A 72,089-nucleotide genomic window follows, 5' to 3' on the forward strand; every position below is an offset into this window, starting at 1 on the left:
CATGCTCTTTTGCATTGTAAGGATAGTTTTTCCATGGAGTTTTTAAAATAAAAGGAAAATTTTTGACTTTATTTATTTTCAAAATATCCTTATAATACCAAATAAGGAAAGATCCTCATCACCCAAGTTTCAATTGGACCGAAACTTGGAATCATGGAAGTTGTATAGCATGAAGAATGAGAATTTTTCATCTTTGGAAAAATTAAGACTAGTTACTTGTTCAAATTAATATGAGAGTCAAGTGATGGAGTAAGGGATCGAGTACACATTCTTGTGCACGGGTCAAGTCCACCACAAAAGATCGATAAGACTATTCGTCATAATTTACTAAAGCTCAGTAAATATGGTTATACTTACAAGTTTAAGTGTAATTATGAAACATTGGAAAATTTTTAATGTATGATAGAACGAATAAGAAGAATCAAATTTGGCAGAAAGATAAAAGTTTCTCAAATCTGAAAAGATGGGAGAGTACTTTAGTATCATGTTTATGATCATCTTAATGATTAAGATACCATATCACAATTAATCCTCTAAGGTCATCTTAGTGCATTTTTATGACTAAGAAGAGGAGCCATGAATTGTTGAAATGGTTAAATAAAAAAGATGAGTCATACTTTGTTCCAAAACAATTCTTAGATTCGTACTCCAAGATTGTAACTTGAGTGAAATATCTTAAAGAAGGTTTATAAACACTTATCAAATGTAAGAGTAAAAGTTTTCTACTCTTGTACATTTGAAATTAGTAAGTTCTGATGTTTTGGATAAAACAAAAACCAACTAAGGCCAATTGTATTAAGTGTTTGCCTTGATTTGAATCCACACTATCTCTTGAATATTTGGCAAGAAAGTCTTATAGGTCAAGTATGCAGTGGGAGTCTAAAAGATCCTGAAAGGGTTTTAAGATGTAATCAAGAATAAAACCTGTGCTTCATCGCTAGTACACAACTAGAGGTTTATAACCTATCGTGTTGACATTTCTGTGCCCATTCCAGTTAAGTTGGCTATACAATTGAGTTCTAAATGTTCTCAATTCTTTGCATAGCTACTTGGAAGCAATGGTAGGCCCTTGAGCTGACAGGTGGCAAGAAGTTAAGATTGCACAAGTTCAATCCATATGAGTTAGTATTTGTCACTAACCTAGTCTTGTGATTATGGTTTTGACAAATTCACATGGATAAGAACACATACACCATAAAATCTAAGTGTCATAAGGTTTCTCTCCGATTCATGAAAATGATGGTGAGGAAATTCTTTCACCAAGTAGATTTTAAGTAGATACTAATTGTGATATTTGCAGTTCTCAAAGTCATTAGTGGAGCGTGCGTGGTTAACCAGCACACTAACATTGACTTATGAGAAATGGAAAAAAGTCTAAACAATTGAGACTATGATTACGACATCCCTTTTCATCGTTCTAAAATTGTTTAGACACACTTGTGAGCTATCTAAGAAAGGTGTATGATTTTGATAAAGCCTTATCAAGGAAATCTAGTATCAGAAATCTGAACTTTGGTAAGAAAGTCAATAAAGTATTGATTTCTAGAAGTCCAGCTGATTTCTGAGTACATGTCAAAGCTAGTGGGTGCATAAGTGTTATGCTAATAATCATCATGTTAGTGGGAGCACGATAATTATGATAAAGTTTGCAAGTTAGAAATGTTAATTATAGAAAACAAAAGGTCTCAATTGGGAAAAAGTTGTTTTGCTATAATTAAGGGAGAGTGAATTATACATCATCTCAAATCTAAAAGCTTATATTAAGGTCTTAATCGTATTTAGTCAAGAATATATATGAATTTCATGTTGGAATGGCTCAAAATAAGGAAATTCTATATATGGGTTCATTATTTGCGTTCTAAATTTCGATTATGATTACGCCATCCCTTTTCATAATCTGAATTATGAGAACTTGGCAAATAGAAATGGAAATATCATAGAAAAAGACTGGTTTAGTCTTTCGGATATAGGATCGATTAAATGTGCTATATTCATCCTTTCTAAAATTTTCCAAATGCCTGGGGCATTAAGAAGGGAAAAGGTCTAGAATTGGATATGACTAAAATGATTAAGCAATTGTTGAGGACAATCTAATGTTTACCAAATATTGGTTGTTCAAGGACAGTTGGAAGTATAGTGTTAATTTTGGAAGGACCATATTGACATAGTCTGAAAAGAGGCAACTCTTATTCAGAAGTGGTAGTCAAAAATGGGAATATAGAGTTGTCTTCATAGGTAGAAGCAATCTGTGTAAGGTTAAGGAAACTTCATGTAAGAAGCATGTTCAAAGCAATGCGCTTTGAATCTGAGACATCGTTTCCGTGGAATTGCTCTCCATTGGAATACTCTGTAATGATTGTTTCCAAGTCTTTGTGGCTTTCTGAATAGTCATTACAAGAGGAACATGGCATATACGTTTAAAATCTAAATAGATTTCGATAAATGATAGGTATTTGGAATTATTACATTTAAGACAAATATTCGGGAGTGTGAAAAGAGAATAATTGAAATTATGATCAATTGATCTAGTTCACAAAGAAAAGGAACGTAGACAAACATAGATTTCATACTTGGTGTATGGAAAAGCTATTGTTTAGAAAACATAGTGTACATGCTTGGAGCATGGAACACCTAGTGTTTTTTAATTCAAGTATAAGTTGATAAAACCGAAACAATGAATAATGAGTAATAAGTATGGTGATAAATAGAAAGTGTTTTATTTATATTCATAGGTTTTGATACCATATTAGATTCATTTATTCTTGTGTTTCAGTTTGCATGTTTTGACTTCCCTAATAACTAGGTTATTCTTTCAGAATAACTAAGTTATTCAGACCATCCACAGTCGGTAATATGTTGGAAGTAGATATGAATCAAGACTGTCATGGGTTGGCTTGTAGAGGTCCAAGTTGGTGTACAAAGTTGTGATACAACACTCATGAGTACTCATAAGTTCTGAGTATTGGATTCAACCCGCGCTCATTTAAATCACTTCATGGATTTTATCATGAGTAATCATGAGATGATAATATCTTATATTCTTCAAACCTAGAGATATGAGTTGTTACTATGAGTTGGTTGTACATTGATTGCACGAAACCGCATTCGGTAACTTGATGTTATAAAACGTGCCTTTGTGTATGATTCAATAAATAGTAGAACAAGCCATATGAGTCGAATTTTATCCATTCCTTTTACCTTCGGGATAAAAGCGATATCTGTGGGCCCCTAGATGATTTAATGATGACACATGTGAGTGCTTGGCCAAGCCAGGACTGATTTGATTTGTTCAATTAGTCATTCGTCATGACTCATAAATTGGGAAACAACAAATGGATAGAGAGAATGATTTTAATCCATGTCTCAGTCCATATGATATATAGAATGGAGGAATATATGATCCCTTATCTAATGGACAAGTCATTTACAAGGTCAGAGTTCGACAGCGGCTTTAAGAGCTACGATTGCCAGTTAGGTTTTGAAGTCATACTCAATAATAGTTTTAGACTTATCTAAGTGGGGGAGTGTTGGATTAATGTCTAAGTCCATAACTATATTTGGTATGTACTTGACCCGACCCGGCATGGTCCATTTGGGTTGCACTTCACCGATACAATTTATATGGATAGTCTTTTGAGAATAGTATATTTATGATTTATATTAATATATTATAAGTTCTAATATATTAATATGGAATCATATTATTTAATTAGTATTGATCAAGAATTAATTTATAATTAATTAAGTGATCAAAATGAACTAATTAAATATGGACTCCTAGATATATGTGTGTGATGGGCCAATTTCATTTAGGTTGGGGTAAGTCTTCATGGATAGTCCATGGATCTTTAACCCATGGATCCTAAGAAATTAAAGGTCATGGGTATTAGGGTTTAACCATAATCCTCCACACTATATAAAGATGTCCTTGGTTGGTGAAATTGGCACTAGTGTGGATACACTAAAGAGGGCTAGCCGATTTCACTAGAGAGAACTAAAGTATTCTTATTCTCAAAGTCTTCCAAGGTGTTTTGGTGATTTGTTATTCCACTTGAGGCTCCACACTATTGGGGCTAAGCTCTAAAAGCTTGAAGACATCAAGCTACATCAAAAGGTATGTCATCTAACTAGTCTTTTAAGTATAGTTGCTTCATAGTATGCTAGTTAGGATTAAAACCTTGGAAAGTTCATATTTACATGTATAATAGAGAAAACATAGATCCAAGGTTTATAGGGGTGCATGTACACAATAGGAGTGTTAGAATGCTCAAAAACCCAACATTCACTACTCCAGCATTCTCCAAATTTCAATAATCATGAATATTTTCCTTTCTTCCAGTCATGTGATGAGAGAAACCACTATCAATATACCATTTTTCATCATATTGCTCGTCACACAAAACCTGCAATCAGTGATAGAATTTAGGTCCCCAAGGCTGTTTGGGTCCTTCGTTATTAGATTGAAAAACATTGTGAAAAGAAGCTCCTAGAATTCAATTACGAACTTTAGATTTGAGACTATCAATTATGTCAACTTCATTAGTTAAAGGCACAAAAATGTAATCATTCTTAGGTGTGGAAGTTTCACTGGCTTTCACCTTTTGCTTCTCAGTTCATTTATCATTAACCTTTGCTTTTGGAATAACTCTCCCTTGTTTGACCGAAGAATTCGATTCCTTGGATGAAGAACATCCATTCGAAGATTCATTTAGATACTTCTCATAAGCATCCTTGATTTGTTGTTGAGAAAACTTCCTAGGTTGAAATGATTTTCTTTTTCCTTCGCGCCAATGTTTAATGTTTTTCACATCTAACTTGCCTATGACATACAAATCTTTGGAAACTTGTTTCGTAGGAGGATTGGGAAAATTTGGTTGTTTGGGTATAAAGGTGACATTTCTTGTTGATTTAACAAACTGTTGAGTTGAAAACACCGGTTTCATTTGAAAAGAAAAACGATTTTGAGCATTCTTTTGTTTATTCAAAAATCGATTTTGGCTTGAAAAATGATTTTGTGAGAACCTTGTTTGTTTATTTGTATTTAAATTTCTTGTTGATTGATGATTTGTATTTAAATTTCTTGTTGATTGATGATTTGTAATCTTCTTTGCATTTGATGTTTGAACTTTTTTTGAAAAGCTAATTTTGACTATTGAGTTTTAGATTTTGAAACATCATTTAGTGGTTTATTTGGAGACAAATCTATTTGAGTTAGCAATGGATTTTTCTTATTTTCAAATTTCTTTTAAGAAGTAGTCTGAACTGATTTAGACTTTTCTTTTCTGATGATTCATTTAGCAAAACATTCAGTTTCTTTCGAGACTCTATGGTTTGTCAAAAAAATTTCTTTCTTTCTTGTCTCTTTGAAACACCACTTTCTTTCAAAAAAAATTCAATTTGTTCCTTAAACTCTTCAGATTAAATTGTGATATGATGTGAAACTATATCAAGTTGTTTTGAAACATCTTTTGAATTTATAGATTTTTCAACCTAAACTCACTTTGGTTTTTGTCGTTGAAAAGTGTATGAATTCTTTATTAGATTGTTTTCAATAGTACATTGGTTTCAGAAATATCCTTCTTTTGATGCCTTCTTGTTATCCTCTTCAATCATTTTATTAAGCTCGGTTTAATATTATCACTATTTCCTGTTGTGACAATAACCTGATTCGGAATGATAACTTCGTCTGAGCATTTGAAATTTGGATACACAATTGTATTTGTCTCAAGGTAATGAGAACCTTTTTCCTTCATAATTGTGTCGAATTTCTCAGTTTCTTCAAAAACCCAATCAACTACAACCCTTTGAATTTTTGTTTCTTTCGGAACATCATCATCATCATCATCATCATCATCATCACTATCTGTTTGACTATCTTCAACAGTCATATGGTCAAGATCATGAACTTTCGAAGGTGAGGCTAGAGTAGTGTCAACTTTAACCGTATAATCATTACATTTTCTTTGCCTTTATCATTTGATGTGATATTAATGACAGACAACTACGAACAATCAATGACTTCTTTCTCTTCAATTTCAATAATATCATCATAATCATCTTCGATATCAGCAAAATTGGTTTGAGAGTCAGATTTCGAATTCTCAGTTCTTTTCGAAACCTTTATTTACTCATTTTTGGTCAAGGTCTCATTTACAATATCAATTAATTCATTAACATCCATACATTCATCAATTTGAACTATTCCATATGCATATCTATTATCTGGAACACTATCAAATTCAACAATTGTCTTTTCACAATCATAGGGAATATGGTCTATTTTCTCCCTTTAAAATGCTAAAAAGGGCAAAAAGTCCTTATGTTGTTCTTTGCTAATATCTGATGAACGATGCAATGTTCTCAATCTACCATATAAATGTTTGGCCAAGTTACATTAGATATTTCTTTGTTTTAACAACAATTTAACATCAACACTTAAACTATCCCTATCACACATCAAATTCATTATTTGTAAATCTAAGTATTCTATTTTCACTTTCTTCGGTTCCAACATCCTCTGAGGTTCTAAGAGTTGTGTGTTCGACTTCTTAGCATCATTACTAGCAGAAATAAGTAGATCATTAATATAAGTTATAGTTGCATCAAACTCAGATAGAATCGAATCATATGCACTAGGGGAATATCAAAAGATTGTAAAAGAGAACGTACCTGAGAAGTCATTCGTGATTTGTGTGAAGTTGTCGAAATAAAACCTCTCCTAATAATTTTCTCTTCTTCTTCTTCCTCATGCATTGCGAACATAGCCCCATGTGTAGGGTTTCACATCTCATCATCATCAGAGCCAGATGACCAAATCTGGTATCTACCCTCTTCTTCATCTATACGTTTGGCCATTAGAGACACTCCCTTTGTCTTTGCACGAACCACTTCCAATCTCTCAACATAGTAAGCTTCATCTTGGACGTTGTTCTTCTTTTCATCTCGCTTTCACAGCATACAATCATTGGCCATATGATTCGCTCCATTGTAGTAATGGCAGTCGAATCTAGAATCACCATTCAGCTTTGTCTCTTTCTTCTCTTCCTCAACACGAACTTCCTTTTTCTCAACTTTCATCTCTTCATTCCCAGACTTCCCAGCAAAACTTCCTTTCACTTCACTTGTTTTTTACTTTGCATTGAATGGCTTCTTGAAAAATTTATTTACTTGATTGTTAGAGTAAAATGAAATAGCTTCGTCATCAGAATTGACAATTAAGCCTTCATCTTCTGAATTCTCCTTCTTAGGAACCTCTTTCTGAGCTTCTCTGCCAGTAACTTTCGAAACAAGTTCAAGTGGACCACCTAAGTTGATCTTTGATTCCTCATCAATTTCATTCACTTCAGATTCATGTGCTTTCATCACATTGTAAAGATCATTCAGAGAGAAGTAATCAAAACTTTGTTGTTTCTTTATCATGAGACTCACATGTCTCCATTCATTCCGAAGACCCATGATGAATGTGAGATTAAACTCCATTTTTGATCGGATGACTCTATATCGGTTACATTTGAGGATTAGCTCATTCAGACGATCATAATAAGATTCAATGGTCTCTCCTTCCTTCTGCTTGAATTTTCCTAATTCAAACATACATTGTTTTACTGGACTAATCTTCGTTTTTTCGCTTCCTTGATACTTTTCTTTCAATGTGTCCCAAACCTCTTTTGTAGTCTTATAGATATACACGTAATTGTGAAAAATAGGAGGAAGAGTGCCTCTGAGTTCTCTCATACACTTCTTTTCAATCTTGAACAATCTTTCAGATTGTTCATTAACATTTTGATTGTTTAAAGAAGTTCCAATACTTTGAACAACAACAGGAGGACGAACATCACCAAGAATACACTTCCAGAGTTGTTCATCAATTTCGTTCATGTAATCATCCATTTGATCAGCCCACTGATCATAGAACTCAGGAATCAGCATCGAAATCTCCGTTGATGAACTAAGTAGATGAGAGTAAGAAGTCATCATGTTCATGTCGAAGTTCTCCATTTTTGTACGGAAAACTTTTGATAAAAGCTCAAATCACATTGAGATCAAATAGTTAAAACACTCAGAATTTGACAATCGAACACTCGATTAGCAACTAGATCGTAGAATCGACTTACGATAGAAGATCTTAGATGATTTTCTAAAGCAAAAGAACGGAAAATCGAAATCTAAAACGAGACTCATAACTTTTGCAAAACTCAGAAAATCAGAACAATTCTGCGTGAATCCTACTCTGATACCAAATGTAGTTTCAATGAAATCGAATATGAAATATAAGATCAGAGTAAAGTAAGAATGATGTACACGAGATCTAAATAATGTCTGTTTGGTTCAATTATGCTTTCAAAAGTATAGAGAATGTTTAGAAAAAATCACGTAAGTTCCTATCTATCCCTAGTACACATCCCATATTTATAGGGAAACAGAAAGCACACAAAAAATATAAGGGACTTTACATAAAAGCTTCGAAACAAAAATTCCCTTATAATAACATTACAAACTATCGAAATTATTCAAAACATTCGACTTCTCACAACACAATTCGACACCTACATTCTCCCTCTTTGTGAGAAGTGTCGTCTCTAAGACATAAGCATTATAGCAGCTTGGTGAATAACTCTTCGAACTTCAACAAACCAATTGATCACCTTTCGAATTTCACCTTTTTCCTTTTCATTATTCTTGGCACAACTGTTCATTCGAATCATGAGATTTGTGTAATGAGAGGTAGAGTACCTCTCAACATCACATACTTGAAACAAGAATTTTGTGTTGCTACCCTTCTTGCTTTTCCCACAAAACACAATTCCTAGTGGTTTCAAGCAAATCTCTATGTTTTCAAAATATTTCAAGCTAGCCTTACTCTTTAACAAGGACTGAGGAAGTGTGATCTGTTTATCCAATGCTAAATAACTAAACATCTATTAATTCCAAAGAACAATAGTATCCATCAATGAATACTTTCAAGACAGAAAAAACCCATAGTAAAATCTTCTTTGTTGATCACTTGTAGCTTCGAAACATCAACACCCTTCATTACCCTCTCAACAATCATTAGATCATACAGATTCATTAAAGGGAAGTATGTAACCGAGAAGTCGAATACAACATTATTAGCTCGGACTGCATGATATCAATAACTCTGTAACATACCCTCAAATAAAAAATCTATTGATACATTAAGAACCCAAACTATGTTGACTAAATACCATATCTCCTCCTCCCTTTTTCCAAGAACTGAATGGAATCGAAACTTCATACATTTGTACTCAACATTGTCTTTGTATTGATTTGCAATCTCAAACTGCTAATCCAAGAACACTATTTTATTGATTGGGAAGTCCAACTGATTAAAGTTAGTGTTCTCTAAATCGTAGCTTTTCTTCGATACTTTTTCAAAATCATGCATCTCCCGAAACAACTAAATCTTTGCAGGATCACCTTTGTTGAGACATGGAGGGTCATTTGCTCTTTGATGAAGAAAACTCTGGATTTGCTTTTGTTTCTCCATCTCTTTTTCTAAAGCAGCTTTCTTCTCGTCTTTCGAAAGCTTTAGTAGAAATACCCATCCCTTTGTTCTGCATTTCTTGAGTATTAGGAGGTGGTATCGAAGAACTTGAATCTCCGCCTGCAGGTTCAATCAAAATGCCCTTGCGATTCACAATTCACAATTCATATCATATATAAACATGCATGGGTATTTTGGGATAACTTACTTGAGCTCGGCTGATTGCATGCACCACACCATTTTCCTTTTAGAAATCCTTTTATAAAAAAAATTTCTTTTTAAAATTTCCACCAAATCATTAGTTTGAGTTTAGACACACCCGAGGATGTGCACGAATCCTTGAAGCCAAGGCTCTAATACCAACTTGAAACATCTAAAAATATGGTCCCAAAAATTTTCTATTCAATGTTAGGTAAAATTGTAATTTTCCCTATCATCCAAACATTTGAAATAAACCAGTGTGTCAATTGTCATAAATCAGAGTAAAACATACGAACAAAATCCCAATGGTATGTGTGATGCAGTCATCCCGAGCTCTACCCCTTGGAACCTGAGGTCCCTATAACTTAAACTGAAAACCGTAAGCACAAAGCTTAGTGAGTTCCCCCAAAATAACACATGCCAGATATAAAGTAAACATACAGTGGGCCCTACCCAGTCATCAGGCACCGCCAGATCATCGGACCATGTCTAGTCATCGGGCCCCATACGGTCATTGGGCCTCGCTCGGTCATCGAGCTGAGCTCGAAAAGCATATAAACACATACATAAATAATATACATATCATACAGATAGTCATTGGGCTCCGCCTGGCATCAGACCTTATTCCACTAGCATTAAAACACAGGTACATGCAAGAGTCACGATGACAACTAGCATTCTATTAGCATAACATAAACATGGGCCCGCCTTGTTGCCTTCGAATCACTAAACCCAGTAAGGAAACTCACCTCGAATGCTGAAAGATAACTGGGTAAATCTCCGGTCCCGGAAACCACTCTACTCAATCCCTAAACATAAACAATCCCTTAGATACCGATCAATATTTCAAAACCCCTTAAAGGTCAAACTTGGCCAAATTCAAAGTCAACGCTCCGAGTTGACTCAACTCGTCCAATTATCCCACAACTATAAGAGTTTCCATTAAGCAAAACATCACGATATTTTGATCCAACTCGCTGAGTTTCCCTTTAACTCGTTGAGTTTCTCCTGATTCAACAGAATTGGGACAAACCCAACCTAACTCGCAGAGTTCCCTTAAGAACCCGCCGGGTTCTTCGATCAGCCATCCCACTTAATGCATTAAGCCACTATTCTTCAAACCAAAGCCCTATCTTCCAGATCTAGACTGATAATATGTCTAGAAGGGTAAAGTTTCCAACTTTACTGTCACACCCCCAAACCAGAACGGTGGAAACGTTCGGGGGCGGAGGACTTCATGTAAGTATCACAACACATGCAATATAGTAATCCAAGTACAAACAACCATTGCATTAATAAGTATAAGTTTTACATAAGTGTTTAACCATTACATATTCAAACACCAAAGTAGTTACATTAGAAGACAAGAGTCGCGGTACGGTACTAGGTAGTCTTTTCAAGAGCTTTGGGAGTGTACCTGTCTACTGGATTCCTGAGAATACAAGTTATTTTAAAAATGTAGATTAGCATTTAAGCTGGAGAGTTCATAAGTATTTTAGTTCTGTAAACTATACTCTAGGTTCTTTGGAAAAGTTCACTGGTTCCTCCGGAAAATCCTATATTCCCTGAGGTGATAAACTGATAACCTCAATAGCTTCCCTCTGTAATTACTTAGTTTATATTAATTATGTATAATCTAATATCGAACTGACAGTGAATTGGGTGTATCTGCCCTAAGCCCACAACCAAACAAGGAACAGGAAGTACGGCGGAAGTCACACATTTCACTGTCAATCGGATATTACTTATATATAAGTCTGATGTAATAACTCAGGACTTATAGAATTAACCACTATAGGTATTTTATGTTATACTAGTTTATAGAGATTAAATGACTAAGTTTCATTTGATAAGTGGTTAAATCCCATAAACCGTTTCCTTTGTATAAGTGGTTAAATCCAATAACCGTTTCTTTTGAAAGAGTGGTTTAATTCCATAAACCGTTTCATTTGTTAAAGTATTCTCACTTATATATGTTCTATGGTAAAAACCTAAGTATTAATCCTGGAAAATATTATATTATCCATAATACTGCCTTGTGGTTTTAAATGTTCAAAAACAGAAGTACAAGTGTATTTACCATACTTGATTTCATGATATGTAGCTTTTACTGTAAGTAAAAACTATAGAAGGTATATTTGGTCGGGATGTAATTATCTTTTCTTACTGTTTTAAGAGAAGTATATTACTTAGTAATTCACTCATTGTTTTATCCATGTGAGTTTTATTAACCATACTAATATGACTGATATGCCTGTGGCGACGTTCTTCAGGCGTCGGAATGGAATGATATTTGACACCCTAGGCCTGCCAGCCAAACTGTAGCGAACAGTAGAGGTGCGGGATTGTCAGTCCCATATAGATCTATACACAAATTCACGCTCTCTCTACAAGAGATTCTGGTTAATAGGCCAGGACTTAAAGTCATACTTAAACACGTACACCATGAAGGGTCTCACAAATTTATTGTTTCAACGAGATTTACAATGTATTATTACCCCATGATTGTTAACCCTGGTACTTTGTATCGTACCTTTGTTAATGCAAACCCGGTATGATGTATTATTACCCCGTGATTGCTAACTATGGTACTCTGTGTTGTACCTTTGTTAATGCAAACCCGATATGATGTATTTATTACCCCGTGATTGCTAACCCTGGTACTCTGTATCGTACCTTTGTTAATGCAAACCCCGTATGATGTATCTTTACTTCTTTAATATGTTATTCCTATATTAAAGGCATTATACCTATCCTAGTATAGTTAAATAAGTTTTGGTACTTTCCTTGGAATGTGAATCATACTCGTATATTTAGTTTTGAATCATAAATTATACCTATTATAATTTATATGCTCTATCTGGTTAACATGATTTCTCATGGATGAACGCCTTTGCTCAGCCTGATACATATGTAATGATACCAAAACGAGTGACCTTTTTATACTCATATATGTATAATATATATAATTAAGAAGGAAACGACCTTCGGACAAATAACACCACCTTAACTCCACATCCAAACAAGGAAAAGGAAATAAGATAATTCATTAGTCCTAAGTCCTTCAAATCTTATTTATATATTTATACATATATAAACTTGATTTTTGGCATTTATAATTTGAAATAGTTTATAAAACAGTTTTCAAAGAATTTAAGGGAGTTTACATGACTTTAAATATTTAACATGACTTTAAGTCATTTTGGATGTATTTGGTAATTCTTGAAAGCATACGGAAACTATTTGCGTGATTATTATCACATACAGTTATTAACACAATTTAATATTGTGTTAAACTTGTATTCCCCCCCCCCCCCCAAAAAAAAAGCATGTAGACACCATTAAAAATCTAAATTATAGGGGTATGAACCCACCTTGATATGTGGTAATATGGGCAGCGTTTCGTTTCCCGGAAAATAGTTTGTTTGGACCTCGGTCTCGGTCCAATCAGATGGTAGCACGGCAAACTTCGGTCCAACCAGAGGATGACACGTGGAGGCCTCCCATGTGATGGTGACGTGGCGTTACTGTTCATGCAAAAATTCCCGATTTTTGCTATTTTTCTTTATTTTTTTGCCAAAGCTTGTAAAATTCATAACTTTTGTGTAGGTAAAATTATACTCTACGACTTTCGTTTAGACTTCGTCGGCTAATTTTGAATTTATTTTTAATATTATTATTTTAAACAGACCGGGACGGGAATCCGTTAAAAATTCATAACTTTTTCATCTGACGTTCGTTTTCGTCTGTCTTTTTACCGTTGTGCTACTTTTGACGAGACCTTCGGTTCTTGTTTAAGTTGCGTCAGCTAAATATCGATCGATTTATATTTCAAATTTTTAGCTGTCTATTGCTAAACCGAAACTTCGAAAAATCATAAGTTCCTCATACGAAGTCAGATTTTCACGTTCTTTTTATGAACGTTCTCAGTTTAACATATTCTACAACTTTTATTTAGATTGTTAAGTCTAAAAAGCCTTTTATCAAAAATTCGTTTTTTACACTGAACAGTGTTTTGCCGGTTTTATCACAGATTTTCGATTGGTCATAACTTCTTCGTTATAACTCGGATTTCAGTGTTCTTTATATTTTTGGAAACCTTGTTACAAACTCTACCACTTGGGTCATCCCAATTATGATTATAGATCAATAAATTTTTGACCAAAATTTGACTGCTGTCACATTATCCCCTCGTTAGAGGGAATTTCGTCCCGAAATTAAGTCTCAAGCGATACTCATGGACTAGGTCTAATCTTCCTTTTCCCAAGTGAATTCAGGTCCCTGGTTTGTAATCCAGCGAACCTTCACTAACGGGATAAGACTTTACGTGGTTCTTTAGATTTCTCTATCCATGTTTTTTATTGGTTCTTCTATAGAGTCTAGACTTTTATATAACTTGATTTCATCAAGTGAAATAACAAGTGTTTTATCGGATAGACACCTCTTAAGATTAGATATGTGAAAGATGGGATGAATGTTATTAAGTTTTTGTGGTAATCTAAGTTTAAAGGTACAAGACCGATTCTGGTAATAACCTCAAATGGTTTTATGTACTTTGAGTTTTGTATTTCACGCTTTATAAAGCGAATCTTGTCTTTCTTGCGTGAGACCTTCATATGACAAGGTCATCAATCTTGGAATTCCAAGGGTTTTCATTTATCGAAGCCATAGTTTCTCTGGTTAACTCTGGAAGCTTTATGGAGCTTCCCGATTCGTATTTTGTTTTTGGTAGTTTCTCGGATGAATTCCAGATCAGCGAGGGTGATGTGTTGAAATTGGATCTCTAGCTAGTTGTGTATTACCTAATTTAGTATAGTGTAGATGGGATATGTACTTGTGACCGCATAAGGTTTTGAATGGAGCAACTTGAATGCTAGTGTGATAATGGTCTAGACTAATTGGTAAATGGGTATCCCGTTCTTTACCATAGTTGATCCCATTGAATCATGACTACTCTAGTTCCTAGAGATTTTTGAGTGACCGCCTGAACTAGAAGATGATTCTATTATCTCAGTGGAGATAACAGATATTCGCACACCGTGCTCTCACACGTCCTAGTTATCTTCTCTACTAGCCATATTTTCATTTCTCACGGCTTCCTGTTGAGCCTCCTTACTTTGTGTGGAGATATTTGAATGGGTTATCATAGTCAATGATTGGAACTATGACCTAGGTACTCTTTTCGACTTAGGGTGTTAGTTACTATATTGGCTTTGTCGAGATGATAACGAATTTCAAATTCGTAGTCGTTTAGTAGCTCGACACACTGTCATGGTCTCATGTTGAATTCTACCTGGTAGAATACATGATGCTGGCTTTTTCTCCGAAGTTCATGATCAGACTCATACTTGGCTCACCCATCATCACCTCGTGTATGCAAGTCGTATATAATTTAGATTTCACAAAACGTTCAGATGGGTGACTCTACCCCAAGTCCACAACCAAACAAGGAACAGGAGATAGGGCGGACGCACACATCCTTAATCTTGTTAAGTCTAACTTATATACCACCCTCGTGTATACACTTAGCAACAGTAAATTAAGTTCAGGAGTTCTTCGTCTCTATTCTTGAACTTGACCTACGGTACAATGATTTTCCTATGAGATCTATTGAGGTATTTTAGTAGTTACTGACTTCTAAGACTACTTTTGTGCTTTTCGTTTGAAGTTTCATGTCTACTAAGTAGGCTAGAATGGCGTGGTAATCTTCTCATGGGTACTTCTGAAGTTTTGAAAAGAGATGAAACCTAAGGGTTTTGAGTTATGGATTGAAAGAATATCATCTTACGGTTGATTAAGGAAAAGTTCTCTTATACAGCATAAGATTTTTCACATGGTAAGGGCCAGGCCAAACCACGTCGAATGAGGATGTTAGAATTTTCTCGACGAAATAGATATTAAGTCGTTCTGGAATGAATGATTACTAGAATGATATCCTAAGTACCTAAGTTTTCCGCGCTTCTGGTTTTATTATGTTATTATCACTACGAACCCCTTTTTGATTCAAAGTTGGCGGGTACTACCAATACGAGGGTCCTGATAATTTGAAATTACGAACTTTCATGAAACGATCCTTACTAGGTCTCTCTATAATTGCTTGGTGCATACAAGTCATGTATAATTAAGATTGGTAAGACCTTAGACTGAGCAACCCTGCCCTAAATCCACAACTAAACAAGGAATAGGAAATGAGGTGGGATTACTCACTCTAACTCTACAAATCTTAATTATAAATGACCCTTATGTATACACTAAGTTATCATAGCTTACCTGTTAGGGTTTCAAATTTTTTGTGACAACCCAAGTTGTTCCGTTACATTTCCCCGTTACCGTTAATGGAATATTCCACTGTATAAAAGTTTCGTTAATAGGAAATCGTCAATTTGATAAACATCCCAATTGTTTACATTTAAAAATGTCGTTAAGACGTGACAAAAGGAAATAAAACGCATAACACATATTTCCATTTAATTGGAAGTATTAAGTTTTATTATTACGACCACTAAATCGGGTGCGACCAAAAGCCCCGTATAACGGCAGTATTGGGTAGAATTCCACTGAGCTCCAACTCCCACCCATATATAAGGGGGAGTAAACTCCATTTGGAGCTTTTCCACCCTCTCTCTCTATACTCTCTCTCTAGACTCGTTTTCGCCCCGAATCCGCAACCAAACGCTTCCAAATTGTAAGTCCGCTTACCCTAGTTTATTCTAAGCATATTGATTTGTGTTTATAGCCCAAAATTCGGACTTAGAAGCTATGGAAAAGGAGTTTATGGCCTAAGCTTCCCCTTAGGCCGTAAACACCTAAAATGAGGCCAAAATGACCCAAACTTGTCTCTAACGGCTAGGAAATAAATTGAGGTATTAGCCTAGGAGTGTTTAAACATTAAACTCATCAATTTAGGGGGTAAAAGAGAGTTTACGGCCCAAGCACAAGCTGAGGCCGTAAACACCTCAAAACCTTGTTAAAATGCCTCCAAAACACTCCCAAACCACCCATAGGCTTCACCCATAAATTAGGGACTTGGTATTTTGGGTTTAGACCATTTAAACACAACGAAATGAAGGGGAAAAGGGAGTTTATGGCCCAGGTACATACCAACGCCGTAAACACCCGTAAATGTGCCAAAAATGTGGTTTTTGCCCCCCCAAATAGCCTTAGACTATTTCTTTGAAATGCTAGGAAGGATTTAAGGACTTAAACACAAGAAATGGAGGGATAAAAAGGAGTTTACGGCCCAAGCAAGTGTCTAGGCCGTAAACTCCCCAAAACTCATCCAAATGATAGTTTTAACCCCCCAAAATAGCATCACACTTCATTATAAATTGCTAGCAAGGTATTAGGGGCTTTAAACTTCACAAAACTCTAAGGATGCGAGTTTACGGCCGTAAACTCCCTTAGGAGTGGTCCCTTGGCCGTAAACTCATAGAAAATGCCCTTAGAAGCCTCAAACCCACTCATACCTTTTATGAAAAGTACTTAGAATAATTCCATGAGCTAGCTAGAAGCATTAAACACCCTAGAACCCATCACCATGATTTTACGGACGTAAACTCATGGTGAGTAGTCCCTGGGCCGTAAACTAGGTATTAAGGGTTTACTCTTGGAGTGTAAACGCCATTCCTTAGCCATACACACCCTTAAACGTTACCCGGGACACCCAACCACTTCGCCAAAGTGTTTTCCGCTCCTTTGAGTGCGTATACATGTTTAATTAGTATTAAATATGCTAATTGTATGTGAACATATGTTATCATATGTAATTAGGTCATTGTGTGTGTTCGAGTCCTTGCACGACACCGAACGCCCAAACGGCACCTCCGTCGGACCTACTTACACCAGGTGAGTTCATACCCCTAAATGAACATTTTAAATGCTTTTAAATGTTTTTTTTATAGGGGGTGATTACAAGTTAAACATGCCAGTTATCATATCAATCACATGTGATTAATAACCCGCATGCACAAGATTTTACCACACCTTACACTGTTTTACCGAGTAGGACACTATAATGATGTTTACTTGTTTCAAAACTTTTACTTACACTGATTTATCCAAATTCATTCTAAACTGGTTTATGAAAGATTTTCAAGGGTTTTAAACATATTTTACAAAAGAATACAAACTGTGATTTTTCCCGAGTATGAAGGTTTTTCATCAAAATATCCTTTTACGACTTATACTTTTACTTGTTAGATACCGCAACTTCACTATCATACAATTTAAACTCCTACTCGATCATGCTTACACTTCGCGATGTGCTTATACTTGTTATCGACTCTATATCACCTATACCTGTTATCGTCTCTATATCACTTATACCTGTTTTCGTCTTTATATAGCTTATACCTGTCATTGTTCCTATATCACTTATACCGGGTACGCTTATACTTTGCGACTCGATCTATCCACACTTTATGAATTCACACCATAATGATATGTTTCCACTTAATACACACCCAGCCATAGTTAGATGTATGTCTGTGCGTATATAGATACATATAAGTAATGATTGAGAGACTTAGGAAGGCTCGTCCGCCCTATTTCCTTTTCTTCATTGAGATGTGGTCTGGTGGGATCAGATGGTCGTCCGAAGGTCGTTTGATTCATTAGTTATATATTATGTATATGAGTATGGACCTATAGGAATTCTCTAGTCAGTTCAGTTAAGAGTCTCTACCTCTAGTCTACACTTACATTAGAAACCCACTATTGGGAAGTCTCTACCTCTAGTTCAACACTTACACACTACCCACTATTTGGAAGTCTCTACCCACTATTTGGGATGCATCTTCAGGACATGGCCTTCTCCGTCGTCTAGATGGTAACCAGAGTCTCCTATAGGGAGAGCGGACATTGTGTGTATAAATCTATACGGGATTGACAACCCGACACCCAGACTGCTAGCTACTGTCCCGACATACCAAGCCAACGGGTGACAAATGTCACATCTTATAGACGCTTGTAGGGCGTCTGGAACTCTAGTCAGTATGGTTACGAGTATCCCGGGTTACCTTATAATTCTTTGGCCTTAAGGTAACGGTATTTCACCGGTAATTTACACTGTATGCTGGTAACTCATTTTCAGAGTCACACTGTTTTGACCTTACAAGACGTATCTTTCATTTGATACTGATAGGGGTCGGTTATCTTTGTTTTGACCTTGCAAGACGTATCTTTCATTTGATACTGTCTGGGGTCTGTCTTTCACTGTTTTAGACCTTACCAGCTGTACCTTTCATTTGGCGCCTTCTGGGGTCTGAGTCTCCACTTGTTAGACTGAACCAGGCGTGTCGTTAGTTCGATATTCTCCTATAGTGTATGATTTCTTGCCTTAGTCAACAGTCCTCACTGCTGAGGCATATGTTATTCCTTGATGTTGTTTGCTTTCCTCAATAATCAAATTCAGTATTTTGATAATGATTGCAATCTAGGGAAAACTACTTTTTTTACCACATAACACTGACCAGCCTTGGTAGAAGGCTGCTTTTATTAAAGAAAATATAGGATTTTCTGGAAAGAACTCTAATACACAGGAAACACTTAAAATACTACTTATTAAAGTTATTTAATTGATACGTCACCTAATACTTATGAACTCACCAGCATTTGTAAAAATGTTGATACTCGCTTTTCAAATAACTTGTAGTCTCAGGTCAGCAATTAGACAGGTACATCCCCGGAGTCGTTGATGAAGATAACTTAGTACCATGCTGTTCTTATTATATTTGTTTGTACACTTTGTTATCTTGTAATGTAAACCTTGTAAAACTATTACTATTAATGCAATGTTTTGTTGTACTTTGATTACTATAATGCATGTGTTGTGATACTTGACATGACGTCATTCACCCCAGAACGTTTCCTCCGTTCCGGTTTTGGGGTGTGACAGATTGGTATCAGAGCATTGTTTATAGTGAGCTAAGTATATCAATTCATAAAAGATATACAACCTATAAAGTCAATGGGATAAAACACTCTGACCAAGAATTATACTTTAAAGTATAACCACATGTTACCAAAGTATAATAACATCCAGAATCTAAACACTTAAACAAAAGTATCACAAGAAGAACAATAATAAAAGTCTTCGGATGTTGAGCCCTACAGTCAAACCTGGGCAGTTATGTAATCGTAAGCTGGAATAACCTGATCAACTACATTTATTCGAGATGCAATGAACGTGTGCTCGGGAGTGATAGTGGTGTGCAATAGGTCTGAAACATACCAACTAGGATTGCTAGAGCCAAACATAGAGTTAAAATACTATAGGAGTATTTTAGAATACTAAAAGATTCACACTAATCCCGGAATCATATTTAGAAGATAAGAAAACAAACAAGAATTAAAATACCATAGGGGTATTTTCGGAATCATAAACAACCTTGCGTGAATAACTAAAAAGATCCCTATTGATATACCTACAACTACAGAGGGTATAATCCCAAGGTTATATATAATAAGGATCCCATAGGCTAAGAATGTGTGGTTTCGCTCTATTACCTTTTCCTCGTTGGGATGTGGTTCTAGAGTAGTATCACATATTCGAAGGCTTATCGGATTTAAGCTATATATGATTTGTATACCCTGTGAAATTATAGCAGGACTCGATATGGATCATACAGTGAAATGTTAATAATCTCTTAGGATTCTTTAGACATTTCCATTCTCACGCGAACCTTGTAGACAACCCTACCCACTTCAGTGCTTGACAAAAGAGTTGAAGTCGACCCTGAAGAAGTTCATTGAGAAGATTTCCTGTTCGGAAATAAATGAACTCGGTCGAGACTATTGAATACACCAAGTGCCCATATTCTTTTAGGGACGTCGGTGAGGAATTCGCCTAAACTTCGGAGATTCCCAGTCATCCATCATGAAGTGATGACACCCAGAGTTGGAATCAGAAGCAAGGAGGAGTATAAATTCAAGATGTCCATACGAGAATGGAACCCTAGGAAACCACCCGAAGGAAACCAACGCCGATTCCAGTCAAAGACACGAGGCAGACCGAGGGAGCCAGTACATGGAACCCGGGAATTTTCTTTTCCTCGTGTGCGTCACGCTAATACACCCATAAAATAATACAATTTAGTGAGTTAGTGGCTCCACTACTCACGCTATATGTTAGGTAAATCATCGTTTCCTGTTGCCAGATACACGATTAGGGCGGATCCCCGCACCTTATTGAGAGTGCTTAGCCATGAGCTTTCATGAGCCTCTCTTTCCGCAGTTTCGTTCCGAACCGTTCTCAAATCTCTCCAGGCCGGAGAGTGAAACCTTTCCTAGTATAAAGGTAACTTAGTAGGAACGACTCGCATCTTATGGCCTTTTCCAATACTCATACGCCTACCTCGATTACCAGAACTACATCATAGGGATGTAGGTCGATACTCAGACGACAAGTATCCAAGGCACGTGAAAAAAAAATATTATGCCTAATACATTTAGGACAGAAATGTCCAGGGTTAGCTATCACCTCTTATCATCTAGTATTCCTTTTCTGTGTAGGAAAAACCATGCCACCGAAGAAGCGCAATCAGTCCACAAGCAAGAAACCTACTCTCTTATTCGATGAAGCTACGTTCCAAGCTGTAGTCTCAGCAGCCGTAGCAGCTGTCATGGCTCACCTGAATGCTAACACCGTAGATGTTAGCAAGGGCCCTGTCGGGAATTCCGATCCTGGCAATGGACGGAAACAACTAATACTTCCATGCCCAGTCACCCAAGAACCTCAAAAGAACCTACTAAAGAGAAAACTCAAGATGGAGGAGGGAACTCCTGCCAACCCTTCCCTCCCGACTTCAAGCAGACCATACCTAGGAGACCTCCCCCACTGCGGCAACTGCAGCTACCATCATCATGGTGTCTGTCAGGAACTCCACTATATTAGATGCAACAAGAAGGGACACACCTCCCGTACCTGCAGAGCCCCGGTGGAGTTTATTACACCAACCACTAGCGCATCAACCAATATAGTTTGTCACCGATGTGGTGGAAAGGGACACCTCAAAAGGGATTGCCCAACCGAAAGAAACAACAAAGACACGGGAGGAGCCTAACTCTACCGCTTAGGAGGGTAAAGTCAAGGAACTCGATAGGTTTTTGGTATGTCTCTCGATCTCGGATAACTAAGCTAAGAACAATAAAAGACTAATTCAAATGTAAATTCTTTCCAGTAAGGTGAAAGTCGCAGCACTATTATAAAATTTAAAATTCATTAGGTAAAACTATAATGACTAAACGTATACGTTACCGCCATGTATATTTAAGATGGACAGACCTAGAGTGAGCGAATGCCGCCTCATTTCCTGTTCCTCGTTTGGTTGTGGATTTACGGCGGGGTCGCTCAGTCAACAGTCCTCCCCACCTTAAATGTACATGACTAGTATATGTGAGGCGATTATAGAAATGCCTTGTGAGAATTCATTCATGAAAAGATACTCTATTCAGAAACACTTAGAACTCTTTATAGTTCGGTGTCGACTCTATCAGTCCAGGTATCCGCGGTAGTAATACATAGGACGAAACTGGAGACGCCTAGAACTAGTGTGCCTGTTCGGCACATGACTCTATCGATCTTCATTATATATCATGTCGAAGTGTTCCAACTTCGACGACTCTATTGATCATGGGTTGACTTTGTGCAACCATGTGTACACCCTTAGTGCTGTGTAAAAAGAACTTTCTCTGTAGCCATGTCGGCGCATAAAGGTTTTCCTCAACCTAAACCTGACACAATTAATCAAACCTAATGCGATCCGTCAATCGTCCCTCTTATCTCAAACCTTCTGAAGTACCCAAAGGGAGGGTACCATACACTGTTGACCGACCCCTCGTAGTCAGATAAACACCGAAGCGAAAGACACTGCGGATACTTCAGAAAACGAAAACCATCCGAAGCATACCCCTTAGATTCCCCCGGGAGACCCTTTCGCACCTCGCACATCAGGTTCGTGAACCCAGAGAATAGAACTCACGAGGCTGACCACTATAACTAGGTATACGCTGGCATACATCAGGTATTGGCGGTTAAGCCAAGCATGAGTTCTACCACGAACCTCTTAGCAAAACACTTTCACCCTATTCCATAACATAGGAGCCGGAGTCAAGAGAATCCCTATGGGTTGAGCGAGTAAAGTTCCGAGTGATGAAACCATATACCCACTAGATTTGACCTAGACCGAGAAAACTCAGAACCTTCGCAAGAGTAGTTGCAGTAGATGCTCTAACTACTCAGGCACCTTGCCCACCCTGTTATAGACAGGTAGTGCCTATCATCCTCCACCCTCTTGCATGGAGGAAATCGTCGTCGCCCTGTAGACGATGAAATACATTCTCCGAAGTGAACACTAGGATACCGAGAACCACAGGATAACCTTCGCAGCCAAGAATAATTGTTCAAGTGTGAAAGTAGTTGCGTTAAATTTCATGACCCGGATCCTGAAGAGATCATAGGCTTGACACCAGCCCTGGTGTTAGTCGAAGGGTTATGCAGGAAAATACACTTTCCACACTAGAATGAACCACAGTCTTAGAGATTCCTTGGACTATTAGGTGTTCCATGAATACTATCTCACGTAGAGATAGTAGAACCACCTCCCGAGATAGTCCAACACTCATTTGGTGAAACCCTATCTCCCCGATCCTCAGGGTTTCCGTATCTTAAGCGTCGTTAGTGCAGGTCCATTTTGCACGATTTTGGGATAGACACTCTATAGCAAACCGATGACCATAGTCACGCAACCCACTCGACGATCTAGAAAGTCTCTATCAGCCAGTTGACGGGAAACGCGAAACCAAAGATAACCCTAGCTTCCTAAGAACTAACCTGAAGGACTACACATCCAGTACAAGTGAGAACGTTAGGAAGTTCGGAATGGCGATCACGCTAGTGTTGATCTTGCCATAGAAGTACACTATGTTCTAAGTACTGAAAAGCTCTATCCTTCCGAGAGCTTAGGACCATATGAGAATTCTCATGGAGACTTGGTCCTAACCTTTTCAGGCCGCTACTACTTTCGGACATACCACAGATTCACACCCAATAGAACCACTTCTTAGACATGATACGTGATTTCCCAACATCACTCTTTGTACCTCACCCATCTTGATAGAATCCATTTAGAACTCTAACCTCGTAGATATACCAATTGGAACCCACTAGCTACACTAGGCGGAAACCGCATCCCGTACGTGAAGGTCTGTCGGAATGACAAACACAGACTATAGTTCACTTGGGAATGCGACGACAACCGTATAGGAAGTACCCTCTCACCTTTACTTGGCCATTCATACCTACTTCCTTGCCTAGACCTAAATTTCGAGACGAAATTCCCTCTAACGGGGGGATGATGTGACAACCCAAGTTGCTTCGTTACATTTCCCCGTTACCGTTAACAGAATATTCCATTGTATAAAAGTTCCGTTAATAGGAAATCATCAATTTGATAAACATCCCAATTGTTTACATTTAAAAATTCCATTAAGACGTGACAAAAGGAAATAAAACGCATAACACATATTTCCATTTAATTGGAAGTGTTAAGTTTTATTATTACGACCACTAAATCGGGTGCGACCAAAAGCCCCGTATAACGGCAGTATTGGGTAGAATTCCACTGAGCTCCAACTCCCACCCATATATAAGGGGGAGTAAACTCCATTTGGAGCTTTTCCACCCTCTCTCTCTATAATCTCTCTCTAGACTCGTTTTCGCCCCGAATCCGCAACCAAACGCTTCCAAATTGTAAGTCCGCTTACCCTAGTTTATTCTAAGCATATTGATTTGTGTTTATAGCCCAAAATTCAGATTTAGAAGCTATGGAAAAGGAGTTTACGGCCTAAGCTTCCCCTTAGGCCGTAAACACCTAAAATGAGGCCAAAATGACCCAAACTTGTCCCTAACGGCTAGGAAATAAATTGAGGTATTAGCCTAGGGGTGTTTAAACATTAAAACTCATCAATTTAGGGGGTAAAAGAGAGTTTACGGCCCAAGCACAAGCTTAGGCCGTAAACACCTCAAAACCTTGTTAAACTGCCTCCAAAACACTCCCAAACCACCCTTAGGCTTCACCCATAAATTAGTGACTTGGTATTTGGGGTTTAGAACATTTAAACACAATGAAATGAAGGGGAAAAGGGAGTTTACGGCCTAGGTATATACCAAGGCCATAAACACCCCTAAATGTGCCAAAAATGTGGTTTTGGCCCCCCAAATCGCCTTAGACTATTTCTATGAAATGCTAGGAAGGATTTAAGGACTTAAACACAAGAAATGGAGGGATAAAAAGGAGTTTACGACCCAAGCAAGTGTCTAGGACGTAAACTCCCCAAAACTCATCCAAATGACAGTTTTAACCCCCCCAAATAGCATCACACATCATTATAAATTACTAGCAAGGTATTAGGGGATTTAAACATCACAAAACTCTAAGGATGAGAGTTTACGGCCGTAAACTCCCTTAGGAGTGGTCTCTTGGCCGTAAACTCATAGAAAATGCCCTTAGAAGCCTCAAACCCACTCATGCCTTTTATGAAAAGTACTTAGAATAATTCCATGAGCAAGCTAGAAGCATTATACACCCTAGAACCCATCACCATGAGTTTACAGCTGTAAACTCACGGTGAGTAGTCCCTGGGCCGTAAACTAGGTATTAAGGGTTTACTCTTGGAGAGTAAACTCCATTCCTTAGCCATACACACCCTTAAACACTACCCGGGACACCCAACCACTTCGCCAAAGTGTTTTCCGCTCCTTTGAGTGCGTATACATGTTTAATTAGTATTAAATATGCTAATTGTATGTGAACATATGTTATCATATGTAATTAGGTCATAGTCCTTGTGCGACACCGAACGCCCAAACAGCACCTCCGTCGAACCTACTTACACCAGGTGAGTTCATACCCCTGAATGAACCTTTTAAATGCTTTTAAATGTTTTTTTATAGGGGGGATTACAAGTTAAACATGCCAGTTATCATATCAATCACATGTGATTGATAACCCGCATGCACGAGATTTTACCACACCTTACACTGTTTTACCGAGTAGGACACTATAATGATTTTTACTTGTTTCAAAACTTTTACTTACACTGATTTATCCAAATTCATTCTAAACTGGTTTATGAAAGATTTCCAAGGGTTTTAAACATATTTTACAAAAGAATACAAACTGTGATTTTTCCCGAGTATGAAGGTTTTTCATCAAAATATCCTTTTACGACTTATACTTTTACTTGTTAGATACCGCAGCTTCACTTTCATATAATTTAAACTCTTACTCGATCACGCTTACACTTCGCGATGCGCTTATACCTGTTATCGACTCTATATCACTTATACCTGTTATCGTCTCTATATCACTTATACCTGTTTTTGTCTTTATATTGCTTATACCTGTCATTGTTCCTATATCACTTTCCACTTAATACACACCCTGCCGTAGTTAGATGTATGTCTGTGCCTATATAGATACATATAAGTAATGATTGAGAGACTTAGGAAGGCTCGTCCGCCCTATTTCCTTTTCTTCGTTGAGATGTGGTCTGGTGGGATCGGATGGCCGTCCGAAGGTCGTTTGATTCATTAGTTATATATTATGTATATGAGTATGGACCTATAGGAATTCTCTAGTCAGTTCAGTTAAGAGTCTCTACCTCTAGTCTACACTTACATTAGAAACCTATTATTGGGAAGTCTCTACCTCTAGTTCAACACTTACATACTACCCACTATTTGGAAGTCTCTACCCACTATTTGGGATGCATCTTCAGGACATGGCCTTCTCCGTCGTCTAGTTGGTAACCAGAGTCTCTTGTAGGGAGAGCGGACATTGTGTGTATAGATCTATATGGGATTGACAACCCCGCACCCAGACTGCTAGGTACTGTCCCGACATACCAAGCCAACGGGTGACAAATGTCACATCTTATAGATGCTTGTAGGGCGTCTGGAACTCTAGTCAGTATGGTTACGAGTATCCCGGGTTACCTTATAATTCTTTGGCCTTAAGGTAACGGTATTTCACCGGCAATTTACATTGTATGCTGGTAACTCATTTTCAGAGTCACACTGTTTTGACCTTACAAGACGTATCTTTCATTTGATACTGATAGGGGTCTGTTATCTTTGTTTTGACCTTGCAAGACGTATCTTTCATTTGATACTGTCTGGGGTCTGTCTTTCACTGTTTTAAACCTTACCAGTTGTACCTTTCATTTGGTGCCTTCTAGGGTCTGAGTCTCCACTTGTTAGACTGAACCAGGCGTGTCTTTAGTTCGATATTCTCCTGTAGTCTATGATTCCTTGCCTTAGTCAGCAGTTGTCACTGCTGAGGCATATGTTATTCCCTGATGTCGTTTCCTTTCCTCAATAATCAAATTCAGTATTTTGATAATGATTGCAATCTAGGGAAAACTACTTTTTGTACCACATAACACCGACTAGCCTTGGTAGAAGGCTGCTTTTATTAAAGAAAATATAGGGTTTTCTAGAAAGAACTCTAATACACAAGAAACACTTAAACTACTACTTATTAAAGTTATTTAGTTGATACGTCACCTAATACTTATGAACTCACCAGCATTTGTAAAAATGCTGATACTCGCTTTTCAAATAACTTGTAATCTCAGGTTAGCAATTAGACAGGTACATCCCCGGAGTCGTTGATGAAGATAACTTAGTACCATGCTGTTCTTATTATATTTGTTTGTACACTTTATTATGTTGTAATGTAAACCTTGTAAAGCTATTACTATTACTGCAATGTTTTGTTGTACTTTGATTACTATAATGCATGTGTTGTGATACTTGACATGACGTCATTCACCCCAGAACGTTTCTGCCGTTCCGGTTTTGGGGTGTGACATTTTTATATAAGTGTTATGATTTAGTTTGAACGGAAGAGTAATCATAATTATAAATAGTTATCGGGGTTTGGAAGCATACCAAAATATAGCAGGGTTTTTTTTTATGCTTTCCCATGTATTGGGATCAAAATCATCCTGCTCCCCCGTCGTTCTTCTCTGTTGGACAGTCCTTCTTGTAATGTCATATTTCACCACAAAGGTGACATATGGGAATGGTTCCAACATCAGTAGTTGAAGTGAGGAACTCGACCGGAGTTCTAAAGATGCGGGCGGTATGCCCCTTTATGTTGCATCTATTGCAATGCAGGTCTCGGAAAACACCATGATGATGGTAGTTGCACCTGCTGCAGTGTGGGAGGTTTCCTAAGTACGACTTGGTTGGTGCTAGAACAACAGGGCTGATGGGGGTATTGACTGCCCCAGTTCATTGCCCTCTATTAGGTTCTCGAGTTGAACAACTCCTTTTCAAGTTCTCGAACTTTCGTTTAAGGATATTAGGCTTAAGGTTCGAGGTGTCCTTATAAGTAGGTGCTTGTGGCTGTACTTGGTCATCACCACTATCGGGGTTACCGATAGCATTACCACTAACATTTGCATTTTTCAGCATTAAGGTGTGCCATGACAGCTGTTACAGCTGCTGTGACCGCAGCTTGAAACGTAGTTGCATCTATCTGAGGGATTGGTGTTTTGCTGGTGGGTTGGTTACACTTCTTTGGAGGCATGATTCTGTTATATGATAAGAGAATGAGTTCTTGAGCGACTATCATGTCTCTAGATGTATTGTAACCATTTGTATCTATGTATTAATCTTTTGTTTTGTTATATTATTCTTAATGATTCGACCTGCATCCCTATGATGCAGTCCTGGTAAGGAATATAGTTAAGTTTCTAGAATGGTTAGGAACCAAGTATCATCCGAACCAAGTTACCTTCGCTTGGTGGATATTGTTTCCTAATTTTCAAAAATATTCGAAAACAATTCATAACAGTGTCTACATAGAATAGACTTATGAATTTGAGAAGTAATCACCATTAATTAAGATTCCGTGATCTGATTTATGGTCATTAGCTATGACAGTAAAAGAGGATAAGCTGAAAACCTAATGTGAGTAATGAAATAACTAACTCACTAGGCTGAACCGATTTACTAGTTATTACTTAGAGGAAATGGTGCTCGAACACTTCACATGAATCATGCGTGGTTTTCCCTTGTTCTTTGTTCTATTCTTGATGGTAATGATTTGTTCTCTCCTGGTATCTATACGGTGTTTTTTCCTCTGTAGGTATATTGAATTCCCGGGCTGTCTTACTTCCGATTCTAACCATGGTTCCCATTGCTTCGTAATGAATATTTTGAATCTCGGAAGTTCATGCGAATCTCTCATTGGTTTCCTTAATAAGGTAAGGGCACTAGATGATTTCTATAGTTTATGTACTTCTCATATGTTTCTTTCTTGGGATTCCCCTAATGAAATTTTGTTGGATCCTCCTTGACTCTTCTATTGATTTCCAGAGTATTTATCTAAGGGGTTTATATGAGAATGGGAATGTCTAAAGAATCTATGAGAAAATTTAAATTTTTACAAAGGTGATCCTTCCTAGTCCTCCTATAATCACATGGGGTGTACCGATTATATATAATCCAGATCAAATAGACCTTCGAATAAGTAATCCTACTCTAAAACCACATCCAAACAAGGAAAAGGAAGTAGAGTGAAAATCACTTATTCTAAGTCCATAAAATCTCGGCTATATATAACCTTAACGTATCCACTTAGTACTTATAGACTTATTTGAAAAGATCTTTTAAACATTTCGCAAAAGTTTATTTAAAATACTTCCATGGTATTTGATTCTTGGACTTCCAGTTATTAGAAGTTGATAAGTTTTCAGTTTACTTGTTATAGCATCCTAAAATACTCCTATAGTACTTTAACCTTTGTGTTTGGTTCTACAATTCATCTGGTACCTAGGTTAGTTTTAGACTTGTTGCAACAATACAATTACTCGCAAACACATGTTGGTCATATCTCAAATGAATATAGTTGATCAGGCTATATTGATCCCAGATATGATTACATAACTGTCTAGGTTTAACTGTAATGTTCAACATCCAAATACTTTTGTTTTGTTCCTCTAGTGATACTCATTCTAATATATATATATATATATATATATATATATATATATATATATATATATATATATATATATATAGTTGTATATCTTTTATGACTGATATATTGAGTTCACTATAAACAATGCTCTGATACCAATCTGTCACACCCCCAAACTAGAACGGCGGAAATGTTCGGGGGCGGAGGACTTCATGTAAGTATCACAACACATGCAATATACTAATCCAAGTACAAACAACCATTGCATTAATAAGTATAAGTTTTACATAAGTGTTTAAACATTACATATTCAAACACCAAAGTAGTTACAGTAGAAGACAAGAGCCGCGGTACGGTACTAGGTAGTCTTCTCAAGAGCTTCGAGAGTGTACCTATCTACTGGATTCCTGAGAATATAAGCTATTTGAAAAGAGTAGATCAGCATTTAAGATGGTGAGTTCATAAGTATTTTAGTTCTGTAAAGTATACTCTAGGTTCTTTGGAAAAGTTCACTGGTTCCTCCAGAAAATCCTATATTCCCTGAGGTGATAAACGGATAACCTCAATAGCTTCCCTCTGTAATTACTTAGTTTATATTAATTATGTATAATCTAATATCGAACAGACAGTGAATTGGGGGTATCTGCCCGAAGCCCACAACCAAACAAGGAACAGGAAGTACGGCGGAAGTCACACATTTCACTGTCAATCGGATATTACTTATATATAACTCTGATGTAATAACTAAGGACTTATAGAATTAACCACTAAAGGTATTTTATGTTATACTAGTTTATAGAGATTGAATGACTAAGTTTCATTAGATAAGTGGTTTAATTTAATAACCCGTTTCATTTGTAAAAGTGGTTTAATCCCACAACCGTTCCATTTGTATAACTGGTTTAATCCTATAACCATTCCATTTGTAAAAGTGGTTTAATCCCATAAACTGTTTCCTTTGTGTAAGTGGTTAAATCCCATAAACTGATTCCTTTTTATAAGTGGTTAAATCCCATAAACCGTTTCCTTTGTATAAGTGGTTAAATCCCATAACCGTTTCTTTTGAAAGAGTGGTTTAATTCCATAATTCGTTTCATTTGTAAAAGTATTCTTAGTTATATATGTTCTATGGTAAAAACCTTAGTATTAATCCTAAAAAATATTATATTATCCATAATACTGCCTTGTGGTTATAAATGTTCAAAAATAGAAGTACAAGTATATTTACCATACTTGATTTCATGATACGTAGCTTTTACTGTAAGTAAAAACTACAGAAGGTTTATTTGGTCGTGATGTAATTATCTTTTCTTACTGTTTTAAGAGAAGTATATTGCTTAGTAATTCACTCATTGTTTTATCCATGTGAGTTCTATTAACCATACTAATATGACTGATATGCCTGCAGTGACGTTCTTCAGGCGTCGGAATGGAATGATATTTGACACCCTAGGCCTGCCAGCCAAACTGTAGCGAACAGTAGAGGTGCGGGATTGTCAGTCCCATATAGATCTATACACAAATTCACGCTCTCCCTACAAGAGATTCTGGTTAATAGGCCAGGACTTAAAGTCATACTTAAACAAGTACACCATGAAGGGTCTCACAAATTTATTGTTTCAAGGAGATTTACGATGTATTATTACCCCGTGATTGTTAACCCTGGTACTCTGTATCGTACCTTTGTTAATGCAAACCCAGTATGATGTATTATTACCCCGTGATTTTCTAACTATGGTACTCTGTATTGTACCTTGGTTAATGCAAACCCGGTATGATGTATTTATTAACCCGTGATTGCTAACCCTGGTACTATGTATCGTACCTTTGTTAATGCAAACCCAGTATGATCTATCTTTACTTCTTTAATATGTTATTCCTATATTAAAGGCATTATACATATCCTGGTAAAGTTAAATAAGTTTTGGTACTTTCCTTGGAATGTGAATCATATTCGTATATTTAGTTTTGAATCATAAATTATACCTATTATAATTTATATGCTCTATCTGGTTAACATGATTTCTCATGGATGAACGCCTTTGCTCAGCCTGATACATAGGTAATGATACCAAAATGAGTGACCTTTTTATACTAATATATGTATAATATATATAATTAAGAAGGAAACAACCTTCGGACAAATAACACCGCCTTAACTCCACATCCAAACAAGGAAAAGGAAATAAGATAATTCATTAGTCCTAAGTCCTTCAAATCTTATTTATGTATTTATACATATATAAACATGATTTTTGGCATTTATAATTTGAAATAGTTTATAAAACATTTTTCAAAGAATTTAAGGGAGTTTACATGACTTTAAGTATTTAACATGACTTTAAGTCATTTTGGTTGTATTTGGTAATTCTTGAAAGCATACGAAAACTATTTGTGTGATTATTATCACATACAGTTATTAACACAATTTAATATTGTGTTAAACTTGTATCCCCACCCCTTAAAAAGCATTTAGAAACCATTAAAAATGTAAATTATACGGCTATATACTCACCTTGATAGGTGGTAATTCGGGCAGCGTTTCGTTTCCTGGAAAATAGTTTGTTTGACGAAAAACCGGCTAAAACAGGGCAGAGTTTCGACAGGAGAGACGATTAATTCTCGAGAATTTCGGGGCTCCGGGGCTTGCTTCGGGCTTTAGACATGATACCGGGGCCTTCGGGGGTCGTGAGAAAGTCTAGGGGGTGAAAAGGTGAAAGATGGTGAAATTTGGGGTGAAAAACCTCTCAAATCCGAGAAGTCTCGCACCCTTTATATAGGGGTGCGAGGGTGCGGTCCGATGTGGGACAGGTGGCGAGGGCTAGGAGTCAGCAGCACACGCGTCGGACATGCGAAGTGAACACGGGGCAAGGCTTCGGACATGGAGGCTTCTGAGTGGTCCGAACTTCGGTCCAATAGGAGAAGGCCACATTACGATGGGGGTGTCCAAGGAGCATCCACGGGGTGTCTCCTGCGAGGGTTGTTGGCTGCTTATTGGACCTCGGTCTCGGTCCAATCAGATGGTGACACGGCGAACTTTGGTCCAACCAGAGGATGACACGTGGAGGCCTCGCATGCGAGGGTGACGTGGCGTTACTGTTCATGTGAAAATTCCCGATTTTTGCTATTTTTCTTTATTTTTTGCCAAAACTTGTAAAATTCGTAACTTTTGCATACGAACTCCATTTTTGACGTTCTTTATATGCACACGTAGGTAAAATTATACTCTACGACTTTCGTTTAGACTTCGTCGACTAATTTTGAATTTATTTTTAATATTATTATTTTAAACAGACCGGGACGGGAATCCGTTAAAAATTCATAACTTCTTCATCCGACGTCCGTTTTCGTCTGTCTTTTTACCGTTGTGCTACTTTTGACGAGACCTTCGATTCTAGTTTAAGTTGTGTCGGCTAAATATCGATCGATTTATATTTCGAATTTTTAGCTGTCTACTGCTAAACCGAAACTTCGAAAAATCATAACTTCCTCATACGAAGTCAGATTTTGACATTCTTTTTATGAACGTTCTCGGTTTAACATATTCTATAAATTTTATTTAGATTGTTAAGTCTAAAAAGCCTTTTATCAAAAATTCGCTTTTTACACTGAATAGTGTTTTGCCGGTTTTATCGCGGATTTTCGATTGGTCATAACTTCTTCGTTATAACTCGGATTTTAGTGTTCTTTATATTTTTGGAAACCTTGTTACAAACTCTACCACTTGGTTCATCCCAATTATGATTATAGATCAATAAATTCTTGACCAAAATTTGACTGGTGTCACATTTACCCATTAAGAACCACCCCAAAGGCATTAAGCTCAAACCCAAATCCTAAAAGGCTTATGTCTTAATCCAAAAACCACCATATCTTAGAGATAAATCTCATGAACACACATCTGGACTTTAAAGACTAAAAGATCACATAAACACTTCAACTTTGTTCATATGCAAGGCTAGAGGGAAGTTAAAAAGCTTAAAAGGGACCATTATAAAGGCTTAATGGATACATGTAGCCATTAAGACCATAATGTTGGCACCTTTATCCTACAAGAGCTCCCTAGAACCATTGATATAAAAAGGTTATCTCAATGGGACGATCAACTCCCATCAAACACTCAATCTTGGTTCAACATGGAAAATAATCCAAAGAAGGAGATCTAAGCATAAACCTTGCAAAGTTGAGACCTTATACCAGAAATGTGACGAAAATGAATCAAGGATTCGAGATCTAGTAGATCCTTCTTGAATTACCAAGCTTCCCTTTCTTCCAATAGCTTCAAACACACACAAAAACACTCAAAATAGCTTACAAACACTCAAAAGTGCCTTAGGGTTTCGAGGTTAGGGTTTAGGAAAATAGAGGCTGTAAATGAGGCCAACTTATGGGGTTTAAGTTGTATAAATAGGGTGCAAAACCCAAGAATTAGGGTTTCATTTCTTACAGCCAAGTGTTTGAGTTGAGACCTCCCAACTCTTCGAGTTGGTCACTTAAGATATTAGGTCCATAACATTTCAACACAACGAGTTCAGGGCTACCAACTTGTGGAGCTGATTCACAAAATTGAATAAATTATAAGTTTAAATACATACTAGGAACCAAGCATTACAATTTAAATATTTGATTTCCGAGGTGATTATAAATTATAACACATACACGTAATATATTTTACTGACCATGTACTTATGGATTTGCATTTAACTCATTGACCTTTGCAATCAACTCATGTATGTATACCAAAATGAATGACCTTTCATAGGATTTAAGATCCTTCAATATTTTCTGCATATGCTAGAAATATTTTTGATCATTGCATTTTTCCTACATATAAAACACATAATAAATTACGAAATAAGTTCATTATGGCCTGCGAATGATTAGGGGTGTTACAAAAATTAAAAAATAGAGAAGGAATGTTACAAATAATGAAACAATAAAGTAACCACAACTATTTTTTAAAAATATAAAGAAGCAAAATGAGCTATGTCCCCTTTGAAAAATATGACCAAAATTTATAGGTTAATCAAATATAAAGGTAAAACATTTTTACATTTTATGTTTATATATGTCTATATATGTGTGTGATGACTTAACTTAGTTTGCTCGGACTGCATGATATCGATAATTCTGTAACATACCCTCGAATAAAAAAGCTTTTGATATATTAAGAACCCAAACTATGTTGACTAAATACCATATCTCCTCCTCCCTTTTTCCAAGTACTGAATGGAATCGAAACTTCATACGTTTGTACTCAAAATTGTCTTTGTATTGATCTGCAATCTCAAACTACTCATCCAAGAACACTATTTTATTGATTGGGAAGTCCAACTAATTAAAGTTAGTGTTCTCTAAATCGTAGCTTTTCTTCGATACTTTTTCAAAATCATGCATCTCCCCGAAACTACTAAATCTTTGCAGGATCACCTTTGTTGAGACCAGGAGGTCATTTGCTCTTTGATGAAGAATACTCTGAATTTGCTTTGTTTCTCCATCTCTTTTTCTAAAGCAGCTTTCTTCTCGTCTTTAGAAAGCTTTAGTAGAAATACCCATCCCTTTGTTTTGCATTTCTTGAGTATTAGGAGGAGGTTTCGAAGAACTTGAATCTCCGCTTGCAGGTCCAATCAAAATGCACTTGTGATTCACAATTCACAATTCATATCATATATAAACATGCATGGGTATTTTGGGATAACTTACTTGAGCTCGACCGATTGCGTGCACCACACCATTTTCCCTTTAGAAATCCATTTATAAAAAAATGTTTTCTTTTGAAAATTTCCACCAAATATATATAGTTTGAGTTCAGACACACCCGTGGATGTGCACAAATCCTTCAAACCAAGGCTCTGATACCAACATGAAACATCTAAAAATATGGTCCCAAAATTTTTTTATTCAATGTTAGGTAAAATTGTAATTTTCCATATCATCCAAACATTTGAAATAAACCAGTGTATCAATTGTCGTAAATCAGAGTAAAACATCGGAACAAAATCCCAATGGTATGTGTGATGCAGTCAACCTGAGCTCTACCCCTTGGAACCTGAACTCCCTGTAACTTAAATTGAAAACCATAAGCACAAACCTTAGTGAGTTCCCCCCAAATAACACATACTAGACATAAAGTAAACATACAGTGGGCCCTGCCCAGTCATCGGGCACCGCCAGATCATCGGACCATGTCTAGTCATCGGTCCCCGTACGGTCAGTCGGCCTCGCCCGGTCATCGAGCTGAGCTCGAAAAACATATAAACACATACATAGATAATATACATATCATACAGATAGTCATTGGGCTCCGCCTGGCATCGGACCTTATTCCACTAGCAGTAAAACATAGGTACATGCAAGAGTCACAATGACAACTAGCATTCTATCAGCATAACATAAACATGGGCCCGCCGTGTTGCCTTCAACTCACTAAACCCTATAAGGAAACTCAGCTCGAATGTTGAAAGATAACTGGATAAATCTCCGGCCCCGGAAACCACTCTACTCAATCCCTAAACATAAACAATCCCTTAGATACCGATCAATATTTCAAAATCCCTTAAAGCTCAAACTTGGCCAAAGTCAAAGTCAACGCTCCGAGTTGACTCAACTCGTCTAGTTATCCTACAACTCGCTGAGTTTCCATTAAGCACAACATCGCGATATTTCGTTCCAACTTGCTGAGTTTCCCTTTAACTCCTTGAATATCTCCTGTTTCAATAGAATTGGGACAAACCCAACCTAACTCGCAGAGTTCCCTTAAGAACCCGCCGGGTTCTTCGATCATCCAACCCACTCAATGCATTAAGCCACTATTCTTCAAACCAAAGCCCTATCTTCCAGATCTAGACTGATAATTTGTCTAGAAGGGTAAAGTTTCCAACTTTACCCATTAAGAACCACCCCAAAGGCATTAATCTCAAACCCTAATCCTAAAAGGCTTATGTCTTAATCCAAAAACCACCATATCTTAGAGATAAATCTCATGAACACAGATCTGGACCTTAAAGACTAAAAGGTCACATAAACACTTCAACTTTATTCATAGAACCATTGATATAAAAAGGTTAACTCAATGGGACGATCAACTCCCATCAAACACTCAATCTTGGTTAAACATGCAAAATAATCCAAAGAAGGAGATCTAAGCATAAAACATGCAAGGTTGAGACCTTATACCAGAAATGTGACGAAAATGAATCAAGGATTCGAGATCTAGTGGCTCCTTCTTGAATTACCAAGCTTCCCTTTCTTCCAATAGCTTCAAACACACACAAAAACACTCAAAATAGCTTACAAACACTCAAAAGTGCCTTAGGGTTTCGAGGTTAGGGTTTAGGAAAATAGAGGCTGTAAATGAGGCCAACTTATGGGGTTTAAGTTGTTTAAATAGGGTGCAAAACCCCAGAAAGTGGTGATCTCATCTTGCTTGCTAGGAGAGAGGAAGCTTCCGGACCATCAGGGTTTCATTTCTTACAGCCAAGTGTTCGAGTTGAGACCTCCCAACTCTTCGAGTTGGTCACTTAAGATATGCGGTCCATAACATTTCAACACAACGAGTTCGGGGCCACCAACTTGTGGAGCTGATTCACAAAATTGAATAAATTATAAGTTTAAATACATACTAGGAACCAAGCATTAAATTTAAATATTTGATTTCATTTCGAGGTGATTATAAATTATAACACATACATGTAATATATTTTGTTGACCATGCACTTATGGATTTGCATTTAACTCATTAACCTTTGCAATCAACTCATGTATGTATACCAAAATGAATGACCTTTCATAGGATTTCAGATCCTTCAATATTTTATGGATATGCTAGAAATATTTTTGATCATTGCATTTTTCCTACATATACAACACATAATAAATTACGAAATAAGTTCATTATGGCCTGCGAATGATTAGGGGTGTTACAAAAATTAAAAATAGAGAAGGAATGGTACAAATAATGAAACAATAAAGTAACCACAACTATTTTTTAAAAATATAAAGAAGCAAAATGAGCTATGTCCCCTTTGAAAAATATGACCAAAATTTATAGGTTAATCAAATATAAAGGTAAAACATTTTTACATTTTATGTTTATATATGTTTATATATGTGTGTGATGACTTAACTTAGTTTGCTCGGACTGCATGATATCAATAATTATGTAACATACCCTCGAATAAAAAAGCTTTTGATACATTAAGAACCCAAACTATGTTGACTAAATACCATATCTCCTCCTCCCTTTTTCCAAGTACTGAATGGAATCGAAACTTCATACGTTTGTACTCAAAATTGTCTTTGTATTGATCTGCAATCTCAAACTGCTCATCCAAGAACACTATTTTATTGATTGGGAAGTCCAACTGATTAAAGTTAGTGTTCTCTAAATCGTAGCTTTTCTTCGATACTTTTTCAAAATCATGCATCTCCCCGAAACTACTAAATCTTTGCAGGATCACCTTTGTTGAGACCAGGAGGGTCATTTGCTCTTTGATGAAGAATACTCTGGATTTGCTTTGTTTCTCCATCTCTTTTTCTAAAGCAGCTTTCTTCTCGTCTTTAGAAAGCATGGGTATTTTGGGATAACTTACTAGAGCTCGGTTGATTACATGCACCACACCATTTTCCCTTTAGAAATCCTTTTATAAAAAAATATTTTCTTTTGAAAATTTCCACCAAATCTTTAGTTTGAGTTCAGACACACCCGAGGATGTGCACGAATCATTCAAACCAAGGCTCTGATACCAACTTGAAACATCTAAAAATATGGTCCCAAAAATTTTCTATTCAATGTTAGGTAAAATTGTAATTTTCCATATCATCCAAACATTTGAAATAAACCAGTCAACCTGAGCTCTACCCCTTGGAACCTGAGGTCCCTGTAACTTAAACTGAAAACCGTAAGCACAAAGTGATGAGTTGAAAAACTCTTTGATCGTTTAGATCTTAAACAGCTTAATCACAAAAATGTAAGCAGAAATATCAAACACAAGAATGAATCAAAATACGTCGAATGATTCAATAGATTCAAGCCTCAGCAGAGCTCGATAAAGAACTTCCGTTGTAGAGGCTACTAGGGTTACAAACGATAAAATGTATTTTTTTTATGAATGATCGACTCCAAATCATACGTACTAAGATGCATGCAAGCATCTATAAATACTAAACCCTAGAAAATAACTCACGGATGCACAGGCCTAATCCGGAAACAAAATTGGACTAATGAACGAGCCCAAGACGCAACACATAACGAACCCTAAAATCTCCCCCTTTGCGTAAATTGGAGCGAGACTCTACTTCGGCTTGTTGGGTCCAGCTGCAGGAACTTTCTTTGTGGTTTCGAACAGACGAGGAATGAGGGCAAGGATGGTTTGTCTGAAGCGAATGTACCACTGGATCATATCCTCGAAGTATTTCTTGTCATCATCAGAGTTCTGCTTGCATTGAATGATGATCCCCAGAACATGTTCCAAGCACGCAATGGTGTATAGATGCTTGTCTGCCAAGGGGAACAGGCATTTTTGGCCTTCGTTCCTTGTGAACATGACTGAGTTCCGCTTTGGGTCGATCCTCCCCATCTACATTTTATTCAAATTGCTTGTAGAGCCAACTGGAGAGATGGTGGGTTTTTTCTTGAAAATACTTGCGATCTCCTGATCCATCTTGGTGACCTCCATGATGTAGCAAACTAACATCCTTTTGAAGTGATCTATGATTGGCCCATATTCAGCTTCGTTGGTGAGGAGGATGTTGTGCAAGATGATCCAATCATGTGGATTCAGGTTGGGAAGATCAACAAGTGAAATAGCATGTTCTGTTCTAGTAGACCCCCTCCGCACTTTGAACCGAACGTTTGTGAAGTTTCCCTCCCGAAAGGGTTTGAGGACCCGAACGTTTATGATCTTCTAAGCACTCCATGTCTGATACTGAGGCTGAGCAGATCTTAGATAGAATTCAACTGGCTCCCTATCAACCTTCGGGTGAGAATGAGGGACATTAGCAACATGGGAGAATGCATGAAATATGAAGGCCTTTCGGGTCAAGGGCATATCAAACTGAGAGTCGACAGAATTGACCCTGTCCAAGGAAATCACTGGTTCGAGCCATAGGATGCTAGGAGTATCAATAGCTTCTTTGATAAGCTTCTCGAGAGTCCATGGAGGAAATAGAGTTTTTCGACTCTCAAGGAGATCATGATCCTCCTTCATTTTTCTTTCGTTCGCCTTTGCCTCTCTGGCAACACGAGCGCTCATGTCTGAATCCTTTTCCCGGCCTTGTTTCTTCAAGAGATCAGCGATGGTCTCTTTATCATCATCACCATCACTGTCTTCAACAATCTTCTTCCCTTTATCTTTAGCACCCGAACCTGACGCTCGACCTGTTGCTGGAGGTTCGGTTGCTTTAGTTGATGTAGAAGTAGGAGGCAGTTGAGACATACCTTCTCCCCCTTGTTTTGGATGGGCCACGAACTCAGGAAGCCCTTCAATTTTGCTGAGTAGGTCAAGGGCGGGAGCAAGCTTCTCAGCTAGAGTGCGTCTCACAGAGTAGTTCAGGATGGGATCATGCGCTTCAATAATGTTGGAGAGGGCAGCGTGGACATCCGAAATACACGTGGAAATGACCGCTCGCTCAGATCGGAGAGACACAACCTCCTTTACTGATTGGGAAAGTTAAAGACTCTTGACCTTTAGACCAGTGGTTTTGCGAGCAAGAGCATCCATCACGGAGTTCTCTAAAGTGAGATCTTCTTGCACCTTTGTCAAGAGCTCCTCAACAATCGCCTGGAAGGTTTTATTGTCAGCTTCAAGAGACTGACGAATACTGGCAAAGAATTGTTGTTCTGATGCAAATGAAGTGGCCAGCTTCTCGGCAAGAGAGTCAACCTTCGCTGCATTGGATTCAGCGGCCCCTGTAAAGATTGTAAAAGATTGTTAGCATCGACGAATAGTTTTTCGACTTTTTCGGTCGCAGCAGCACACGACTTGGTAGATGCGTCGATAGCAGTAGTGGCGGAGTTGATTGAGGCTTCATGTGGGTTGGTGAGCGAATCAACTAGCCCCTGATTGGCAGCCTCTGGGATATTGGACCGAGAGGAAGAGGAGGAAGCGATGATACTGTCGATTTTCTCATGTAGTTCCTTGAGATGCTTTTTAGTGACAGGAGCATCATCGTCATCATCACTTTGAACCTGTTACGGACTATAGTAGACAGAGTCAAAAGTCATGTCTTCTCCTCCAAGAAAAGTCTCGTCATCTGCTGAGTGATTGGGAGAGGAAGGCGAAGGTGGAGGTTTGGTTGTGGGATTAGGTTCAGTAGCGGGTGTGTGTTTGGGTGCTGAAGTATGAGCCCCCGTATCAGATACGTTGGTTCGAACTCCAGTGGTGGTTGTTTTCGTAGCTTCTGAGAAAATAGGAGGTGGTACAGGGATAGAGGTGGGTGGTATATGAGTAGTGGAGGTTATGGGGGGAATGGAAATAGAGATAGAGATTAGGGGAGGAGAGACAGGTTTAGTTGAAACGGGTACCTCAGGTGAAGGTGAACGAGGAGGAGTGTTACCACGAAGCGACTCCTATGAGTCTGAACTCTCATCCTCTGATTCACTGGAGGAAGAGGCAAGAATTAGTTTGCGCCTGGGTTGGGTTTTCCTCTTCTTTGGTGGAGGTGATTGAGCTGCCTTCGAAGGTTTTCGCTTCTTTGGAGAAGGACCTTTCGCTCCTTTGACAACCTTCTTGTCTTTCACTTTTTCTGGTTTCTTGCCCCTGGGAGCAGGCTTGTCAGCTTCATGGATAGATTGAATCATCTCTGGAGTGAGCTCTTTGGGGCCTGAACGAAGAAAATCCTTGTAAGTCTTGATGATACGACTATCCCTTGGAACACACGCATACATTGACTCAGGGATTGAGCCAACGAACTAAAACTTGGAAGGATGAGTCACGATGATCTTCGTTGTGTGGAAAAAGGCAATTGAGGAGAGTGGATAATTAGCTACGACAGGGACATGATACTTCTCCATTGCCCACTTGGTGACCAGTGTCCAGAATCTGGCATAAGAAATCTCAGAATGGCGAGAAGTAGAGGCAAGACTTTGAATCAACTGCTGCCATAACACAGTGCCATAGTCAAGATTAACGCCGTGGTATAACCCGTAGAGAATTGTCACAAACAGGCGGCTAGCCCCGTCAGAACCTGCACTTCTTTCTGACAAACCATTGAACAGCACCGTGAAATAGCCATTCCACTGTGGAGGAAGACAGGATTTCTTGAACTTTGTAACTATAGTTAGAATCTCATTATATCCCATGTTATAAAACATGGATAACAACTGTCCCACAGGAATGGACTCAGGGTTAACCCTTGAATCATCAGGTTTGAACCCTAGAAGCGAGCAGAATCGCTGTTTGGAGATGGAGGTTTTGGTATCAACAATGTCGAAGAAAATGCGATCGACAGACTTGTCATAGTGGACAGTTGAGAAGATCTGCGACAAACAATCCATTGGAACGATTTCAACCTTGGTTAACGCTAGAACCAGTGGACAGTGTTTAAGACACTCCACAATTGGGAATACGAAGGCGTCGTAGGCATGTGGGGTGAGATCAATGATTAGGCTTTGCTGAGGTCGGATAGGCAGAATGTGGTAGGTTTCGTGAACAGCAGAATAATCCGCCATTGAAGAGTGTTTCGGAGAAGAAGATGAACAGTGGGAGAAAATAATCGTCTTTTGCTCTCTGAATTTTAGGTGCAGTAAAGAGGTAAAAGACCTTAGGGTTTACCCTTTATACCGTGTGTAGAGGAGAGAGAAGATTATGCCCCCAAATCTTCTTGAAAATCAAAGTGTTTCATGAGTTGATTGACGCGTGACAGTTTAGGAACTCCTATGATTACGCATGAGAGAGAAAAACTCTTCCGTTTTGCACGCTTTCCCATCAAATGCCCTTCTGAATTCCTGATTCATCAGTTTATCCTTAAAATTAGCTGTCTTCACTAAATAAAAGCGAACACGTGTAGTATAAACAAAAACATCCCGTTCAGAATATAGCATTAAATCCCGGAGCCAAAAAATAGCTTGTAATGAATGAAACCAGATTTTTGGAAAATCGAAAGGATTTTCGTGCATAGAATGTCAAAGATAAAGAAATAAATCAACATATATGTGGGAATTTGTGATGTCAATAGAGACACGAAACTGTGGATCCCAGGCACGAATCTCTTCCTTCAAAGTCAAGAGAGACCTTAAAGTGTTTGTGTGGTTTCCCGTTGAATTACGATCAATCACTTGTTAAGAACTGTTGAAAGACATCTTTTAATAAGGCTTATTTGGGAGGCTTGCGCTTCAGTTCAGAATTCCTGATCTTGACATTAGACAGAAATCGGCTGAAGTACTTGTGAGACCAATGTGGTATGTTGAACAAGTAGGTTTGGATAATTTGTTAGTGACCCGTTGGAAATACTAAGTGTGAAATCTCAAGAAAATTGAAAATTGGATTCTAAGGGAAGAAATGTTAAGGTGTGTAACAATTTCATAAGAATCACACAAAGAGAAAATTAGAGATTTCATGGTACAACCACTTGGGTGGATTCGTTAATTCATGAGTGAAAACTAGAGCAAATTTAATTGTTCACCGTCAATGCATAGTAGGTATTGAATTGTGGGTTTCACTTAGAACGTAGTGAAACGAAGCTAAGATCACAAACACAGAGATTGTGTAACCATAAACGTCAGTGGTAATTTCTGAGAGTCTCAAGGGTTACATGTATGTAGCGAATATGATGGAGAAACATATTTGAGATGGTGTAAGGAAACCAAAGTACCTCTGCTATTAAAATAATGACTAAGCAAAAAACTCTTATCTCATATGAGAAAAGAGTAAATAGCTCATGATTAGAATAAATGCAGTAGCCTGATTGGGAAGACAAGGTTTGTATATACCAAGTCAGTAAGGCTTTATTCATAATCAATTGAGGCTTTGGACAACATGCATCAGCATGCTTCTAGGGACACTTAGCTAGTAAAAAGTGTGAGAATGATACCTGCCCCATCGATAATCCATAAATGGTGAATACAAACGGAAGTAGAGACAAAAAGAAAAAGAAATATTTTTGGAGTTTTTTTTTTTTTGATAATTTGGTAAAGAGAAAAACAAAAACAAAACAAACCAAACAAAAAAAAATTTGGAACCGAACCCGGAATGGACCGAACGCTCGGTTCATTTCAGTTCCTTAAAAAAAATATTTTGGAATTAAAATTTATGGAAAACAATTGTATAAAAGTTTACAACCAAAGATACCACCTTTTTGAGATAAGTGAAAACAAGTGCAATTGGACCGAACCCGAAATAGACTGAGCGTTCGGTTCATTTCGGTTCCCATGTGAACTGAACCCGAAATAGACCGAACATTTGGTTCATTTCACTTCCAACTTTTACTTTTGAGAAGGTGTTTTTGGTACTGACTCCGATTCCATCATACCTAGTCCTTGTAGAATTTTATTGAAACTTGCTTCAAGAAGGGCTTTGGTGAAGATGTCGGCCAGTTGATCAGTGGTTCGAACAAAGTGAATCTCTACGTTTCCGTCTTCCACATGATCCTTAATAAAGTGATACCGCAATGCAATATGTTTTGTCTTGGAGTGTTGCACCGGGTTATGACAAATCCTGATTGCACTTTCTGAGTCGCAATATAGAGGGATCTTTTTCATATTGAGTCCATAGTCCCGGAGTTGGCTTTGGATCCAAATCACTTGAGATGTGCAGGAGGCGGTTGCAATGTACTTTGCTTTGGCTGTAGACAGAGAAACACATGTTTGTTTCTTAGATTACCAGCTCACCAACTTCCCGTCGAGGAATTGACAGCCACCTGTAGAGCTTTTCCTGTCTAAACCACATCCTCCAAGGTCTGCATCTGAGTAGGCTTGAACAAAGAAACCTGAGCTTGAGGGATACCAGAGACCAAGAGAGGTGGTTCGCTTCAAATACCGAAATATATTCTTCACTACCAGCATGTGTGGTTCACGAGGATTTGCTTGAAACCTGGCACAATAGCACATAGAAAACATTATATCAGGCCTGCTAGCTGTGAAGTACATCAGGGAACCAATCATTTGATGATATAGCGTTATGTCAACTGCCGGTTTTTCCAAAGATGGTGTGAGCTTGGTACCGAATACCATAGGGACATTGACCTTTGAATCTCCCATCATGCCGAACCTGGCAAGAAGAGACTTGGTATATGCTTCATGGGTGATAAAGATGCCTTCGGGTCCCTATCTAATATTTAAACCAAGGAAAAAGTTAATCGGACCCATTGAGCTCATTTCAAATTTTTCTCCATCAACTTTCTGAATTCAGCTGTTAGGCTAGGATTCGTTGAGCCAAAGATGATATCATCGACATAGATTTGAACTATCATAAGGTGGTTACCTTCCTTTTTATGAAAGAAGGTTGGGTCAACCGAACCTTGATTGAATTTAGACATCTTTAAAATTTTAGTTAGAGTTTCATACCATGCCCTAGGTGCTTGTTTCAGACCGTAAACCGCCTTATCCAAGATGTAGCAATGATTTGGATACTTTTCATTCATGAATCCAGGAGGTTGCTCCATGTATACAGTTTCTTCAAGTTCCCCATTCAGAAAAGCGCACTTCACATCCATCTGGTAGACCTCGAAATTCTTATGTGCAGCATAGGCAAGAAATATTCGAACAGATTCCAACCTTGCTACCGGAGCGAATGTCTCTTCATAATCAATTCCTTCTTCCTGGCAGTATCCTTTTACCACTAGCCGAGCCTTATTCCAGATTACATTCCCCTCCTTGTCCATTTTGTTCCTGAACACCCATTTGAGACCGACAACCGAGGCATCTTTTGGTGTTGGAATGAGTCTCCAGACTTTATTTCTTTCAAACTCATTGAGTTCGTCTTGCATTGCCTGGACCCAATCAGAATGATCAAGGGCAATATTGACGGTCTTCGACTCAATTTTGGATTCGAAAGAATTAAACATGTAGAATTCTACTTTGGAGAATAAAGCAATTTGTTTCGCCTTTAGTTGTGAACGTGTTAGAACTTTCTCTGATGCGTCACACACTATTTGAGATACAGGATGATCTCTGGTCCATTTGGTGAGAGGAGGATAATTTGGGTCATAGGACGGATCTAATTCAACATTCATCATTTCTTCTAATTCTGATTGAGTATCATCGTCATAGAGCATATCAGAATTCTCCCCCACGACAGATGACGAATCATTTGGATTTGACCCAAAAATTCTTTCTTCAACTGGGCTTTCGGGCTGATCCCGACTTTCGGGTGTAGCTGGGCTTTCGGGTGCTATTGGACTTTCGGGTCCGTCAAAGATTGGATTCTCCCCCTGAATATGTGAGTCCAGTTGATTTGAAGAGAATTGATTCTCCCCCTTGACCGAAGTACTGCTCTGGGGAGGTTCGTTTCAAACTGGTTCTCCTTCTCCCATTTGTTTGGCTGCATCTTCGATAATCTACTTAAGGTGATCGATTTTGTTGTCTGCTGGCTTGGCTTCCGAAAGAGTGGCTTTCTCAGGTTCATCAAATAATTCTATGAACTGGTCAAATAAATTGGCGATTGAGGCTGTGACTTGACCTGTTTGAGAGAAAATCTCTCCAATTGCTTCTTCGGTAGATTTTAACTTCTTAACGTAATTGTCATCGAACGTCACATAGTAGGTTTCTTTAATTCTTTTAGAACGCTTATTCAAAACCCTGTATGCCTTTGAAGTAAGAGAATATCCCAGAAATATTCCTTCATGAGCTTTGACATCAAACTTGTTGCGATGTTCCTTGGAGTTGAAGATGAAGCACCTGGAACCGAACACGTGAAAGAACTTGACATTCGGCTTCCTTTTGTTAATAGTCTCATAAGGAGTGAGAGAGAAACGCTTGTTGAGATAAGACCTATTCTGAGTAAAACATGCTGCAGCAATAGCGTCAGCCCAAAAATATAAGGGAAGAGAAGCAAAAGTTAGCATGGTTCGAGCTGCCTCAAACAGGGATCGGTTTCGCCTTTCGACAATTCCGTTCTGTTGAGGCGTATAGGGGGCTGAGAAATTGTGACTGGTGCCTTTTTCTGCCAAGAAATCTTCAAATTCTTTGTTCTTGAATTCTAGTCCATTGTCGCTCCTAATCTTTCGAACGACTTTCCTCAGTTGCACTTTGACTTGCTTGATAAAGATCTTCAGTTTGGGAGTCGCCTCAGATTTGTGCTTTAGAAAGAATACCCAAGTAAAGCGTGAGAAGTCATCAACAATAACGAGGATATACTTGTTACCGCCAATGCTCTCGATTGATGATGGACCACATAAGTCGATGTGAAGCAACTCAAGTGGTTCAACAACTTTGGTGTTTATGATGGTTGGGTGACTTTGACGACTTTGTTTTCCCATTTCACATGCAGCACATAAGTGTTCTCGATTGAACTTAAGCAATGGAAGACCCCGAACATGACCACCGGTGACAAGCTTGTTGATGTCTTTGAAGTTGAGATGTGACAGCCTTCGGTGCCACAACCAACTTTCGTCTGAATGAGCTTTGGACAAAAGATTTATGGCTGGATTCCTTTTGATTGGTCTGAGATTCAGAGGGAACATTTCACCTTTTCGATCTGACTTGAGAATGACTTTGTTGGATTTCTTCTCTATAATCTCTGAACCTTCACCGTCGAACGAGATTTTGAGACCTGTACCTCCCACCAGTTGAGATACACTGATGAGATTATACTGCAACCCTTCTACATACGCTACCTTTCTTATTGTAAAGTCTCCATTGGTTATCATCCCATAACGCTTTATTGTTCCATAAGAGTTGTTACCGAACTTGACATTGCCACCATTTTGAAGTGACCGAAACTCCCTTAGCTTTTCCTTCCTTCTTGTCATGTGACGTGAGCAGCCACTGTCTATGTACCATTTTGTCGTCAAACTGCTCGTTACTGATAACCTGCAAAAATTAAACAGATTTAGGAACCCAAAGTTTCTTGGGTCCATGTGAGCCTTTTACAAAAACAGGAATAGTAAGAGAAACATCAACAATATATGTTCGTTTTATTAAGGTTGTTTCATCTTTCCTCTTAATAGTTAATAGTTTGATTTTATTGGAGTTAGATGCAGGTATTTTGGATTCAGGTTCTGGCATTTGGCCTTTAGCCTGCTTTCGGTCTTCATTAGCTGATGAAATCTTCCTTTTTTCCTTTCAAATCCTTTGATGATTTTGAATTCGGTGTAGGACCAGAATTAGGCTTAGAAGAAGATTGAGAACGAGAAGAATTAGAGGAAAAGAAATTAGAATGAGAATCTTTCCTGACTTGAGGTTCGAAATGACCCTTTCGATTGTGGTCATTTGAGGGACCGAACCTGGACCTTCGGTTGCTGTTTGATGATGAACCGAAGCTGGATTTTCGGTTGTTGTAGGTTGGTGGCCCAAATCTGGGTCTTTTACTGTAAAAGCTTGACGGGCTGAAATCTGGTATTTGCCTGTTGTTGTTTGGTGGACCGAAACCAGCTTTTCGGTTGTTGTTGCTTTCGGGACCGAACCTATCCTTTCGGTTTTGTTCTTCCTGTGGCCCAAAAGTCTCCCTCTAGTACTTTTGAATCGATGGTTCGAAGCTCCTTTTACTCTTGTTTTCTTCTCCTTTTGGCTTAGAATTTCTGTCAAAATTGCTTTCGCTCTGAGAGATTTTTCTTGTATCTCAAGTTTCTCTGCTGCTTTTGATTTTTCACCTGTTTCGCTTGTCTGTGGATATTTTCCTTCTGTTTCAACTTCTTAGCAACAGGTTCAGTCTTCATGGAAGAGGTTTCGCTAGTTGATGTGACATCTTCCACTGGAATCTCTTTTGTGCCATTGGAACTTGGTACGTCAAAGTTGGTAGGTTTATTCAGAGGTTCGGGCACATATCTACCTTTGACCTTCCATGATGTTCGCTCCGACAAACCGACTGTTTCATCTACGTTGTCTATCGGTGCAAACCAGAAAAACTCATCACAGCCATCTGCATTATCTTCATTCACTATGGCAATGAGTTCGGCTGTCTGATGTTCGGTTACTCCTGTGACCTTGTAAACCTAATTCAGAGTTGTTCTAACCTTTTGAAACACAACGGCCTTTTCTTTAAGGATTGGGAACTTAGTTTTGGACAAACGAGCGAATTCCACAGAATTTTCAGAAATCAGGTTTTTGTGGTTTTCAGGTTCACTCCTAATGAACTAGGAACAATCAACCTCATCCTCTACAAAAATTTCACTCATGTCATCGTCCTCATTAAGTTCAGATGCATTTTCAACATCAATTTTATTTTCTGAACTAAGTTTGGTACTCAATGAGTCAAATTTTTGTATAGTTTCGCCCCTAAGTTTCAATTTATCATTTTCATCCAAAAGATTTTTAAGCATGTCCTTATGGTCTTTGGACTTTATAAAAGATTCAATTTTGTCCAGGCCATACATATAAGTAGGATTAACATCATCAGAAGATACAACACTTTCACAGTTGTATGCTTCGGCATCGATTTCATCCTCCTTAAACTCAAGGAAAGGTAAGATCATGCGATGTATCTTCTGCCCTATTTCACAGTTTAAATGCAGCTGAGTAATGTTTGCATAAAGCCTTTTGGCAATTAACCAAAAAACATTCCTCTGTTTTAATAATTTGAGATTGTCTCTTTGCAAATAAATTTTCTCATCCCTAAACTTAACCAGCTCCAACTCCTTCTACTCTATCCATATCCTTCACTCCTCACTCTTGGATGACACCCTGCTTATTTGGTCAGTTAGATTAGAATACGTGACCCGTGTTTGAGTTAAACAACTATCTAGATTTGAAATTCTTGAATTCAAGTTATTTAATTCCTTTTCATATGATTTTTGTGGAATTTTAAATGAAATAAAAATAGATTGTACCTTCTTGATCAGTTCATCTAGCTCACTGATTTGCACACTGAGAGGCTTCGTTGTAAAGCACAAGTCCTCTCACTCCTTAGCCTCTTCGTTTCCACCATCAGTGTTGTATCCCCTTATCTGAGATACATCTGTCACCATCAGACTGTTGGAATAGTGTCTAAGGCTACAACTATATTAGACAAGTGTTTGACCCGGTTGTGCATAGTCCTTTTGGGTTGCCTTCACCATAGCAACTTGATAGGATGATTTATTAAGAGAGAGTAAATATTATTAATATATTATGAGAATAATATAATGAATAATATATTTGTTATTTGATTAATATAAGTCATAGAATTAATTAGAATTAATTTGGTGACTTAAAGAGATTAATTAAATAAAGGGGTATAAACTGTCAATTGTTTGATAGTTAAGCTTTAGACTGTAAATCCATTGGGATATGCTTTGGACGAATTCTAAGAGTGTTAGGATAGCCAAAATCGTCCAAAGGCTTATCTATGGAATGGATTTGGATAGCCTTAAGAGAATATTATCCAATTAGGGTTTAGGTTGTAACCCTTAAGGAGTCTACAAGTATAAATAGACCCCATGGCATAGGGAACTCGATACATCTCATAAAGTAAGAGAACCCTGGCCGAATTCCTCCCCTCTCCTCTCTCCTAAATCATTCTTCTTGCTATTGGTGTTTGTAAGCCATTAGAGGAGTGACATTTGTGACTCTAGAAGCTCCAAGACCTCAAGATCAACAAGGAACTCAAAGGTATGATTATAGATCTGTTTCAATGTTGTTATTTAACCTAATTAGTCATTAGAAGACTTGGATTCAAAGCATGCTTATTAGAAAGCCTAGATCCAAGCATTAGGGTTTTGCATGCGCACATAGGAAAGTTCTTATGGTCAAAACCCATCAATGGTATCAGAGCCTAGCTTGGTTTTCCTTAAATTGTTGCTTGAATAACTGAAACAAACCTGCAAAATTAGATTTTTAGGTTTCTGAGTCACTGACTCGGCGAGTCCCAAGGTGGACTCGGCGAGTAGGCCTGACTCGGCGAGTCCCCTTGTGCACTCGGCGAGTCCAGGCGTCAGGAATGGCCAGATTCGGGATTTTTTCATAATTATCTTATGGAAACTTACCTTAATCATAATAGATCAATCTAAATCCGATTTTTTTGATATATATGACTATTATCTTGATCTAGTTAAAGGTATTTATCAACTAATAAAATATTTGATTTCCTTATATGATAATTAATTAATTATTTTAATTATTTTGGTAATTATCTTGAATAAAATCAAATATAGATAATTAGGATATTAATTGTTAATTGGAATTATTTGTTATTTGATCCTCCATGTTTTAAATGTTTAAAACCTACCCTCAAGTTTTGAAATTTATATTTGTGATTAAAAGCTTTAATTTAGAAAACTTAAATTTCAAACCCTAGATTTTAAAAGTTTTAAAATACAACCCTATACTAATATGATATTACTAGAATAATATATATATGTATAACTAAATGCTAGTCTTACCGTTAGTAGGCCTCATTCACGAAGCCGATCTATAAGGTGGGTATAAGGTTGCGGCCTATAAAATGGCGCTTAATGGGTGTACACTCACACCCACCGCTTGCTTGATTGGTGGAGGGTCGTTAGCCGAACGGGTAGGATAGGGCAACCTCATCCTCTCATTAAAAGTATAATAAGAAATATAAAGTAACTACACATATTTTTTTTAAATTTCCCAATCCTAGTTACTTTAGGAAAAGTGAATTGATGCAATCCCATGAAATTACACTTTGCACCTTGCTAAGATGTTAGTGGAGCGTGTGTGGTTTACCGGCACACTAATTGGTTCTAAGCGAAGGTGGCAAAGGGTGATTCATTGTTTATCATAGTTCGATGGAGCGTGTGTGGTTTACCGGCACATCGAATAGGTGATCGTTACAATGAAGGCACCATGTGAATTTGCATGGTAATTCACACCCGCTTTGTGATCCTCAGCATCCCAGTCACAAACGAGAGGGGCATATCAAGATTTAAACATGCCATTGAATAGTTTCAATGAATCTCATCCGAACCTAGGAATTCTCAAAAACACTTAGGACTAATAGTTTAAGTTTTATGATGGAGAATTAGTGAATCGTCATTCACTTACCTTCAATTTATTTGCATGTTAGATTACGGCATCCCTTTTCTAGTATGTAAATGTTATTGTTGGATCCGAGCCCTAATTTTTCTTATTGGGTGATAATTAGGGATTCTTATTCTAATCTATCTTTGTCCTTTTCTAATTGTAGATGTCAAACGCAAACAACGCTGCTGCTAGTTCTTTCACGTTGATGAGCCTTCGCCAAAAGGTCACCTTCGATGGAACGAACTTTAGTGAATGGATAAGATACATTCGCACCATTGCTCGCTATGAGGACAGGAGTATGTCCTCGATGAGAAACTCGAGAAAATCAACCCTGAAGTTGCTACTCCCGCCGAAATCACCGCCTTTGAAACTCATGAGCGAGATGCAACGAAGGTACATTGCATCATGATCGCCACCATGAACTCCGAATTCCAAAAGTCCTACGAGGACATGTACCCGTATGAGATGCACCAAGACTTATTGGAGAGATACCATCAAAACGCGAGACAAGAGCGTTATGAGATTTTCACTAACATGATTTCCGCGAAGATGGGTCATGGAGAATCTCTTACCGTGCACCTGCAAAAGATGCAAAGGTATGTCGACCGCCTTCGCAAGTTAAATGTTGACTTCGGTGAGGACTTGGCGATCGACATGGTGCTTCACTCTTTGCCTCCGATGTACAACCAATTTAGGATGACCTACCACATGAACAAAGAAGAGGTCACCCTAAGCAAACTCCAAGGTCTCTTGAGGGTTGCTGAGAGCAACTTCAAGGACAAGTCTGTTGCACCTACTCCCAATCCTTCCGCTGCTCCTGTCTTGGCTATTGGTCAAGGAAAGGGAAAGAAGAGGAGAGCTTCATCGAAGAACTATCGCAAGGTGAAAGCCCGTGATGGTGCCTCTTCTAGTGGGACCAAAGTTGATCCCGCTAAGCCCTGCTCTAACCCGAAAGAGGCAGAATGTCACCACTGCCACAAGATAGGACATTGGAAGAGAAGCTGCCCGGATTACCTGCAAGCAATCAAAGAGGGAAAGATCAAGCCATCTTTCGCAGGTATATACACAATCAAATCTAACGATTCTAATCATGCTATTTCTTGGGTTCTTGATACCGGTTGTGGTTATCACATTTTTTCTAATGTGTAGGGACTAAGAAGAAGTAGGGATGTGGAGCAAGGAAGGATCAATCTAATCATGGGGAACAGAAGATCGTCGCCTGTGACCAAGATTGGAGTGTATTCTTTAGTGCTTAGGAATAGTTTGGTTTTAGATTTGAACAATTGTTGCTATTCGCCAGAAATGGTTAGAAACATCATTTCATTTCATGGTTTATATAGACAAGGATTTAGATTTTCTTTTAATAATGAGAATGGTTCTATTTTGGCTTATCTAAATGGTGTCTTTTACTTTGAAGCTATACCATGTAATGGAATATATGAAACCGTTATGATTGTTGATAACTTAGGAAATGATGTTTTGAATATTGATTCTTCCACTAGTATGGATATAGCATCCTTGTGGCATTGTCGTCTTGGACATGTCAACAAGAAACGCATAGCCCAACTCCAAAAGGATGGAGTGTTGGAGTCATTCAACCTTAGGGAAGATGACACATGCGAGTCTTGTTTACTTGGAAAGATAACTAAGTCACCCTTCACGAGTACATGTGAAAGGGGCGAGGGTCTATTGGACCTAATACATACCGATGTATGTGGACCATTTAGATCAACCACGAAGGATGGGAACCGCTTCTATGTGACTTTTACCAATGACTATAGTAGATATGGGTATATCTACTTAATCAAGCAAAAGTCAGACACCTTTGAAAAGTTCAAAGAGTTCAAGAATGAAGTGGAGAATCAATTGGGCAGGAAAATCAAGATGCTTCGATCCGATCGAGGAGGAGAGTACCTAAGTCTTGAATTCCACGATTATCTCAAGGAGTGTGGAATAGTTTCACAATTGACGCCTCCTAGGACACCGCAGTTGAATGGTGTGGCAGAAAGGCGTAATCGAACCTTATTAGATATGGTTCGCTCTATGATGAGTCGTGCTTCACTACCTATCTCTTTTTGGGGGTATGCCTTAGAGACTGCCGCCCATATCCTTAACCGAGTCCCTACTAAGAAGGTTGCCAAAACACCTCACGAGATGTGGACAGGGAAAGCTCCCTCATTGGCACATATCAAGGTTTGGGGTTGCGAGGCTTTCGTAAGACGAGATACTCACGACAAGCTTGAACCTCGAAGTGAGAGATGTATTTTCATCGACTACCCGCAGACATCCTTTGGATATCTCTTCTATAGACCGAAGGACAATGTTGTCTTCGTTGCGAGGAGAGGAGTTTTCCGAGAGCGAGAACTCATAAGCCAAGGAGACAGTGGGAGGCAAATCGAACTTGAAGAGATTCAAGAGTCGATAGATGAAGGAACCTCTACCGCTGGCATTCAACCCGAGGAGGAAACTCCGGTTGAACCGATTGACGAATCCGTACCTCTTAGACGTTCCGATAGAGTTAGAGTTCATCCCCAGTTTTATGGCTTTCATATTACTACCGAAGGGGACACGTATATTAGTGATGGTACACTAGTAAATCTTGATGAACCTAATAGCTATAAGGAAGCCATGGCAGGCTCGGAGTCTGTAAAGTGGAAAGAGGCAATGGATAGCGAGATCCAATCCATGTATGATAACCAAGTTTGGAATTTGGTTGATTACGTGCCCGGACGTAAGACCGTTGGGTGCAAATGGATCTTCAAGAAGAAGACCGACGTTGATGGGAACGTTCACACATATAAAGTGCGATTGGTCGCGAAGGGCTTTACTCAAACTCCCGGAGTTGACTATGATGAGACCTTCTCACCAGTTGCGAAGATTAAATCTATTAGAGTGATGATAGCAATTGCCGCATTTCATGATTATGAGATTTGGCAAATGGATGTCAAGACCGCTTTCCTTAACGGAAAGTTGGCTGAGGATGTTTACATGGCTCAGCCAGAGGGGTTTGTGGATCCGAAGCATCCGGATAGAGTGTGTAAGCTTGAGAAGTCCATTTATGGACTTAAGCAAGCGTCTCGCAGATGGAATCTTTGCTTCGATGAGAAAGTCAAAGAGTTTGGATTTGTACGAAGCGAAGACGAATCTTGTGTATATGTCAAAGCCAGTGGGAGTATAGTAAGCTTCCTCGTTCTATATGTCGATGACATATTACTCATAGGAAACAACATCCCGACTCTGCAGGAGGTTAAGTCCTGGCTCGGGAAGTGCTTCGCTATGAAGGACCTCGGAGAGGCTTCTTACATTTTGGGAATAAGGATAGTAAGAGAAAGAAGCAAGAGACTAATTGGACTTAGTCAGAATACTTACTTAGAGAAGGTACTGAAACGTTTTAGTATGGAAAACCCAAAGAAGGGAGAACTACCGATACAAAGTAATGCCAAATTGAGGAAGACTCAAAGTCCGAGTACCGAAGCTGAGATAGCGGAAATGAGCCGAGTACCATACGCTTCCGCAGTTGGCTCAATCATGTACGCTATGACTTGTACTCGCCCGGATGTAGCCTTCGCTTTGAGCATGGTTAGCAGATATCAAGGGAATCCTGGCAAAGCACATTGGATTGCGGTGAAAAACATCCTTAAGTACCTTCGGAGGACGAAGGAATGGTTCTTAGTCCTTGGAGGGAGTGATGACTTGAAGGTGCGAGGGTATAGTGACGCCAGCTTTCAGACCGACAGGGACAACTACCGTTCGCAGTCGGGCTGGGTCTTTACCCTAAAAGGAGGAGCAGTGACATGGAAGAGTTCCAAACAGGAAACCGTAGCTGATTCAACGTGCGAATCAGAGTACATTGCAGCGAGCGAAGCGTCGAAGGAGGCAATATGGCTAAAGAACTTCATCGGTGATCTTGGAGTTGTACCTGCCATAAAGGAGCCAATGGAGATTTTCTGTGATAACAAAGGCGCGGTTGCCTTGACCAAGGAACCGAGGGATCATGGTAGATCAAGACATATCGACAGAAAGTATCACTTCATTAGACATCGTGTAGAAGAAGGACAACTCGTAGTGAAGAGGATATCATCAGAAGATAACCCAGCAGATCCGCTTACGAAGGGACTGAGTAGGGTTAAGCACTTGCAGCATGCTAGGAGTATTGGGCTGAAGGATGATATTAGCATAGATTAGATAGTATTAGAAACGTGTAATAGATAAATGTAATTGACATTTGATGATTAAATAAAGGAGTTTTATTTATGAGTAATGTTGCTATCTTATGTTAATTGTTTAGCTATTGTTTCACTTTGCATGTTTTGACTTCCAGAATAATTGAGTTTATTAGGAATAATCGAATTGTTCAAATGGTCCACAATCGTTCATATGTTGGGAGTAGATATGAATGAAGATTGTCATGAATTGATGTGTAGAATGTCTAAATGGTGTTAGACATAGCAAAGGATTGCTACAATGTTCATGAGTGCTTATGAACTAGTTTTGAGCATTGGAATAAACCCGCGCTTGCTGGAATCACCTTATGAAATACGATATAAAAGGTGATCGCAAGACGATAATATCATATAGTCTTAAAACCTAGATATATGGTTTATTATTTGTTAATTGATTGTACATTGATAATACGAAAACGCATCAGTAACTTGGTGTTATAAAATGTATTGTTGTGTATAGTTGGTTAATGAATAAGTAAATGCATATAAGTCGAAGTTTATCTGTAACTTTTCTCTAAGAAGGTAAAAGCGATATCTCAGCCGCTCGATGATTTGATTTGACTTATGTGTCGGGCCCGGTCAGAACTGAATTGATGTGTTCGATTAAGTTCTATGTCAAATAAATCAGAGATCGAGAAACCTAAATGCTTGACTAACCATTCCATAGGATTGTCAGCATGATATCTAACAGAGGACTGTATGTTCCCTTATCTAAAGGACAAGATTGATTAGATCAGAGTTGACAGCGTCTTTGAGAGCTACGATTGCAAACCGAATTGTACTTGTGAATATAGTTACTAGACTTATCCAAGTGGGAGACTGTTGGAATAGTGTCTAAGGCTACAACTATATTAGACAAGTGTTTGACCCGATTGTGCATAGTCCTTTTGGGTTGCCTTCACCATAGCAACTTGATAGGATGATTTATTAAGAGAGAGTAAATATTATTAATATATTATGAGAATAATATAATGAATAATATATTTGTTATTTGATTAATATAAGTCATAGAATTAATTAGAATTAATTTGGTGACTTAAAGAGATTAATTAAATAAAGGGGTATAAACTGTCAATTGTTTGATAGTTAAGCTTTAGACTGTAAATCCATTGGGATATGCTTTGGACGAATTCTAAGAGTGTTAGGATAGCCAAAATCGTCCAAAGGCTTATCTATGGAATGGATTTGGATAGCCTTAAGAGAATATTATCCAATTAGGGTTTAGGTTGTAACCCTTAAGGAGTCTACAACTATAAATAGACCCCATGGCATAGGGAATTCGATACATCTCATAAAGTAAGAGAACCCTGGCCGAATTCCTCCCCTCTCCTCTCTCCTAAATCATTCTTCTTGCTATTGGTGTTTGTAAGCCATTAGAGGAGTGACATTTGTGACTCTAGAAGCTCCAAGACCTCAAGATCAACAAGGAACTCAAAGGTATGATTCTAGATCTGTTTCAATGTTGTTATTTAACCTAATTAGTCATTAGAAGACTTGGATTCAAAGCATGTTTATTAGAAAGCCTAGATCCAAGCATTAGGGTTTTGCATGCGCACATAGGAAAGTTCTTATGGTCAAAACCCATCACAGACATCTTCCATCAGCTTCACCACTCTTTGCTACATAAGCCTTTCCATGAGAAGGCTTTCTCACTTCATCATCTTGTGAGTCAGTTGACCACACCTGCACGCCACCGAACTCATCATCATCTACCGAACCCTGCACAATAAGAGCATTCATAGAGGGATTAGTAGCAGCTTTCTTCTTCTTAATCTCCTCCAGTCTTTTTAGGAGAATTGCTTCTTCATCCTTCTCTTCGTCTTTCTCTGCCATCTTCTTTCGCACACAATCTTTTGCGTAGTGATTTTTCCCACCACAGTAAAAGCAATTGACACCAGAGTCAGCTTCACCCTTCGCTTCCTTCTTTGATTCTTCAACCTTCGGCTCCTCTTTCACTTTTTCAGAGCTGTAGCTTCCCTGCCACTTTCGATTTTTGTTGGTAGGGAACTTCTTCTTAATGAACCTTCTGGGATTTGACACCATCATAGCATAGTCTTCAGCTGTCAAATCGTGGTCTCCCAAATTTAAATCCTCTTTGTCGTCTGCTGCACTCTTACCTTTGGACAGAAGCGCCAAAGACCCCAAATTTGAAACCACGCTTTTCTCTTGTAGCACTGTCTTTTCCTGGGATTTCAGAATCCCCACTAGTTTCACCAAAGAGTACGATTTTAACTGCTCATATGCTTCAACCGTTGACACAACAGCTCTCCATTCAGGTCTTAGGCCATTCAGGAAAGTGAGCTTCTATTCGATGAGCTTCCTTTCAATATCATGTTTGATAATCTTGCTGAGAAGATGATTGAAACGATCAAATGTTTGTGTAACAACCTCTTCTGGCTTCTGCTTGAACTCTCCAAATTCAGAGAGAAGTAGGGTCTGAATTGAGTGCTCCAGATCTTCATATGTGGAATACAGCTCTCGCAGCCGATCCTAGATTTCCTTTGCTGTACTGCAAGAACTCACCAATCGAAACGTGTCGGATTGAAGAGCGAATCGAATTAGTCTCAATGCCTTAATGTTGCATTGAAACTTCTCTTTATCGTCCTGAACGACATCATTCACATCTTTCTACAGATCATTGTACTCGTTTTGAGTTTTAATGATTCTAGATGTGCCTGAATGAGCAAAAGGGCCAGATATAATAGCTTCCCATATCAGATACCCATTATCTTCAGATCCAATAATGTAGTCTTCAAAGTGGTGCATCCACACTTCGTAGTCTTGAGTGTAGACAATTGGAATCTTGGTTGTTGATCCTATACTGTTACAGATGTTAATAGGATTGGATTGAGAATCCTCCATGCTTGATCATTTAACCTGTTATAAGATCAGACTTTGTAATACGTAATATTAGGGCAAGATGAATAATTAATGAGATACGTCAATTATGGAGTGATGCCTCAATAAATATCAATGAATGCGGAATAAACCCTAATCACTTCTTTTACAAAAAAAAATGTGTATGAATTACACAGTCTCCTGCTCTGATACCACTTGATGAGTTGAAAAACTCTTTGATTGTTTAGATCTTAAACAGGTTAATCACAAAAACGTAAACAGAAATATCAAACACAAGAATGAATCAAAATATGTCGAATGATTCAATAGATTCAAGCCTCAGCAGAGCTCGACAAAGAACTTCCGTTGTAGAGGCTACTAGGGTTACAAACGATAAAAAGTATTTTCTATGAATGATCGACTCCAAATCTTACGTACAAAGATTCATGCAAGCATCTATAAATACTAAACCCTAGAAAATAACTCACGGATGGACAGGTCGAATTCGGAAACAAAATTGGACTAATGAACGAGCCCAAGACGCAACACATAACGAACCCTACACAAAGCTTAGTGAGTTCCCCCAAAATAACACATAGTAGACATAAAGTAAACATACAGTGGGCCCTGCCCAGTCATCGGTCACCGCCAGATCATCGGACCATGTCTAGTCATCGGGCCCCATACGGTCATTGGGCCTCACCCGGTCATCGAGCTGAGCTCGAAAAGCATATAAACACATACATAGATAATATGCATATCATACAGATAGTTATTGGGCTCCGCCTGGCATCGGACCTTATTCCACTAGCATTAAAACATAGGTACATGCAAGAGTCACAATAACAACTAGCATTCCACCAGCATAACATAAACATGGGCCCGCCTTGTTGCCTTCGACTCACTAAACCCTGTAAGGAAACTCACCTCGAATGCTGAAAGATAACTGGATAAATCTTCGGCCCCGGAAACCACTCTACTCAATCCCTAAACATAAACAATCCCTTAGATACCGATCAATATTTCAAAACCCCTTAAACGTCAAACTTGGCCAAAGTCAAAGCCAACGCTCCGAGTTGACTCAACTCGTCCAGTTATCCTACAACTCACTGAGTTTCCATTAAGCACAACATCGCGATATTTCGATCCAACTCGCTGAGTTTCCCTTTAACTCGTTGAGTTTCTCCTGTTTCAACAGAATTGGGACAAACCCAACCTAACTCGCAGAGTTCCCTTAAGAACCCGCCGGGTTCTTCGATCAGCCAACCCACTTAATGCATTAAGCCATTATTCTTCAAGCCAAAGCCCTATCTTCCAGATCTAGACTGATAATATGTCTAGAAGGGTAAAGTTTCCAAGTTTACCCATTAAGAACCACCCCAAAGGCATTAAGCTCAAACCCTAATCCTAAAAGGCTTATGTCTTAATCCAAAAACCACCATATCTTAGAGATAAATCTCATGAACACAGATCTGGACCTTAAAGACTGAAAGGTCACATAAACACTTCAACTTTATTCATATGCAAGGCTAGAGGGAATTTAAAAGCTTAAAAGGGACCATTATAAAGGCTTAATGGATACATGTAGCCCTTAAGACCATAATGTTGGCACCTTTATCCTACAAAGCTCCATAGAACCATTGATATAAAAAGGTTAACTCAATGGGAAGATCAACTCCCATCAAACACGCAATCTTGGTTAACATGCAAAATAATCCAAAGAAAGAGATCTAAGCATAAAATATGCAAGGTTGAGACCTGATACCAAAAATGTGACGAAAATGAATCAAGGATTCGAGATCTAGTAGCTCCTTCTTGAATTACCAAGCTTCCCTTTCTTCTAATAGCTTCAAACACACACAAAAACACTCAAAATAGCTTACAAACACTTAAAAGTGCCTTAGGGTTTCGAGGTTAGGGTTTAGGAAAATAGAGGCTGTAAATGAGGCCAACTTATGGGGTTTAAGTTGTTTAAATAGGGTGCAAAACCCCAGAATTAGGGTTTCACTTCTTACAGCCAAGTTTTCGAGTTGAGACCTCCCAACTCTTCAAGTTGGTCACTTAAGATATGTGGTCCATAACATTTCAACACAATGATATCGGGGCCACCAACTTGTGGAGCTGATTCACAAAATTGAATAAATTATAAGTTTAAATACATACTAGGAACCAAGCATTACAATTTAAATATTTGATTTCATTTCGAGGTGATTATAAATTATAACACATACGTGTAATATATTTTCATGACCATGTACTTATGGATTTGCATTTAACTCATTGACCTTTGCAATCAACTCATGTATGTATAACAAAATGAATGACCTTTCATAGGATTTCAGATCCTTCAATATTTTCTGCATATGCTGGAAATATTTTTGATCATTGCATTTTTCCTACATATACAACACATAATAAATTACGAAATAAGTTCATTATGGCCTACGAATGAATAAGGGTGTTACAAAAATTAAAAATAGAGAAGCAATGGTACAAATAATGAAACAATAAAGTAACCACAGCTATTTTTTAAGAATATAAAAAAGCAAAATGAGTTATGTCCCCTTTGAAAAATATGACCAAAATTTATAGGTTAAACAAATATAAAGGTAAAACATTTTTACATTTTATGTTTATATATGTGTGATGACTTAACCTAGTTATATATATATATATATATATATATATATATATATATATATATATATATATATATATATATATATATATATATATATATATATATATATATAATTTTTTTATTACATAATAACTTATAATAATATCTAATGATTATTTCCCAAAAAGAAAACTATTCGCCAAAAGAGCTATTTATTGCCGCTGTGTTTTGGCCGGACACATATTTAGTGGGTGTGTGTGTGTGTGTGTGTATATATGTGTGTATATTTAGTGGGTGTGTGTGTGTGTGTGTGTGTGTATATATACACACACACACACACACACCCACTAAATATGTGTCCGGCCAAAACACAGCGGCAATAAATAGCTATTTTGGCGAATAGTTTTCTTTTTGGGAAATAATCATTAGATATTATTATAAGTTATTATGTAATAAAAAAATTATATATATATATATATATATATATATATATATATATATATATATATATATATATATATATATATATATATCAGAGGTTTGCCCGCGCAAAACAGTGGCGTTAAATAACTCTTTTGGCTAATAGCTTTCTTACGGATAAATAATTCTTAGATTTTATTGTTACTTATTATTTAATAAAAAAATTACCACTTTTAATTAAAAAAACTTGTTTAATACTTATATTTATATTATTTGTTTATACATTTGATATAAATTAATTATTATCGATGTCTTGTTTTTGAAATGTAAATAAATTTGTATAGATGAATTTAATATTTTAAAATTATTATTTTCACTTGAGGAAAGGTGGGTATTAGTGGCAAAGACTTTAGCGGTGACGACACCCATTAATGGCGACATGTAATTGACGTGTTACATGTCGCTGCTAATGAGGGTTATTGCCGCTAATGCCTGCATAATGTCGATCCACGTCAAATGAACCGTGTCCGTTTGATGAGCATTTCATCTAATGCTTGGAAATGAGTAAAAAAGATGTTGACTTTTACCTCCATAGGTGCCGCCTCTAATACCCATTTGTCGCCGACAAAGGCTGATCGTCACCACTAGTAGATGTCACCGTTAAAGGGTATCTTAGATAACCCCCTGACTTCAGCTCTTTCCTGTGTCTGCCTCCTTTGCTCTCTTTCGAAGAGATTACGGACAACGACTACACCCCCAACGTTCGATTACTTCTGACGACAAAAGCTACGATTTAAGTGTTGGAATAGTGTCTAAGGCTGCAACTATATTAGACAAGTATTTGATCCGGTTGTGCATGGTCCTTTTGGGTTGCCTTCACCATAGCAACTTGATAGGATGATTTATTAAGAGAGAGTAAATATTATTAATATATTATGTGAATAATATAATGAATAATATATTGTTATTTGATTAATATAAGTCATAGAATTAATTAGAATTAATTTGGTGACTTAAAGAGATTAATTAAATAAAGGGGTATAAACTGTCAATTGTTTGATAGTTAAGCTTTAGACTGTAAATCCATTTGGATATGGTTTGGACGGATTCTAAGAGCTTTAGGAAAGCTAAAATCGTCCATATACTTATCTATGGAATGGATTTGGATAGCCTTAAGAGAAGATTATCCAATTAGGGTTTAGGTTGTAACCCTTAAGGAGTCTACAAGTATAAATAGACCCCATAGCATAGGGAATTCGATACTTCTGAAAAAGCAAGAGAACTCTGGTCGAATTCCTCCCCTCTCCTCTCTCCTAAATCATTCTTATTGCTATTGGTGTTTGTAAGCCATTAGAGGAGTGACACTTGTGACTCTAGAAGCTCCAAGACCTCAAGATCAACAAGGAACTCAAAGGTATGATTCTAGATCTGTTTCAATGTTGTTATTTAACCTAATTAGTCATTAGAAGACTTGGATTCAATGCATGTTTATTAGAAAGCCTAGATCCAAGCATTAGGGTTTTGCATGCGCACATAGGAAAGATCTTATGGCAAAAACCCAACAGTGGTATCAGAGCCTAGCTTGGTTTTCTTTAAATTGTTGCTTGATTAACTGAAACAAACCTGCAAAATTCGATTTTTTTGGTTTCTGTGTCACTGACTCGGCGAGTCCCAAGGTGGACTCGGCGAGTAGGCCTGACTCGGCGAGTCCCCTTGTGCACTCGGCGAGTCAAAGCGTCAGGAATGACCAGATTCGGGATTTCTTTGTGCTTATCTTATGGAAACTTACCTTAATCATAATAGATCAACCTAAATCCGATTTTATGATAAATATGACTATTATCTTGATCTAGAAAAAGGTAATTATCAACTAATTAAATATTTAATTTCCTTATATGATAATTAATTAATTATTTAACTATTTTGGTAATTATCTTTCAAAGAAATCTTGAATAAATCAAATATAGATAATTAGGATATTAATTGTTAATTGGAATTATTTGTTATTTGATCCTCCATGTTTTAAATGTTTAAAACCTACCCTCTTGTTTTGAAATTTACTTTTGTGATTAAAAGTTTTAATTTAGACAACTTAAATTTCAAACCCTAAATTTTAAAAGTTTTAAAATACTACACTATACAAATATGATATTACTAGAATAATATATATATATGTATGACTAAATGCTAGTCTTACCGTTAGTAGGCCTCATTCACGAAGCCGATCTATAAGGTGGGTATAAGGTTGCGTCCTATAAAATGGCGCTTAATGGGTGTACACTCACACCCACCGCTTGCTTGATTGGTGGAGGGTCGTTAGCCGAACGGGTAGGATAGGGCAACCTCATTCTCTCATTAAAAGTATAATAAGAAATATAAAGTAACTACATATAATTTTAAAATTTCCCAATCCTAGTTACTTTAGGAAAAGTGAATTGATGCAATCCCATGAAATTACACTTTGCACCTTGCTAAGATGTTAGTGGAGCGTGTGTGGTTTACCGGCACACTAATTGGTTCTAAGCGAAGGTGGCAAAGGGTGATTCATTGTTTATCATAGTTCGATGGAGCGTGTGTGGTTTACCGGCACATCGAATAGGTGATTGTTACAATGAAGGCACCATGTGAATTTGCATGGTAATTCACACCCGCTTTGTGATCCTCGGCATCCCAGTCACAAACGAGAGGGGCATATCGAGATTTAAACATGCCATTGAATAGTTTCAATGAATCTCATCCGAACCTAGGAATTCTCAAAAACACTTAGGACTAATAGTGTAAGTTTTATGATGGAGAATTAGTGAATCGTCATTCACTTACCTTCAATTTATTTGCATGTTAGATTACGGCATCCCTTTTCTAGTATGTAAATGTTATTGTTGGATCCTAGCCCTAATTTTCTTATTGGGTGATAATTAGGGATTCTTATCTATCTTTGTCCTTTTCTAATTATAGATGTCAAACGCAAACAACGCTGCTGCTAGTTCTTTCACGTTGATGAGCCTTTGCCAAAAGGTCACCTTCGATGGAACGAACTTTAGCGAATGGATAAGATACATTCGCACCAATGCTCGCTATGAGGATAAGGAGTATGTCCTCGATGAGAAGCTCGAGAAAATCAACCCCGAAATTGCTACTCCCGCCGAAATCACCGCCTTTGAAACTCATGAGCGAGATGCAACGAAGGTACATTGCATCATGATCGCCACCATGAACTCCGAATTCCAAAAGTCCTACGAGGACATGTACCCATACGAGATGCATCAAGACTTATTGGAGAGGTATCACCAAAACGCGAGACAAGAGAGGTACGAGATTTTCACTAACATGATTTCCGCGAAGATGGGTCATGGAGAATCACTTACCGTGCACTTGCAAAAGATGCAAAGGTATGTTGACCGCCTCCGCAAGTTAAATGTTGACTTCGGTGAAGACTTGGCGATCGACATGGTGCTTCACTCTTTGCCTCCGATGTACAACCAATTTAGGATGACCTACCACATGAACAAAGAAGAGGTCACCCTAAGCAAGCTCCAAGGTCTCTTGAGGGTTGCTGAGAGCAACTTCAAGGACAAGTCTGTTGCACCCACTCCCAATCCGCCCGCTGCTCCTGTCTTGGCTATTGGACAAGGGAAGGGAAAGAAGAGGAAAGCTTCATCGAAGAACCATCGCAAGGTGAAAGCCCGAGATGGTGCCTCTTCTAGTGGGACCAAAGTTGATCCCGCCAAGCCCTGCTCTAACCCGAAGGAGGCAGAGTGCCACCACTGCCACAAGATAGGACATTGGAAGAGAAGCTGCCCGGATTACCTGCAAGCGATCAAAGAAGAAAAGATCAAGCCATCTTTCGCAGGTATATATACAATCAAATCTAACGATTCTAATCATGCTATTTCTTGGGTTCTTGATACCGGTTGTGGTTATCACATTTGTTCTAATGTGCAGGGACTAAGAAGAAGTAGGGATGTGGAGCAAGGAAGAATCAATCTAATCATGGGGAACAAAAGATCGTCGCCTGTGACCAAGATTGGAGTGTATTCCTTAGTGCTTAGGAATAGTTTAGTTTTAGATTTGAACAATTGTTGTTATTCGCCAGAAATGGCAAGAAACATCATTTCATTTCATGGTTTATATAGACAAGGATTTAGATTTTCTTTTAATAATGAGAATGGTTCTATTTTGGCTTATCTAAATGGTGTCTTTTACTTTTAAGCTATACCATGTAATGGAATATATGAAACCGTTATGATTGTTGATAACTTAGGAAATGATGTTTTGAATATTGATTCTTCCACTAGTATGGATAAAGCATCCTTGTGGCATTGTCGTCTTGGACATGTCAACAAGAAACGCATAGCCCAACTCCAAAAGGATGGAGTGTTGGAGTCATTCGACCTTGGGGAAGATGACACATGCGAGTCTTGTTTGCTTGGGAAGATGACTAAGTCGCCCTTCACGAGTACATGTGAGAGGGGCGAGGGTCTATTGGACCTAATACATACCGATGTGTGTGGACCGTTTAGATCAACCACGAAGGATGGGAACCGCTTCTATGTGACTTTTACCGATGACTATAGTAGATATGGGTATATCTACTTGATCAAGCAAAAGTCAGACACCTTTGAAAAGTTCAAAGAGTTCAAGAATGAAGTGGAGAATCAATTGGGCAGGAAAATCAAGATGCTTCGATCCGATCGAGGAGGAGAGTACCTAAGTCTTGAATTCCACGATTATCTCAAGGAGTGTGGAATAGTTTCACAATTGATGCCTCCTAGGACACCGCAGTTGAATGGTGTGGCAGAAAGGCGTAATCGAACCTTATTGGATATGGTTCGCTCTATGATGAGTCGTGCTTCGCTACCAATCTCTTTTTGGGGGTATGCCTTAGAGACTGCCGCCCATATCCTTAACCGAGTCCCTACTAAGAAGGTTGCCAAAACACTTCACGAGATGTGGACAGGGAAGGCTCCCTCGTTGGCACATATCAAGGTTTGGGGTTGCGAGGCTTTCGTAAGACGAGATACTCACGACAAGCTTGAACCTCGAAGTGAGCGATGTATTTTCATCGGCTACCCGCAGACATCCTTTGGATATCTCTTCTATAGACCGAAGGACAATGTTGTCTTCGTTGCAAGGAGAGGAGTTTTCCGAGAGCGAGAACTCATAAGCCAAGGAGACAGTGGGAGGCAAATCGAGCTTGAAGAAATTCAAGAGTCGATAGATGAAGGAACCTCTACCGCTGGCACTCAACCCGAGGAGGAAACTCCGGTTGAACCGATTGACGAATCCTTACCTCTTAGACGTTCCGATAGAGTTAGAGTTCTACCCCAGTTTTATGGTTTTCATATTACTACCGAAGGGGACACGTATATTAGTGATGGTACACTAGTAAACCTTGATGAACCTAATAGCTATAAGGAAGCCATGGCAGGCCCGGAGTCTGCAAAATGGAAAGAGGCAATGGATAGCGAGATCCAATCCATGTATGATAACCAAGTTTGGAATTTGGTTGATTTTGTGCCCGGACGTAAGACCGTTGGGTGCAAATGGATCTTCAAGAAGAAGACCGACGTGGATGGAAACGTACACACATATAAAGCACGATTGGTTGCGAAGGGCTTTACTCAAACTCCTGGAGTTGACTATGATGAGACCTTCTCACCAGTTGCGAAGATTAAATCTATTAGAGTGATGCTAGCTATTGCCGCATTTCATGATTATGAGATTTGGCAAATGGATGTCAAGACCGCTTTCCTTAATGGGAAGTTGGCTGAGGATGTTTACATGGCTCAGCCCGAAGGGTTTGTGGATCCGAAGCATCCGAATAGAGTGTGTAAGCTTGAGAAGTCCATTTATGGACTTAAGCAAGCGTCTCGCAGATGGAATCTTTGCTTCGATGAGAAAGTCAAAGAGCTTGGATTTGTACGAAGCGAAGACGAGTCTTGTGTATATGTCAAAGCCAGTAGGAGTATAGTAAGCTTTCTCGTCCTATATGTTGATGACATATTGCTCATAGGAAACGACATCCCGACTCTGCAGGAAGTTAAGTCCTGGCTCGGGAAGTGTTTCGCTATGAAGGACCTCGGAGAGGCTTCTTACATTTTGGGAATAAGGATAGTGAGAGAAAGAAGTAAGAGACTAATTGGACTTAGTCAGAACACTTACTTGGAGAAGGTACTGAAACGTTTTAGTATGGAAAACTCAAAGAAGGGAGAATTACCAATACAAAGTAATGCCAAATTGAGTAAGACTCAAAGTCCGAGTACCGAAGCTGAGATAGCAGAAATGAGCCGAGTACCATACGCTTCCGCAGTTAGCTCAATCATGTACGCTATGACTTGTACTCGCCCTGATGTAGCCTTCGCTTTGAGCATGGTTAGCAGATATCAAGGGAATCCTGGCAAAGCACATTGGATTGCGGTGAAGAATATCCTTAAGTACCTTCGGAGGACAAAGGAATGGTTCTTAGTCCTCGGAGGGAGTGATGACTTGAAGGTGCGAGGGTATAGTGACACCAGTTTTCAGACCGACAGGGACAACTACCGTTCGCAGTCGGGCTGGGTCTTTACCCTAAATGGAGGAGCAGTGACCTGGAAGAGTTCCAAGCAAGAGACCGTAGCTGATTCAACGTGCGAATCAGAGTACATTGCAGCGAGCGAAGCGTCGAAGGAGGCAATATGGCTAAAGAACTTCATCGGTGATCTTGGAGTCGTACCTGCCATAAAGGAGCCAATGGAGATTTTCTGTGATAACGAAGGTGCGGTTGCCTTAACCAAGGAACCGAGGGATCATGGTAGATCAAGACATATCGACAGAAAGTATCACTTCATTAGACATCGTGTAGAAGAAGGACAACTCGTAGTTAAGAGGATATCATCAGAAGATAACCCAGCAGATCCGCTTACGAAGGGACTGAGTAGGGTTAAGCACTTACAGCATGCTAGGAGTATTGGGTTGAAGGATGATATTAGCATAGATTAGATAGTGTTAGAAACATGTAATAGATAAATGAAATTGACATTTGATGATTAAATAAAGGAGTTTTATTTATGAGTAATGGTGCTATCTTATGTTAATTGTTTAGCTATTGTTTCACTTTGCATGTTTTGACTTCCAGAATAATTGAGTTTATTAGGAATAATCGAATTATTCAAATAGTCCACAATCATTCATATGTTGGGAGTAGATATGAAAGAAGATTGTCATGAATTGGTGTGTAGAATGTCTAAATGGTGTTAGACATAGCAAAGGATTGCTGCAACGTTCATGAGTGCTTATGAACTAGTTTTGAGCATTGGAATAAACCCGCGCTTGCTGGAATGACCTTATGGAATACGATATAAAAGGTAATCGCAAGACGATAATATCATATAGTCTTAAAACCTAGATATATGGTTTATTATTTGTTAATTGATTGTACATTGATAATGCGAAAACGCATCAGTAACTTGGTGTTATAAAACGTATTGTTGTGTATAGTTGGTTAATGAATAAGTAAATGCATATAAGTCGAAGTTTATCTGTAACTTTTATCTAAGAAGGTAAAAGCGATATCTCGGCCGCTCGATGATTTGATTTGACTTATGTGCCGGGCCCGGTCAGAACTGAATTGATGTGTTTGATTAAGTTCTATGTCGAATAAATCAGAGATCGAGAAACCTAAATGCTTGACTAACCATTCCATAGGATTGTCAGCATGATATCTAACACAGGACTGTACGTTCCCTTATCTAAAGGACAAGATTGATTAGATCAGAGTTGACAGCGTCTTTGAGAGCTATGATTGCAAACCGAATTGTACTTGTATAGTTACTAGACTTATCCAAGTGGGAGACTGTTGGAATAGTGTCTAAGGCTGCAACTATATTAGACAAGTATTTGATCCGGTTGTGCATGGTCCTTTTGGGTTGCCTTCACCATAGCAACTTGATAGGATGATTTATTAAGAGAGAGTAAATATTATTAATATATTATGTGAATAATATAATGAATAATATATTGTTATTTGATTAATATAAGTCATAGAATTAATTAGAATTAATTTGGTGACTTAAAGAGATTAATTAAATAAAGGGGTATAAACTGTCAATTGTTTGATAGTTAAGCTTTAGACTGTAAATCCATTTGGATATGGTTTGGACGGATTCTAAGAGCTTTAGGAAAGCTAAAATCGTCCATATACTTATCTATGGAATGGATTTGGATAGCCTTAAGAGAAGATTATCCAATTAGGGTTTAGGTTGTAACCCTTAAGGAGTCTACAAGTATAAATAGACCCCATAGCATAGGGAATTCGATACTTCTGAAAAAGCAAGAGAACTCTGGTCGAATTCCTCCCCTCTCCTCTCTCCTAAATCATTCTTATTGCTATTGGTGTTTGTAAGCCATTAGAGGAGTGACACTTGTGACTCTAGAAGCTCCAAGACCTCAAGATCAACAAGGAACTCAAAGGTATGATTCTAGATCTGTTTCAATGTTGTTATTTAACCTAATTAGTCATTAGAAGACTTGGATTCAATGCATGTTTATTAGAAAGCCTAGATCCAAGCATTAGGGTTTTGCATGCGCACATAGGAAAGATCTTATGGCAAAAACCCAACATTAAGGTCCAAATCCTCCCCTATTTTCCATTCATCTTCTGTTTTGGTGTTTTTTTACTGATTGTACGCATTTAGTTTAAGGATTTTAGAACTATTGCCAGAAAATCTATTTCTACCATAATTGTTGCCAGAATTTTGGAAATCTTTCTAGAAAATTTCAAAATTACACCATCACAGGTTCCTTTTCATCTTTTTATCTTTCATTTCGTATGTAGACTGTATTTGTATGTGTATGATGCATGTATGTCTTTCTCCATTAGCATTTTTTGTATGTGTGTGTGTTATTTGTATATATATTATTTGTGTATGTGTATATATATGACTATTGAAATTATATATGTAATTTGTATGTATGGAAAAAAAATTAGGTTGCTCTAATGGAAAAAGTATGATGCTATAATAAATATGTAATATGTGAAGGAAGCATGTTTATGTGTATTTGTATGTATAATGTGTGTATTTATGTATGTAATGTGTGGAAAAAATGAAGATCCTTTTTAGTTCTCAAGTAAGTAATTATAGTAACACAAAATACTCCTATAGTATCTTAGACTTAGGTTCTATTATAATGTTCTCATTGTGGAAGTGTTGGTAAGTTTTTAGACTTATTGACACATCACAACCTTTCTTGGGCATGTGTTAATCACTCCTCGGACCAGCATAGTTAATCAGGCTATGCCACTCCCAAGACTTACCATACATCCCCGAGCTTACCTATGATATTCAACAATCGTAATACTTTTGTTCTTGTGATTGTGACACGTATTTTGTTATGAATGCAGGAACGTATACTTAGTTAAATATTTTATTATTTAAGAGTATAAAATCTTGGTCAGAGTATTTTTAATCTCATTGTATTTATAGTTAGTATATCTTTTATGGGTTGATATACTTAATTCACTATAAACAATGCTCTGATACCAATCTGTCACACCCCAAAACCATGAACGGCGGAAACGTTCTGGGGCGGAGGACATCATGTTCAGTATCACAACAAGGCAAAGTAGTAAACAAGCAACAACATCATCCATTGCATTAATAATATATTTTTATACAAGTGTGTTCTGTCAAGTTATATAGAAACCAAAATATAAATCAAAATGAAAGATGAGTCTTGAATGAGCTCCATCTTCTCTAAACCTTGCATCGGTACCTGTCTACTGGTGACCTGAGGATACAAGTTATTTTGAAAGAGAGTATCAGCTTTAAAGCTGGTGAGATCATAAGTATTTTAGTGTCTGAATTTGTAAGAAAGTATTTGTAAGTATGTGAAGTGTAAGTATGTAAAAGTTTTGAACCTCCTAGAAAACCCTATGTTTCCTACTAAAAGTAGCCTTCTAGCAAGGCATCTAGTATCTGTGTGTGTCTCTTGTAAGAGTGTGTATTTTCCCAAATCCGACTACCATTAACCAAAAACTTAGTTTTTACATTACTGTGCATCGTGTGAATGTTCACATAGTGAATGTAATGGGAAAAATATTATAGTATTGTAGTATTGTAATAAGTAACTACTGTTGTACTAACTACCTTAAACCGATTGTAATTTAAAGTACCATGTGATTGGCCTGTATCCTACTACCGACTCTTCTAAAACGAAGATGTAAGACGCCATAAGAAATGACATTTGGCACCCGTAG

Source organism: Lactuca sativa, chromosome 3, assembly GCF_002870075.4.
Source record: "Lactuca sativa cultivar Salinas chromosome 3, Lsat_Salinas_v11, whole genome shotgun sequence".
Taxonomy (NCBI): Eukaryota; Viridiplantae; Streptophyta; class Magnoliopsida; order Asterales; family Asteraceae; genus Lactuca; species Lactuca sativa.